At 31.6% G+C, this 72,089-nt stretch overlaps 7 protein-coding genes and 1 non-coding gene across 8 annotated transcripts; 5 read left to right on the top strand and 3 right to left on the bottom strand.

Annotated features, from left to right (window-relative positions):
- Positions 1–1,253: 1,253 nt before the first annotated feature.
- Positions 1,254–9,254, top strand: LOC125825948 (cellulose synthase-like protein G2). Its single transcript, XM_049505236.1, has 8 exons — positions 1,254–1,896; positions 3,320–3,424; positions 3,823–3,951; positions 4,933–5,145; positions 5,663–5,762; positions 6,379–6,563; positions 7,344–7,694; positions 8,653–9,254. The coding sequence occupies exons 1-8, from the start codon at positions 1,306–1,308 to the stop codon at positions 9,199–9,201; spliced, it is 2,223 nt and encodes a 740-aa protein (XP_049361193.1). The 5' UTR covers positions 1,254–1,305; the 3' UTR covers positions 9,202–9,254.
- Positions 9,255–12,395: 3,141 nt separating this feature from the next.
- LOC125825933 (DNA repair protein RAD5B-like) lies at positions 12,396–27,174 on the bottom strand. Its single transcript, XM_049505220.1, has 26 exons — positions 26,254–27,174; positions 25,290–25,423; positions 25,070–25,160; positions 21,888–21,973; positions 21,699–21,762; positions 21,442–21,575; positions 20,997–21,003; positions 18,041–18,126; positions 17,852–17,915; positions 17,595–17,728; positions 17,434–17,465; positions 17,322–17,377; positions 16,619–16,768; positions 16,364–16,515; positions 16,153–16,231; positions 15,773–15,997; positions 15,474–15,617; positions 15,237–15,389; positions 15,009–15,076; positions 14,727–14,849; positions 14,523–14,622; positions 14,279–14,391; positions 13,492–14,056; positions 13,203–13,274; positions 13,027–13,125; positions 12,396–12,595 (listed from the first exon to the last, which is right to left on the bottom strand). Exons 1-26 carry the CDS (start codon positions 27,172–27,174, stop codon positions 12,473–12,475), a joined length of 3,975 nt encoding a protein of 1,324 aa, XP_049361177.1. The 3' UTR covers positions 12,396–12,472.
- A 6,357-nt stretch (positions 27,175–33,531) lies between these two features.
- Positions 33,532–33,655, bottom strand: LOC125826068 (U11 spliceosomal RNA). Its single transcript, XR_007442924.1, has one exon. It is a non-coding gene; the product is annotated as a U11 spliceosomal RNA (small nuclear RNA).
- A 6,657-nt stretch (positions 33,656–40,312) lies between these two features.
- On the top strand, positions 40,313–44,281 carry LOC125826022 (uncharacterized). Its single transcript, XM_049505319.1, has 5 exons — positions 40,313–40,455; positions 43,157–43,271; positions 43,356–43,445; positions 43,668–43,766; positions 43,893–44,281. Exons 1-5 carry the CDS (start codon positions 40,388–40,390, stop codon positions 43,998–44,000), a joined length of 480 nt encoding a protein of 159 aa, XP_049361276.1. The 5' UTR covers positions 40,313–40,387; the 3' UTR covers positions 44,001–44,281.
- Positions 44,282–50,830: 6,549 nt separating this feature from the next.
- On the top strand, positions 50,831–53,463 carry LOC125825932 (auxin-induced protein 5NG4-like). Its single transcript, XM_049505219.1, has 6 exons — positions 50,831–50,871; positions 50,969–51,085; positions 51,469–51,703; positions 52,398–52,556; positions 52,760–52,911; positions 53,267–53,463. The coding sequence occupies exons 1-6, from the start codon at positions 50,831–50,833 to the stop codon at positions 53,454–53,456; spliced, it is 894 nt and encodes a 297-aa protein (XP_049361176.1). The 3' UTR covers positions 53,457–53,463.
- A 2,726-nt stretch (positions 53,464–56,189) lies between these two features.
- Positions 56,190–60,782, top strand: LOC125826021 (WAT1-related protein At2g39510-like). Its single transcript, XM_049505318.1, has 7 exons — positions 56,190–56,595; positions 57,744–57,806; positions 57,916–58,032; positions 58,669–58,903; positions 59,546–59,704; positions 59,922–60,073; positions 60,573–60,782. The coding sequence occupies exons 1-7, from the start codon at positions 56,417–56,419 to the stop codon at positions 60,760–60,762; spliced, it is 1,095 nt and encodes a 364-aa protein (XP_049361275.1). The 5' UTR covers positions 56,190–56,416; the 3' UTR covers positions 60,763–60,782.
- A 593-nt stretch (positions 60,783–61,375) lies between these two features.
- LOC125825931 (RING-H2 finger protein ATL16-like) lies at positions 61,376–62,244 on the bottom strand. The gene has a single exon (XM_049505217.1). It carries the CDS (start codon positions 62,242–62,244, stop codon positions 61,456–61,458), a length of 789 nt encoding a protein of 262 aa, XP_049361174.1. The 3' UTR covers positions 61,376–61,455.
- Positions 62,245–68,453: 6,209 nt separating this feature from the next.
- Positions 68,454–68,840, top strand: LOC125826023 (ethylene-responsive transcription factor ERF096-like). Its single transcript, XM_049505320.1, has one exon. The coding sequence runs from the start codon at positions 68,454–68,456 to the stop codon at positions 68,838–68,840; it is 387 nt and encodes a 128-aa protein (XP_049361277.1).
- The last annotated feature ends 3,249 nt before the right edge of the window (positions 68,841–72,089 follow it).

The following is a 72,089-nucleotide window of genomic DNA, read 5'->3' as shown; positions in this document are numbered from 1 at the left end:
TTTAAATGTCTAGATAGTAACCAAGGGTTTGTTTGATCATGAAAATTGTGGAATTCAAAAATTACATATTTTATTTTCAAAGTAAAAAGGAAAAATGCATAAGTACCCTCAACCTATACCCAAAATCCCTGAGACACATTTAACCTTTACTAAGGTCCTATTATCCTCTCGAACTTATTTTATATATAATTTTCTACCCCTTTTCGGCCTACGTGGCACTATCTTGTGGGTCCAACGTGTGTTGACAATTTTTTTAAGGATAGTGCCACGTAGGCCGAAAAGGGGTAGAAAATTAATTAAAAAATAAGTTCAAGGGGATAATAGGACCTTAGTAAAGGTTAAGTGTGTTTCAGGGATTTTGGGCATAGACTGGGGGGTACTTGTGCATTTTCTCAAGTAAAAATAATACTTATTTGAAAATTAGAGTTATATTTGATTATACATACAAACTAGAGTTATATTTGGTCATACATACAAATTAGAGTTGTTTTTAAATTTTGTTAGTGATTTTGAGTGAAGAATAAAAATAATATTTTGATACTTTTCAAATATAAGATTTTATGATCCTACAAGATTTCTTAGATCAACTTCGAAAAAAATAAAAGATATGCATGATCGAACGACCATTCAAACAAATAAATTAAAACATTGAGGAATATTATCATAATAAAGAAATAGAATATAACATTACCAAATTAATTTTCAATTTTTTTTCCAGCTTAATGCATAATAGACACTCAAACTTATCATTCATCATCAACTAACAAGGAAGCATTTCAACTTTGAATATGTATATCTAGACATTTCAACTTATTTTTAACGTATCATTTGAACATTTCAACTTATATAATTGATTATCTAAACACCTTCAAAATCTATACATGACATTACTATTATGCATCCCTGAAATACAGTGAAAACAAGTTGAAATATTCAATTGTCATTCATCACACTTTCCAAATTAGAGTGCATGATTAAACCTAAATTTAAGTATTTGTATATATATTATAATATATTATAAAATAAAATGGAGTACTAATTTTAAATGACAAAAGATGCTTAGAGAGAGTGAAAGGAATCAAGAATAGTACATATATGAGTAATATTTCTTTCACTTGTAAGTCAAAAATACTTTAACTCATATTCTTGGACAAAAAAAATAAAATCATGTGGACATCATATTTTATAATATTATTATGCCATTTTTCAACAAATAATAAAACAAACTTTCTAACCAGTTTATATAAAAAGAAATTCACACAGACCCTGTTTAACTCCTTTTCTTCTTCATTTTGAAGAAAAAAAATGGAAACTCTTCCTCCACTGCAAAAGTGCACAGTGGACAAATTTTCAGCCATAGTAACCAGAACTCACACTTTTATTCACTCAATAGCAATACTCTTCATGCTCTACTACAGACTAATAATCAATCTCAAGGAAATTCCAATCTCATTTTTACCTTATTGGTTCCTAATCTTCGTTTCCGAGCTAATTCTCTCCTTCCTCAGGACACTCGACTCAGCTCATATATTCTCTCCAGTTTCCCGCTCCGTCTACCCGGAAAACTTGCCGCCGGACGATGAACTACCGGCAATCGACGTTTTTGTATGTACGGCCGATCCGATAAAGGAACCGGCGTTGGGAGTTATGAACACTGTTTTATCAGCGATGGCGATTGATTATCCGCCGGAGAAGGTAACAGTGTACCTTTCCGACGATGGCGGTTCGGTTACGACGCTGTGTGCGGTTCGTGAAGCGTGGAGATTTGGACAAGTGTGGATTCCGTTTTGCAGGGAATTTGGAGTGAAGAGGATTTGCCCTGAAACTTTTTTTCAAGCAGCTGATGATGAGATTAATGGCGGCAAAGATTATTTGCTAGAAAGAGACAACATTCAGGTAGTCGATTTTGGTTTGGTCGGGGATAAAATTATTTTGAAATTATAATTTTCATAATATATAATTTAAAAGTATTCTTATACTTTTTCATTGGCTTTCACTAATATTTCGATTTAAACTTTGCATCCTCTCAACAAACAAGGACTTAGTATGAATGTTTTACTATAATTTTTATTTATTATATTAAAAATAAATATTTATTTTTATTTAAAAATAAAAACTAATAATTTATTATTTAATTCTTAATTTATTTTTATTATTAATCATAGTAATTTTTTAAGACATTAAATTTGTTAAATCTTTTCTACATGAGCCTCGACATACAAACCCAATTAATAATCTTTTCAAACTTGTCATCACACTAGAGGCCACTTTTTTAATTTATATTATCTTTTCAACTCATAAATTATTCCTCACTGCATCTTGTCTGCAGAAAATGTATAGTTTAACTTTTCTCAATCTGAGTCAAACTAATCTAATAAAGTAGTGCTTTAACTTTTATTTTTTAAAACTCTATTTACAGTTAGTTTGTCTCATCCTAAGTTGTTCGGACTCTTCAAAAATCATATAGTATCCGTATCGAATCTTTAAAAATATATACTATTTTGGAGAATTCGACATGCACCCATTGACATTTTTGAAAAAGTCCGAGCAGCATAATTCTTATCAGTTCTAAATAATAATTAAAACAGGCGTGAAGGTGTGTTTGGTATAGAGGAAAACATTTTTTACTTTTTCTATGTGTTATTGGTTAAAATATTTAATAAATATTTTTGCAAGGGAAATTAAGAAAAATGACTTTCCTAATAAAAGTATGATAAACAAGTTGCATAAGTGAAATTCCAAGTTTATTGTCTCCTCTCCAATCCAATTCTCCCACCCCCCACCCGTTGACCATCCCACCCCGCCACCGCCCCCCAACACCCACTCTTCATCCCATTCTGCCTCCACAATGTTTTGCTATATAACATAAAAATGTTTTGGGGTACTATTTTCTTGCTTACTTACCAAACACTAGAAAATAAGTAGAAAATCCACTTATTTTTCAAAAAGACATTTTCTAGAAAATCATTTTCCGTGGAAACAAGCGAAGTGTGTTTGGTATGACGAAAAAATGTTTTCCGCGGAAACCCTTGAGAAACGCACAGCGGTGAACCACTCCTGTGCAATCACACAAAAGATGAAACATACTAGGTAAGCTCAATGTGACTAGCTCGATCGAGAAGTTGTTGGCAAGGGGATTCGATCCCTGGCATCTCTTATGGGATACTACTGTAACAGTAGCACCAACTCCGCCACCCTTCCGGGTCTTGTGATCATTTTATACATAGTTTGTTGAGCTATTATCTTTTACTTGTATAATTTATGGATTTTAGTTTCCCACATTTTATTTGTGTTTGATAATTAACATCTTCATACGTAGAAAGAGTACGAGGAGTTCAAGGAGCGGTTGAAGAAAGCTCAAGAAAATGGAGGGACAAAGGATACTGGAGTCCAATTTGGCCCAAATCGTGATACTGTAATTGAGGTACAGTTTTAGTGAGAAATTGATATAAATAGTTGTGTATCATAGACAAACATTTAATGTAGACATAATATATAATAGGCATAATACATAAATATATCTTTTAACTTAACCTCATTTCATATTCATGACCTTCAATTTTGGGTGTGCGCAAGTAGACACTTGAACTTGTATAAAGTTGAATAAATAGACCCATGAGTCCTACGTGGCATAATACATAGAGGACCCAAATTGCCATGTATAACTATCCCTTTTTTTCATATCACCTACTGCAACAATTTAATTTTTCTTTTTTTCTACTCGATATTCGATACCTATATTAAGATATCTGACTAATCCGATTTTCACTCAATGTCTAATATCTATATTAGGATTCCGACTAATTCAAAATTTTCTTGCAGATAATAGGCCAGAGAGGTTGTGGAGCCAAAAATAATGGCAAAGCTAAACTATCATCTCTTGTTTATGTTTCAAGGGAGAAAAATACTTCTCATCCCCATCATTTCAAAGCTGGAGCACTCAATGTTCTTGTATAATTTCTTTCACCCTTTTTATAAACAGCTATTTATGTGTATTTTTAGTCTGTGAAAAAACAATATCACCTTTCTATAATTAGTACCCTCCCGTTTTAATTTATGTGAACTTATTTGATTGGACACGAAATTTAACAAAAGAGCATTTTTTTTTTTATAAATTTGTGATTTTGAACATGTTTTAACGTTTGTGTAGCTGTAAGAAGTTCTCAATAAGCATAAAATGGGAAGTTTAAGTTGGTATTTCCAAATTTAAAAAGACATAATTATTTTTTGGAACTAACTAAAATGAAAATAGTGTCACATAAAGTGGAATAGAGGAAATAAAAGTTTTTAATTCCAAATTTCTTTTGTTCCCCCTTATGACACTCTCAGAATGGCATGACATGTTTAGGATAATAAGATTCAAAAATCTTAGTTATGTTCTTAAACTTATTGTTACGGAAATTTTAATTTTTTTTGAGAAGCTTTAATAGCCACACAAATATTGTGGAATGTTGAATACCACAAGTTTGAAAAATCATCAGATCTTTCTTAAGCTTTGTGTCTATTCAAACTTTAGAACTCACTGAGCATGTTTTAATTAAATAATTCTCTTTACCCTTTATGACACTCCCTGAGTGTTATGACAGGTTTAAGATGATAAGTTTCACAAATATTCATTATATTCATTAATCTTGTGTCCAATTAGGTGAAGATTCATAAAATAAAACAGGGTGAGTATATTTTCTTAAAAAAAATATTGAATGTGAATAATAGGGGCGTAGCCAAGGCCAAGGGGGTTTAAAATTGAACTCCTTCGGCGGAAAATTACACGGTTTATACATGATTAAAATATTATTTATATCTATAGTATATGTTGAATCTTCTTTGACTTTTCTGTGTGTTTACTTCTTCATATTTTGGACTCCCTTAATGAAAATCTTGATTCCGTCACTGATGACCAAGAGTAATCATATGATTTATTTATTTTTGCAGCTTAGAGTATCTGGAATCATAAGCAACTCACCATACATATTAATGTTGGATTGTGATATGCACTCCAATGATCCATCTTCAGCTAGACAAGCAATGTGCTTTCACCTTGATCCCAAAATCTCTCCCTCACTTGCATTTGTTCAGTTCCCTCAAAGATTTCGCAACATTAGCAAGAATGATATTTATGATTCTGCCATGAGAAATTGTTTTGTGGTAAGTTTTTCATATCATATATGGTTTTAAATTTTATACATTGACGTTGTAAAATAATGTGTATACATTAAGATCATCAATATATAACTGCTTTGAGATGCTTTACTTTAGCCGAGGGCCTATTGGAAACCCCCTCTATCTCTACGAGGTAGGAATTAAGTTTGTGTATATTGTATACTCTACCCTCCCCAGACTCCACATTGTGGGATTACACTATATATGTTATTGTTGACTCTAAGTTATATATACCATCAAAAAAATTTACACCATCAAGTCAACTTCGTTGTAGCATGAAACTGTCTTATTTTCAAAATTACACATCTCACATTTCAAGGAGATTTACCTCTAGATATCATTTAGATGACCTAATAGTGTAAAAGAATCTTTCACTAACGATGTATATAAATTAAACTCTTTATGTTATGTTGGTAATTAGAGAGAAATCTCTTGATAACTATTCTCTGCAAATTTCTTGTAAATATCTATCAAAGAATTTGGTCTGTTACTATATATTTAGGTCAGGTGGCCAGGGATGGATGGGCTTATAGGACCTATGCTATCTGGTACATGCTTCTATATGAAGAGGAAAGCTCTATATGGGACTGCTATACACAAAGGTACTGCTCAATTAATTAAAGATTTGTAAGTTTCACATATTGACAGTATATGATTTATTTTTTTGATAACCATGGTATCTGAGTCAGCTTGTGTACATCGCAACTTACTCCACATGATACCTGCCACCTCCCACGAGTAACAAGTATCAGCTAACTCTGTTCACTAAGATTAGAACAGATGGGATGAAATCACGTAGTGTTTTGTCTCTACCTCATGGTGCTCAACTCATTTCATTGACTACTAGATTATACCCTTGGGCAAAGTATATGGATTTTTTATGCGATCAAATAAGTTGACTTACAATAACATGTAAATCTTCATAGCAAACAAACCTGATATAGTAATGTGAAAAATAGAATAATAACATGTTATCTGTGTTGTTCGAACTCTTCAAAAATGCCAATGGATGCATGTCGGATTCTTAGGCAACATTTTTAGAGAATCTGAGCAACACATCCTGCTGTAGTTGGTTAAAATGAATTGATGGTGCATATAACTTGATATAAATCCATTATAAAAATGCTCTCCAATAATTCTAGATAAATTTGTCTCTTCAATAAAAAAAATTCCGTATATACTCTGTAGTAATCGCAATTCTTTTAACTTTTTAACCAGACATGGATCTTAGTGAGCTGAAGAAGTATTTTGGTTCCTCAAATGAATTCCTAAATACTGTTATTGCATGCATTAATGATAAGCAAAATGACACTGGCATCAAGGAATTTGCTGACAATAAGATCCAAGAAACAAGATTTTTGGCCTCTTGCACCTATGAGGAGGGGTCACAATGGGGAGAAGAGGTAAGTCCACAGTCACATTAATGCTGAAAATCAATTATATATATTTTAAAGGTGGCAAGTATGCAGATTGAGTTAAATTGAAGCGAGGAAAAATAGGTCAAACTGATTCAAAGTTTCTTTGGTCAAAATGACTAAATAATGAATCATAGCCCAACCCCAATATGACCTATGTTTCCTATATACTTTTTTATTTTGCTTTTTGAAAATAGAATGTGAATGCTAATGTAATTTTGTCAAATTATTAGCTTATGTCCTCTCAAATTTATGCAATTCGAATTCTCCAAATTCTATTTTCTATACATTGGTTTGAGTTGCACCATTTTGACACAATAATTTGATGGGTCATTTCGAGTTCAATCCATTGGGTCAAATCAACAAACATGATAGTTATGATAATCAATGTAACTCCTTTTAACTTGGGTAGTTGGGCCATAGGCGGAGCTAGAGGCCAGGTTTATCTATATCCCTTCAGCGTAAAATTACATTATTAATATAAGGTCGAAAATAGTTTTTGATGTATATATAGTATAAGGTGAGGATCTCCTAAAATTACATTGTGTATATAAGGTCAAAATTATTTGATTTCTCTTGCCTTCTTCATATGCTTACTTCTTTATATTTTGAATTCCCTCAGTGAGCATCCTGGCTCCATCACTAAAGCGAACGAGTTACACCTAAAGAAATGGATTGATTTTAATTTGCCACCTCTAGCATAACTCTATCAATTCTTCATTCTATCATATTTGCGCTAACTTTGATCGACTTCATTTATATATACAGATAGGATTCCTGTACCATTCAGTGGTCGAAGACTACTTCACAGGTTTCATTATGCATTGCAAAGGCTGGAAATCTGTGCTTTATAACCCTTCAAGGCCAGCATTTTTAGGCAGTAGTACAACAAATTTGAATGACACATTAGTTCAAGGAACAAGATGGAATTCTGGACTAGCTGAAGTTCTTTTCTCAAGATTTTGTCCCCTCATCTATGGCTTGAAATCAAGAATGCCTCTTCTTGAACGCATGTGTTATGCTTACCTTGCTTCTCAGCCTCTCTTTTGCTTCCCAGCTTGGTTTTTAGCTATCATTCCTCAGCTTTGTCTCCTAAATGGCATTCCCATTTACCCTAAGGTATGAGGATTGAACTTATATACACTGATAATGCAAAAATATTTTGAACGGTCGGTGAATTTTAACAAGCTGCAACAAGTAAAAGTATATGTGTCATGTATCTATTGGTTTTTAGCTATCATTCCTCAGTTGTCTCCTAAATGGCATTACCACCCTAAGGTATCAAGATTTAACTTATATACACTGATAGTGTAAAAATATTTTAAACGGTCGGTGAATTTTACGTGCTGCAGCAAGTAAAAGTATATATGTGATGTTATTAAATGACATTCCCATTTACCCTACGGTAAGAGAAAATATCAATTTTAAGGTTTAACTTACATCTTTGATAAAACTTACCTCCACCCGATTTTCATCAAAGTTCAAACCAACAGATATATGAGAAATTGATATGGTTTGGCCTGAAAATAGAGTAAGTAATTACCATTGGATTTAAGTGATATACACTAACGATTTTAAGATTTTCTTTTATGCTATCAGCGAATTCTAACCTGTGATAGCAGGTTAGGTACCATTTTTAGTGCCCGTTTGGATTGACTTATTTTAGGTGCTTTTAAGCTAAAATAGCTTTTAAGCCGTTTTGAAGTGTTTGGGTAAAATTAAAAAGTGCTTATAAGCACTTATTTTAAAGCCAAAATAACAAAAATAAGCCAAAAGCCATAAGTTAGAAATACTAACTTATGGCTTTTGGCTTTTAAGTCATAAGCCAAAATCCAATCCAAACAGGCCCTTATTACATTTTCAATAAGAGCTTATAATCAAGAGATTTACCTATAATTATCTATTAAGTGACCAGAATGTGTGAAGCTTTAATTAACTCATCAGTCTATAGAACTTAAATTCATTATTGTTATCTTTTATATGACTAGCATAAAATTCTTATTCCACTATCAATATATAGGACTTGAATCAAAACTTCCAGATAAACTTTGATGGTAACTATATTATATTTTCACAGGTCTCAAGTCCATGGTTCTTTGTATATTCTTTTCTTTTCTTGTCAACACTTTCGAAATACTTATGGGATGTTGTAAACACTGGAGGGACAATGAGAACATGGTGGAATGAATGGAGGGTATGGATGATAAAATCTATAACAGCTTATTTCTATGGAACTTTGGATGCAATCATGAAGTTATATGGCTTTAGAAAAGCAAGTTTTTTGCCCACAAATAAAGTTGTTGATGATGAACAATTGAAGAGGTACCAAATGGGAATTTATGATTTTCAAGCATCTAAAATGCTAATTGTCCCTTTGGTTACATTAGTCATATTGAATATGATTTCCTTCACTTGGGGAGTTATTGGAAAAATAATTCTAGAAGGGAGATTGAGTGATTTGTTTGGTCAAGTGTTCCTCTCATTTTTCATCTTGGTGGTGAATTATCCTATAATTGAAGGGATGATATTGAGGAAAGACAAAGGAAGCATTCCACTCTTTGTGACTCTATTGTCTATTTTGCTTTCTTTTTGTCTTTTGTTTGTTGGTTCTATTTTTGTAAGGTAAGATGATTACTTAGCTTAAGATAGAAAATAAGAATTATTGATCTCTATTTTCCACTTCTGATGTTGTCTAGTTTCGCACTTATGGGATTTCATTGGTTATGTTGTTTTTGTGGTATTGTCTAATCTCCCATATCAATTTTATAACTATTACTATCTCACTCTTCGATATTATTATTATTGATCGCCATTTTCCACTTATGGTGTTGTCTACTTTCCCACTTCTGCAATTATATAGGGTATGTTGTTGTTGGTTTATCTCTTTGAAGTAGTAATGCTTATTTTCACTAGATGTATATACTATAAGAGCATATACGAGGAGAGAAAAAAAGGATCATGTAGCTCATGCTAGATTAACCGTATTCTGAGTTGAAACAATCAACCTATTTGAAGTGACCCATTTGTATCGGAGAAGCCCATGTAAGAACAATGTCATGTTCAAGGTTTCTTTTCACCTCGATACAATATATATTTGTGCATCATTTCTAACTCTTTTACTAATAGACATTTATTACTACATCAGCAAAAGGGTTCTGCCTCTGGCTCCACCAATAAATTAATAGGATTCTAGTAGAATTTTGAAGAACTCATAATGTTCAAATTTCGGACTCGCCAATAACATTTTATAGTAGGAAGACACCACACATCATAGCTGCAAGAGCATATTATTTGTGGTAACAAAATAAACTACACCAAAACAATGTACCTATTTGTAGTGGATTAATCACATCAGGAGCATATATGAGGCGAGAAAAAAAGGCTCATGTAGCTCATGTTGGATTAATCGTATTCTAAGCCAAAACAATGAACCTATTTGAAGTGGCCATGTATGATAATGCTGCATTCATGATTTCTTTTCACCTTGATACATTATGAAATTGTGCAATATCTTCAGTTTCTAGTTCAATACACCTTATATTCGTTGAATTGATAACAATATTTTCTACTTATGTGAGGTGAATACGAATCGTGTTGGAACGATTTTTGCTAACAAATGATGTGTAAGGCCAGTGTAGAGATAGAGGGACAGGACGGGTTCAGGCTTATCCTGCAAAGACTTTTTAACCCGCATTACTCCGTCCGCATATCAATGTTTTCTGTTTTCAACTATTCTCGCATAAACCCGCCTCGTTAGCTAGCAACAACTTCTGTATTTTGTAGCTCTGATTAATTTGCTAAGCCAATAGCAAATCTTCTCATCTATTAATTGTTTGTTGAACTGATATGTTTATAATTTAACTCGGCTGATTATATTGGAAGAATTCTTACTAAAATTACACAGTATCTTTTTCCTTACGATAAAGATATACTAAGCATGATTAAGATTATTGTTTAGTTAAATAAATCTAGATCATTAATATGTAAATGGACTAGTATTCAACAACAGCATCCTGATAGACCTTATTCATACCTTGGAGAGGTAGAGTCGTAGAGAGGTTGTTTTCTCTCTGGATGTTGCCACTTCTTAAACACCAAAACTGCCGGCGATTTCTCCTTCTTCACCTCCTCCTTACTACCAGAAACTGAATTCATCGGCTGCTGTTAAATTGCTAGATATAGGCGATGAAATCAACGGCGATAGAAGAGGAATACCTACGTTCCAATCGGTTGCACAATTTATTTGTATTGACGCTGGAGCTCGCCGTTGCAACCTGCTCGGTCGCTGCTGGTCGCCTGAAAATGTGTACTGGCTTGCTTGATATCCGCCATAAAACGAAGTAAAACGTTCAAAATAAATCACTATTAGATTGTTTTCATCACCGGTCTATATTTCCTGAACATTATACAAACGGCACTTACAGAGTCATTGCCTCGTAGAATGACGGCGTCACAGGATGTTGCCACTTCGGAAACATCAAAACTGCCGGCAATTTTCTCATTCACCTACTCCTTACTGCCGGAAATTGAACTTATCGCTGCCGTTAAATTGCTAGATACAGCTATGAAATAAACAGTTATAGAAGAGGTATAGCCTCATACCAATCTATGCATAATTTATTTGTATCGACGCTGGAGCTCGCCCTTGCAACCGGCTTGGTCGCCGACGGTCACCAAAAAATGTACATATCCGCCATAAAATGAAGTAAAAAGTTCAAAATAAATCACTATTAGATTGTTTTCATCACCGATCTATATTTCCCGAACATTATACAAACGGCACTTACGGAGTCGTTGCCTCTTAGCAATGACGGCGTCACAGGATGTTGCCCCTTCGGAAACACCAAAACTTCAGGCGATTTCTCCTTCTTCACCTCCTCCTTACTACCGAAAATTGAATTTATCGCTGCCGTTAAATTGCTAGATTCAGGCGATGAAAATCAACGGCGATAAAAGAGGTATAGCTACATTTCAATCGGTTAAACAATTACTCAATTAGTATCAACACTGGATCTCGTCTTGTAACCGGCTTGGCTACTGGAGGAGATCGTCGATTGCTTTGGATTCGCCATGAGAGAAATGAAATTGAATATGGCGGAAGAAATTTGGGGGGAAGGTTATTTATAGGGGAAAATGTTTGATGGTGAAGATTTTCTATCAATGTTGAATTTTCTTTTCTTAAAAATAATCATAAATTTTTATTTTTCAACTCTTATAAATTTGACAAGGCATCTATATATGTATTAGAAAATCCATATTAAGGGAAAAAATTGTAACTGATTTTTTTAGAAAATTTGAGAATTTTTCTATCTATAAAGAATTTTCTCAAATAAACATACATATTTTGGATGAGCAATATTCAAAAAATTTACTCACGACTCACGAGTTTTACATATAAAATAAATTAGACAATATAAATTAATCAAATCACACTAACATATTTTTATAAAATATTTATTGGCTTTCATATATCACTTATTATTTAATTCTATAAGTCATCTCTCCAAAAAGCTACCTCAACTTATTTGCAAGCAATAATAGTTGTTATATCTAACTATTATATTCCATATTCAAAATTAATTGATTCAACCAATATGAATTATATTGTATGAATGCAAAAACAATTTTATCTACCCATGAAGCATTAGTTCTTTTTTTTTCCCTTCATTTTTTCACCAATATTACATCTAATTCAAATATGCAATAAGCATAGACAACAAGATCATATCTTGGTTTGTTACTTCAAAAATACTTTACAAAATTCAGGTGGAACAGTTGTAACTATACAAAAACAATTTTATCCACCCCATGGACATAAATTTCTTGTTTTTTTTCACTAATTTTACATCCAATTAAATATAAATATAATTGGACTTTTCCAAATATATTAAAATCAATTATCTGAAAAGCATCTTGAGCTCTTCAATTCTAGCAGACCTCACTTCTTCATCAGTCAAAGCTCCAGCTATCATCCTTTGCTTTCTTGCTTGGACTTGTTGCATTCTTTCTTCCACTGTGTCCTAAATATAACACCATTTTACCAAAAAGACAAATCAACAATATGTATAAACTAAACAAATAAAATTGTTAACAAGGGTACCTATTTGTCAGTGACGGAGCTAGAAATTCATATAAGAGGATTTACAAAAATATTACACCTAGAATTTAAACACAATGTCACAACCTAAAGCAATTTTTGAACCCTTTTATCACTGAACTAGAAGTCTTCCTACCATTCACCAATACATGTAAGTCTTCCATAGTAAGGCTTAGGGAGATAAGATTATCTTAGTCACTGACAGAATCAAGATTTTCACTAAAAAGTTCAAAATATGAAGTAAACACTTGAACATCGACGGGTTTGGATCCACCCCTTACTTTTCTTAAATCTATTAAGTGTTTGATCAAGAATATTAGTACAAGTGACAGCTTTGATAAGAGCAATCTTTACCTCAACAATGAACCTTCTAACACGAACTGTTTTCTTTTGACCAATACGATGAATTCTCATAATTGCTTGTTCTTCGACAGCAGGATTCCACCATGGATCCTGTAATGATTAGAAGTAAGAACATTAACACTGTAGAGAAAAACATTTGGGGGTGGGAGGAATGTATATAGAATTACCATGAGAAAGACATTAGAAGCTGCTGTTAAGTTCAAGCCAACACCTCCAGCTCTTAGTGACATTAACAAAATCTGAAACATAGTGATATTTTAAAAAAGTTAAAGCTTTGAAAGAGCTAAGCAAAACTTTCAAGAAGTTGAATAGTGTATTGGTATCCTATGTTGCTCAAACTATTGAGAAAATGACATTGGATGCCCGTCGAATCCTCCAAGAATGCACTACTTTTTGAGGATTCAACATGCATTTTTGGAGAGTCCGAGTGAGACATAGATGATAAGTACTACTTACTGTTTTTTCATTAGTCTCACTGAATTCTTTCAACACCCTTTCTCTTTGTTTCTGTGACAATTTCCCATCAAACCTCAAGTAGCCAATTTGCTTTCTTTTGAGTGGGATTTCCAAAAGATCAAGAAATGAAGTCCATTGGCTAAAAACAATGCTTTTTTCACCAGATTTTCTTATAGGTTCTAAGCAATCCATCAGCATTGAAACCTTAGAAGATACTTGCCAGTTCTTCTCAACATCAACTCGAAACCGATTTGCAGAAGGACATGTGAATAGCTCATGTTTCTTTATCATTTGCCTACAAATTGGGCAAAGTCCACTTGCTGGAGTTCTCCAGCTTGAAAGAAGGCATTCTCTGCACATTCTGTGGGCACATGGTGTTAGCACAGGGTCGTCTGCTGACTCGAGGCATATGGGACACTCCGTATTTTCGCCATTTCGAATTCCCTCAACAACTTCTTCTACATATGCTGGTGTAGGTGCTTTCTGTGTTGATGAATCAGGATTTGTTTCCAAGAACCTTCTTGCTAGTTTGTCTAAATCTGCAAATTCTTGATTATCACTTCGGCTGCACATTACAAGCAATATATATAGTGTTATATTTTAGAAGAAACTAACAAGCTATGTTGTAAGATTCTAGGTTGCTCAAACTCTTCAAAAATATTGTCACGTGTGTTGGATCATACTAAAGCTAGCACTTCTGAAAGATCCGACAAAAGTGCAGCAATATTTTTGGAGGGGAACATAGGTTAAATTATAGCAAGTTTACTGGATTGAGAATGATTTTAACCTCATCACAAGGAAAGGATGGTTGCAACACTGCCTCAGTCGAAGTAGTAATTCAAGAATATTAGCATAGTTGTGAAGAACTTTTCCTTGTGCCACAAACTGATCAAATTGAACCTGGTTTATTCACCAAAAACAAAAGTATAAGCATACATTCCATCAGCAACAATGATGATTATTTCGAGTAAAAAACACATTTTTTAACAAATTCAGTTTTTACATGGGAAGAACAAGATTTTCGTTCGTACTTTAGATCTCTTGAAGAGGGCATCATAGAAGTCACGTTCAGCTTCTGATTGTGTACACTGAATGACTTGAATGTCGGTTGGAGGGAGAACAAGAATTGCCCTGATTTCAGAAGAATACATGTCAGTGTTGAGAGAAAATCATGTTTGCAACAATTTATAAAAGAATAGGATAAAGAAGATTTTTTAAAAAAATAGAGCAAGCACCTTCCATCTTTGTCCTTGGTATCCTTTGTTCTCCTCAACATCAGCGGCCTCAAAATGGCCTTGATCAATTTTAGAGCTCTCTGATCACCATTTTCATAAGGTCTCTGTATTAACTTGTTCCACCTAAATTAGGAGCAAACAGGAAAACAGAACTACCTCAGTCGTGTTATGCAAACCTTTTAACAAATAGAAAAGCAGGCAGAGTAGTTGACATTTGAAAACTTTCTAATTCCATCAACATATATATAACAAAATGAATAGAATCATTTAACCTAAACTTACCATGCCCAGTTGCACCATGGCTCGACATGCAAGAAACATAAAAGGCTGTAAAGATCTTCCAAATTATTCTGCAGCAATTAGTAATTATAATATCAATACAAATCATAGGACACCGGGCATTTATTTCATTCATAAGCTGTATGAGATAATAATTAGCAGTGCGCTTGATTACAATACTTCTGTGAAGCAAAAGAACTGAAGTATAATCATGCAATTTTTGTAACATACCTGCAGAGGAGTACCAGTAAGACACCACCTACAATGTGCTGACAAAGTAAAAGCAGCCTGTGCACCAAGAGTCTTCCAGGATTTTATGGTGTGTGCCTCATCCAGAACCACCCGGTACCAATCAACATTATGAAATATGCTTTTCATAGTATTCTGAGTAACAACAAAGCTGTTATCAAAACAACAGTAATAGCAACACAGATGATGTTAAACTAAATGGCATGCATTACTACTTACAGCCTTATAAGTTGCACTCAAGACACCATAAGTTGTCAGGACTACATCTTGTTCTGCTATCACTCTAGGATCATTACTTCTGTCCCCACCATAATGAACAAAAACTGAAACACTACCAGGCTTTGAATGTGCTTCAAGTTCATCCTAGCATTCAAAAATAAACAGGGATTTAGAGTAATTGGAGCTGTAGCAGTAAATACAAGATCTGATAACAAAGTACCTATGTGTTAACAGAGATCTAATATAAAAGCATGGGAAAAACAAATTCTGGACATTTCATTGCACGTTTTATGACTTACCTTCCACTGGCCTAGTAATGCCATAGGACAGACAATGAGAGTGCCACCTTTTGCTTTTTTTGAGACTTCGGTATCAGTATAAGTGATTCTTTTTGTTACACATTCAGTTTCATCTGTGTCTTCCAAGACAATTTCCTGATCATCAGGGCTACCCCTCCCCAGATTCGCAAGTATTAGAGAAATTGTCATCACCGTCTTTCCAAGCCCCATTGCATCTGCCAATATCTGCAAAGATCAAACTGATTCAGATAAACAAAGAATACTGAAAAAAATAACTTGCAGTAAGAGAAACACATGAAGCAACAAATTAACTAACAGAAGAACCAGATCATGTCAATAAAAGACAATTAAGAGAAGGGTTAGTGAGAAGGAAATCCCACCCCTCCGCGTGCTGCGTTTGATGCAGTTGGGAATTCAGTAGTTGCTTCCCCAGAGAAAATGTTGACATATATTTTCCTCCTGTTGGAGAAGTTTGGTTAGTCATTTATGTTTAAAAACTAACAATAACAAAAATATCTTCTTTAAGCATAGATCATCCGTGACTCTTTTTTCCTTATTTGCAATGTCTAATTCAGTGAGGGAAGTGCCTACTCTTCACATATCCGATATGCTGCCCAACATGGATGAAGAGTTTTTGATGCTTCCTCTACACCAGCTCCTTTCTCTGATTCTGACATCCAGTAAAGAGCCTCCTTCTGGTAAGGCCTTAGGCTGCACATAAGTGTGTCGGGAGCCTCCATCTCCTATACAATGTATAGGATATAGACCAGTGAGTAGCAAGATTAATACACAATCAGCATCGTCTCATTTCAGTTTACTAAAATGAAGCATGTTTGTGCATTATACCTTCAAGTCATACATGTCTACAGAACCAACAAGTTTGTTAATAGATGCTTCAGAGATTTCTTGCTCATCCTTGTTTGGCTCTGAATACTGTTGGCAGCCCTTTCTTCGTTTTGCAATTGATAACACTGAAGCAGCCTCATTTGAATCAGACTGTAAGCAATAAGCAGAACATCAGTGACAATCTACTGTCTTTTCTCTTTTACTGCTGTTTTATCAAGTATAAAAAGGTTTTGAGCAAAGGGTAAATGGGCATACCAATCAAGGTGCAAAATTAATGGGAGCAATAATGAAAGTAAGGTTTGTTTGTGCAGTTTTTGCAAAACTATTGAAGTCATATAGGTGGTTGCTTCATTGTAAGAAAAGTTGAAAACGAAATTAAAGTTGAGAAGTGTTGAGGTGCTGTTTTTCATCCAAATTCTTCCATGCACAAAACACTCACAAATCTTCAAGATTAAACTATAAACATCTGAAAGACATCTTTAGGTTCCAAAAACATTTTTTAAGAAAAATGAGAGTGTTTTCAAAATATTATCCAACCAGCTTAACTGTGACTACCTTTTGGAACAATATAATTGACATGCAGTTTATACTGATCAAAATAATAATAACCATACAGGTTATTATTCATGCTTTTAAATATTGAGAACTTGGCAACTTGAATTAAGAAACAAGTGCTAGACAATACAAATTAGAATCAACATACATCTAAATTGAGCTGGCGTTTACGAGAATCGAGCTCATCCGGGTGAACTCTCACAGCTATGTTGTAGTATCAATTTGTGAGGGAGAATCCAGCCTCCATGATGACTTCTCACAGCTTGTAAACACCGAGTGGTGAATGTAGAAACTGTAAAAAAAAATATAAAAAAAATTAGCACAATGGGAACAAAAGGCATTAGCTTTGGATAGGATTGAATTTCAAGTTGATTCCATTAATGTCAAAAGTACAAAACAGCAAAGAACAGTATGTGTTTACCTTACATACAACATAAGCTCCTGCATTAGGGACAGATTTACAGGTGCAGCAACACATCGACCAAAAACCTTTACCTTTGAAGAATTTACAAGTGGAATGAGGCATTTTGCCCATTCCATTGGAAGACGCCCAATCTGTGCAGTCAGAAAAAATAGATAAGAGTATGATTTGTATTTGTATGATCTCAGCATAAAAGGATCACAATTTTCACAGGAATCAATACATGACAAAATGAGGATGAACCAATTCCCTACTACCTGTGGCAGATAGAGTATTTGTGGAACAAATTCTACCATGCACAATATTTTGCACACAGAATATCTATACATAATACATATGCAAAAAAACATAAGAAAATTCAACAAATGTTAAATCAACAACAACATACCCAATGAAATCCCAAAGTGGCATATGGGAGGGTGTAGTGCACACAAACTTAAGCTTACCTTGTGAAGGTAAAGAGGCTGCTTACAATAGACTCTCCACTCAAATAAAGAATATCAGCAAGCAAGTTTGTAAAGCAAATACAATACTGAAAAAAAACATGTTGAAAACAATGGAAACGAAACCAGTAGCAACGACTAATTATACAATAATTGAAGCTAGGATCCTAATGATTGAATGCAAGTTTACCTCCCCCAATGGTTTGGTCAAGAACCCAATAACGGATTACATCAATACAATCTCAACAAACTACAACAAGAATGACCAGACTTACTACTAAAACAAGGGTTGTTATGATCAAATTCATGTTCACCTCCCCCAATCATTTGGTCAAGAGCCTAACAACTGATTACATCAATAGCATCTCAACACCAAAAAGCAAGACTTTCACACAAATAAATTCACAATAAAGTATACTTGGGAGATTTAACCACAAAAAGAGGGAACTTTAGCAAACTACAACAAGAATAACAAGAGTTAATACTAAAACAAGGGTCACAATGATTGAATTCAACAAGAATAACAAGAGTTAATGCTATTTTGAAAGGCACTAAGCTTATCAATTTCCTGAAAGCATGTATGAGTTCCATAGTGAAGGGGTAGCATAACTGAGCCTGATTCTCCTCATCAACTATAGATATCTCTACAACATTTGTGTTATTATTTTCTCCTCTTAAACAATTATTCTGCAGAAAGGATGTGAATGCTACTTGCTGGCAACTATAACAGATTGTAGCATTGCACCGTTATATTCCGTACCTTAAAACTTATTCCCCTCAAACTAACAACTTCTAAATGGACAATTTTCAGGAATAAAAGAACATAGAGAAGTCAATAAACAAAAAGACTTCCATATCTGATCCATTTCAATTAAACAAATAAGCTTGCGTTGAGTTTTTATAAGATATCCGATGTAATTGTGTATGTTTAGCATGGAAAGACTTCACAGCAGTTCAGCTCAAGAACGGCATTATCCCATAAGACCAGAAATAGGCAAGGTTCAACTGCTAACTTCGAGAGTGTTATGTGTTTTTTTCTTTATTTTATGGCAAGGAGTAATATCACGACATAGAAAATAAAGTATGTTATAGTCACTTAGAATGAAAAAACAATTTAGTGGTAGCAATTTCAAACTAAAGTGATAACACAATCAGTAAGTGCACCAAAATTGGAATAGATAGCAGGTATATAAACATTCAGATCAGTATTACTATAAGCAATATAGCAGCAAACCTAGCGCTTCGAGTAGATCAATGCACAGAGAGAGACAAACAAACACACTCATTCAACCAAACAGTACTTAACTTTACTACCAAAGAAAAGAACAAGTACAAGCTAAAAGAATTAAACAACTAGCTGATCAAAATCAATATAATAAAATTCTTAAACTTCAGGCCAATTCCAGTCCACTAGTAATTCATCTAAATCCCACTTGGTCCAACTCCTAAGTTACTAGTTCAAACAAAGGAAAAACCCCTAACAGTCTCTAATCACACAATAACTACACAGTAAACCACGCATAGTGATAATGATCTCAATGCAACTCAAATAATACTACACAGAGTTGTATGAACATTGAAACTGCAAAAGAAAAAACAGAATCAGAGTGTTTGCAACTCGAATTAAATAATTAGCTAATCAAAAGCCGTGCAATGAAATTCTAAAACACTTTAAGTTCTGAATCTGATCCACTAGTTCATCCAAGTCTCACTAAATCCAATCAACCTCTTCAGATACTGATCTGAACCAATGAGAAAACCATAGCTTCCTTTAAGAACACAATAAAACGAAACATAACAATGAAGAACTCATGCAACTTTAAAATACTATACAAAGTTGTATAAACACTGAAACTTCATAAGGAAGCCACAGAAACAAAGTGTGAGCTACTAGAATTACATAACTAGCTGACCAAAAGCCACATGATAAAATTCTAAAACATAAGTTCCAAAACCAGTCTACTAGTTCATCGGTCCAAATCCCACCAGATCCAATCTAACTCCTCGGATACTGATTCAAATCAAGAAGAAGCCTTAGCTTCCTCTGAAGCACACAAAAAACTTACAACAAACCAAATCAGAGCAATAAAGAACTCAATGCAACTTTCCGAAAACAGTCTCTCTGCCTCCACGAGGTGGGTAAGGTCTGCTACACTCTACTTCCCCAAACCCCACTTGTGGGATTTCACCAGGTATGTTGTTGTTGATGAAAAAAAACTCAATGCAACTCAAATAATACTACTAAAAATGCACATTCAATTACATGGTACTTAACTTTACTATCAACATAAAGTAAAAGTATTAGCTAACAGAATTGAACTGGTCAAATGCCATATAATCAGTTTTTTGAACTTCAGCTCCAATTCTAGTCTACTAGTTCATCCAAATACCTCTAGATCCATTCCAACTCCGCAGATACTGATTTGAACAAAGCAGAAAACACAAGTTTCCATCAAAGCACACAATAAACCACACAGCAAACCATAACATCACTATAATGAACTCAATGCAACTTAACATTCTATACAGACAGAAACAGAGTAGAATTGAACAAATTAGCTTATCCAAAAGCAACATGATCAAATTCTAAAACTTCAGATCCAAATCCAGTCTACTAGTTCATCCAAATCCAACTAGATCCATATCTGGCTTTGTTTACAGAGCACAACAAACCATACAGCAAACCAAATCATGGCAATAGACAGCTCAATGCAACTCAAATAACAGTACATAAACTTGTACAAACAGTAAAAATCCATAAAAACACAGAAACAACGTTAAAACATACTAGAATTAAACAATTAGCTTATCAAAAGCCACGATGATCAAATTGTAACACTTCAGCTCCAAATCCAACTAGATCCAAACCTAACTTTGTTTAAATCACACAATAAACCATACAGAAAACCAAAGCATAGCTATGAAGAACTCAATGCAGCTCAAATAGTACTACACATACATTCAAACTGCATAAAAAACATACAAAATAGAGTAGATCTGAACAAGCTACTGATAAGTTTCTTACTCTTGATAAGCAGATAGAACGAAGACTGATACAAAGAGAAGCCTCCCAAAGAATGATAACAAACCCATTACTGTAAACTCAAAGCTTTCTCTCTCTAGAAAACAGCAAGATATTCAAAATAGAGACTGATGTCTTTGTTCTCTTTTACTAATGTTATGCAGGCTGAGTTGTAGTATCAATTTGTGAGGGAGAATCCAGCCTCCATGATGACTTCTCACAGCTTGTAAACACCGAGTGGTGAATGTAGAAACTGTAAAAAAAAATATAAAAAAAATTAGCACAATGGGAACAAAAGGCATTAGCTTTGGATAGGATTGAATTTCAAGTTGATTCCATTAATGTCAAAAGTACAAAACAGCAAAGAACAGTATGTGTTTACCTTACATACAACATAAGCTCCTGCATTAGGGACAGATTTACAGGTGCAGCAACACATCGACCAAAAACCTTTACCTTTGAAGAATTTACAAGTGGAATGAGGCATTTTGCCCATTCCATTGGAAGACGCCCAATCTGTGCAGTCAGAAAAAATAGATAAGAGTATGATTTGTATTTGTATGATCTCAGCATAAAAGGATCACAATTTTCACAGGAATCAATACATGACAAAATGAGGATGAACCAATTCCCTACTACCTGTGGCAGATAGAGTATTTGTGGAACAAATTCTACCATGCACAATATTTTGCACACAGAATATCTATACATAATACATATGCAAAAAAACATAAGAAAATTCAACAAATGTTAAATCAACAACAACATACCCAATGAAATCCCAAAGTGGCATATGGGAGGGTGTAGTGCACACAAACTTAAGCTTACCTTGTGAAGGTAAAGAGGCTGCTTACAATAGACTCTCCACTCAAATAAAGAATATCAGCAAGCAAGTTTGTAAAGCAAATACAATACTGAAAAAAAACATGTTGAAAACAATGGAAACGAAACCAGTAGCAACGACTAATTATACAATAATTGAAGCTAGGATCCTAATGATTGAATGCAAGTTTACCTCCCCCAATGGTTTGGTCAAGAACCCAATAACGGATTACATCAATACAATCTCAACAAACTACAACAAGAATGACCAGACTTACTACTAAAACAAGGGTTGTTATGATCAAATTCATGTTCACCTCCCCCAATCATTTGGTCAAGAGCCTAACAACTGATTACATCAATAGCATCTCAACACCAAAAAGCAAGACTTTCACACAAATAAATTCACAATAAAGTATACTTGGGAGATTTAACCACAAAAAGAGGGAACTTTAGCAAACTACAACAAGAATAACAAGAGTTAATACTAAAACAAGGGTCACAATGATTGAATTCAACAAGAATAACAAGAGTTAATGCTATTTTGAAAGGCACTAAGCTTATCAATTTCCTGAAAGCATGTATGAGTTCCATAGTGAAGGGGTAGCATAACTGAGCCTGATTCTCCTCATCAACTATAGATATCTCTACAACATTTGTGTTATTATTTTCTCCTCTTAAACAATTATTCTGCAGAAAGGATGTGAATGCTACTTGCTGGCAACTATAACAGATTGTAGCATTGCACCGTTATATTCCGTACCTTAAAACTTATTCCCCTCAAACTAACAACTTCTAAATGGACAATTTTCAGGAATAAAAGAACATAGAGAAGTCAATAAACAAAAAGACTTCCATATCTGATCCATTTCAATTAAACAAATAAGCTTGCGTTGAGTTTTTATAAGATATCCGATGTAATTGTGTATGTTTAGCATGGAAAGACTTCACAGCAGTTCAGCTCAAGAACGGCATTATCCCATAAGACCAGAAATAGGCAAGGTTCAACTGCTAACTTCGAGAGTGTTATGTGTTTTTTTCTTTATTTTATGGCAAGGAGTAATATCACGACATAGAAAATAAAGTATGTTATAGTCACTTAGAATGAAAAAACAATTTAGTGGTAGCAATTTCAAACTAAAGTGATAACACAATCAGTAAGTGCACCAAAATTGGAATAGATAGCAGGTATATAAACATTCAGATCAGTATTACTATAAGCAATATAGCAGCAAACCTAGCGCTTCGAGTAGATCAATGCACAGAGAGAGACAAACAAACACACTCATTCAACCAAACAGTACTTAACTTTACTACCAAAGAAAAGAACAAGTACAAGCTAAAAGAATTAAACAACTAGCTGATCAAAATCAATATAATAAAATTCTTAAACTTCAGGCCAATTCCAGTCCACTAGTAATTCATCTAAATCCCACTTGGTCCAACTCCTAAGTTACTAGTTCAAACAAAGGAAAAACCCCTAACAGTCTCTAATCACACAATAACTACACAGTAAACCACGCATAGTGATAATGATCTCAATGCAACTCAAATAATACTACACAGAGTTGTATGAACATTGAAACTGCAAAAGAAAAAACAGAATCAGAGTGTTTGCAACTCGAATTAAATAATTAGCTAATCAAAAGCCGTGCAATGAAATTCTAAAACACTTTAAGTTCTGAATCTGATCCACTAGTTCATCCAAGTCTCACTAAATCCAATCAACCTCTTCAGATACTGATCTGAACCAATGAGAAAACCATAGCTTCCTTTAAGAACACAATAAAACGAAACATAACAATGAAGAACTCATGCAACTTTAAAATACTATACAAAGTTGTATAAACACTGAAACTTCATAAGGAAGCCACAGAAACAAAGTGTGAGCTACTAGAATTACATAACTAGCTGACCAAAAGCCACATGATAAAATTCTAAAACATAAGTTCCAAAACCAGTCTACTAGTTCATCGGTCCAAATCCCACCAGATCCAATCTAACTCCTCGGATACTGATTCAAATCAAGAAGAAGCCTTAGCTTCCTCTGAAGCACACAAAAAACTTACAACAAACCAAATCAGAGCAATAAAGAACTCAATGCAACTTTCCGAAAACAGTCTCTCTGCCTCCACGAGGTGGGGTAAGGTCTGCTACACTCTACTTCCCCAAACCCCACTTGTGGGATTTCACCAGGTATGTTGTTGTTGATGAAAAAAAACTCAATGCAACTCAAATAATACTACTAAAAATGCACATTCAATTACATGGTACTTAACTTTACTATCAACATAAAGTAAAAGTATTAGCTAACAGAATTGAACTGGTCAAATGCCATATAATCAGTTTTTTGAACTTCAGCTCCAATTCTAGTCTACTAGTTCATCCAAATACCTCTAGATCCATTCCAACTCCGCAGATACTGATTTGAACAAAGCAGAAAACACAAGTTTCCATCAAAGCACACAATAAACCACACAGCAAACCATAACATCACTATAATGAACTCAATGCAACTTAACATTCTATACAGACAGAAACAGAGTAGAATTGAACAAATTAGCTTATCCAAAAGCAACATGATCAAATTCTAAAACTTCAGATCCAAATCCAGTCTACTAGTTCATCCAAATCCAACTAGATCCATATCTGGCTTTGTTTACAGAGCACAACAAACCATACAGCAAACCAAATCATGGCAATAGACAGCTCAATGCAACTCAAATAACAGTACATAAACTTGTACAAACAGTAAAAATCCATAAAAACACAGAAACAACGTTAAAACATACTAGAATTAAACAATTAGCTTATCAAAAGCCACGATGATCAAATTGTAACACTTCAGCTCCAAATCCAACTAGATCCAAACCTAACTTTGTTTAAATCACACAATAAACCATACAGAAAACCAAAGCATAGCTATGAAGAACTCAATGCAGCTCAAATAGTACTACACATACATTCAAACTGCATAAAAAACATACAAAATAGAGTAGATCTGAACAAGCTACTGATAAGTTTCTTACTCTTGATAAGCAGATAGAACGAAGACTGATACAAAGAGAAGCCTCCCAAAGAATGATAACAAACCCATTACTGTAAACTCAAAGCTTTCTCTCTCTAGAAAACAGCAAGATATTCAAAATAGAGACTGATGTCTTTGTTCTCTTTTACTAATGTTATGCAGGCTGAGTTGTAGTATCAATTTGTGAGGGAGAATCCAGCCTCCATGATGACTTCTCACAGCTTGTAAACACCGAGTGGTGAATGTAGAAACTGTAAAAAAAAATATAAAAAAAATTAGCACAATGGGAACAAAAGGCATTAGCTTTGGATAGGATTGAATTTCAAGTTGATTCCATTAATGTCAAAAGTACAAAACAGCAAAGAACAGTATGTGTTTACCTTACATACAACATAAGCTCCTGCATTAGGGACAGATTTACAGGTGCAGCAACACATCGACCAAAAACCTTTACCTTTGAAGAATTTACAAGTGGAATGAGGCATTTTGCCCATTCCATTGGAAGACGCCCAATCTGTGCAGTCAGAAAAAATAGATAAGAGTATGATTTGTATTTGTATGATCTCAGCATAAAAGGATCACAATTTTCACAGGAATCAATACATGACAAAATGAGGATGAACCAATTCCCTACTACCTGTGGCAGATAGAGTATTTGTGGAACAAATTCTACCATGCACAATATTTTGCACACAGAATATCTATACATAATACATATGCAAAAAAACATAAGAAAATTCAACAAATGTTAAATCAACAACAACATACCCAATGAAATCCCAAAGTGGCATATGGGAGGGTGTAGTGCACACAAACTTAAGCTTACCTTGTGAAGGTAAAGAGGCTGCTTACAATAGACTCTCCACTCAAATAAAGAATATCAGCAAGCAAGTTTGTAAAGCAAATACAATACTGAAAAAAAACATGTTGAAAACAATGGAAACGAAACCAGTAGCAACGACTAATTATACAATAATTGAAGCTAGGATCCTAATGATTGAATGCAAGTTTACCTCCCCCAATGGTTTGGTCAAGAACCCAATAACGGATTACATCAATACAATCTCAACAAACTACAACAAGAATGACCAGACTTACTACTAAAACAAGGGTTGTTATGATCAAATTCATGTTCACCTCCCCCAATCATTTGGTCAAGAGCCTAACAACTGATTACATCAATAGCATCTCAACACCAAAAAGCAAGACTTTCACACAAATAAATTCACAATAAAGTATACTTGGGAGATTTAACCACAAAAAGAGGGAACTTTAGCAAACTACAACAAGAATAACAAGAGTTAATACTAAAACAAGGGTCACAATGATTGAATTCAACTTTACCTCCCCCGATCGTTTAGTCGAGAACCTAACAATGGATGATGCAGCAGCAATAGCAGCTCTTGACCCACCCCAGTGTGAACTCTGATTGCTACTCCCAAGCTGAGGAAATGAAAAATGAACAATCTCATTATTCTCCAGTTTTCTTCCCTTTGTAGTTGAAAGTCCAGTAACAACAGTTCTCCCAACTAACAACCAATCAGAATCTTCAGGGAAATCCCCATCCTCAATCACAACAGTACTAAGACTATTTTTCTCAATTCCAATCTTTTCTTTAATTCCCCCAATAGCCCTATTACTAGTACTACTATTCAGTCTGTTGTATTCGTGTTTTGACAAAGGCCTTGATGACAATGGTTCAACACCAAGTACAGGTTCTTCTTTGAACTTAACCATTTCAAGTTTCTTTTCTTCTTTCGGTTTCTGAATATCGATTTGCGGGTTGTTTTCAGGCAACTTAAGCCATTCATTGAATTCTTTTCTAAAATCCCGCACATTGAAAACCTTCTTTTCTTCCTCTTTTTGCCCTTTTTCCTCAACACCCACGTCGTATTCTTCTTTAACTTTTAGCCCCTTACCAACCGACCCTTTTGCTCCACACCCATCAAAAACCTTTCTTTCCCCTTTTTCATTGACACCCAAATCGGTCTCTTCCTTAACTTTTAACCCACTTACAGTATTACAACCCAATGATTCTTCTCCATTCTCTTGTTTTATCGGAGCAGAAATCCTTACCCCTGTGCCCGTAACAGTCTTGTGAACTATCAACGGCGTCGAAGAATCTAGCAAATGGTTAATAGCTGCTTCTGGATTGTTGTTTTTCTGTGAAAGGGCTTCGAGAATTTCATTTTCTGGAATTTCAGAACCTATTATTGAACGGATCATCTTGATATTCTTCTCATTCTCTTCAACATTTGCTTCCATTTCCATTAATTTGCAGGAAAAAAGATTGAGAGAATGAATCGGCCGAATATTGAAGATGAATTTTTTTCTAAAGGGTTTTTTTTTCCTTTTTGTAGGAAATGAAATTTTTGGCGCTAATTGTTTTTACCTTCAGTTAAATATTCGAGGGTCTTCTTGTGAAGAACTTTTGGCGCGCGAAAGAAGAAGGTAAAAAAGTTACTAAGCTTTTTGATTGTGCAACGATGTCGTTTTTGTTGGCAACTGTTGAGAAAGTGCGAAACAAAGTGTTCTATGTAGTGGCGGAGATTTTTACTAAAGGGTTTAAAATATGGAGAAAAATTATACGCACGAAAAGACTCAAAAATGTCCTTAACCTATTAGAAATAGTTTAAAAATGTCTTTCTTTCATCTATTGATTTAAAAATGTCCTTGACGTTTTTTCTAGGTTCAAAAATGTCCATTAATTAATAGAAATATGACATGAAATTTAACTTAACATGTGGTCATTATTGGTCCACATAAAAAAAAATTACCCAATTAAAAGATCCGACCCAACCCAATACCCAGACCCATTTCATTGATGATTGAAGCCTTTTCTCTGTTCTTTCTTCCTCTGTTTTTTTCTTTATAAATGGTAAATGTTTAATAGCTTTCAATAAAAAAATAACAGCCAAACTGCAGCATTTTAACTCGGCAAAATCGATAAAATGCAAATCTTAAGGCTCAAAATAATGCAACAAATTGTTGGGTATAGCAAGGTGTGAATGGGAAATAAAAAGAGAAAATGGAAAGTGGAAGAACCAATGAAAGAGAGAACCAATTTTGGATGGAAAATGAAAAGTCATTGCAAAAGTGCAAATGAAAGGTCATTTTTACCATATTGGTAGAAGAAAGGAAATTGTTGTCCTTATATTAGGAAACACTTCCTTTAGTTCTTAAAGGGTTAAGAAGAAGGTGCCCCCTCGCGCCATCGTCGTCGCTCGGCCTCGGATTTGGATGTGATTGAGTGATAATATTTTTGGACAAAATTTATTTAATTCAGAATGTTATAAATTAATTTCCTTTCTCTTATAAATTAATTCAGAATGTTAATTAAATAACATAATTAATTTGGCGCAACTGAATTTATTTGAAATTCACGTGTAACGGTAATCCTTCCAAAAAGTCGTTACTTTTCCCAAACGGTAATCCTTCCGAAAAGTCGTTACTTTTCTCAAAGGACACAATGTTCTGGAAAAAACGGGTCTAAACAGATTTTTTTGAACAGACGTGTTCCTTGCTGCAAATGGCTATAAATAAGTGGTCTTTTTCGTTTTTTTCAGACACTGAAAATTTTCCTCTCTGCATACATTTTCTTACATAAATAAAATTGTTGATCGACTGAGTCTGTATGTGCTCTTGTTGTTGTTCTTGAGTTCGCTGAAGTTATTGAAGTTTGAGGTACCGCTACTTCTTTAACAGGTTAATCCGTTTTATCTTGGGAGGAATTAATCTGCAACCTCGGGTATAGTGAGGGGATTAAATTTCTTAAGGAAACACAGTGATTTCTGTGGATTCGGATTAAAAATCATTCTGTCAATTTCATCTTTTTTCTGTTTCTATATTATTTTTTTACTAACTTGAATACAGGAGATAACACAAACAAACAAGTAAAATGAATGCTTGCAATTCAAAAAACAACAGCTAATTAAAATGCAGAATTTAAATCCAAAAAATCACTGCATTTCAAAACCAAACTAACTTTAGAACTGTACTAAAAAAAAATATACATTTGGTAGAAGAACAAGCAGAACTAGCTGCCCTTTGTACTTCATACACGATTCGACGACTTAAATTCAACAATGAATTGTGGTCAGAGGTGGAACTAGGATTTGGAGGTCGTGAGTGGCACATCGTTCAAGTAAGATAAAAGAATTGATTGCTTTAATTTTGGGTTACGATTCGGGTTATTAATTTTATTTTATTTTATAAACAAATCGATCAAATATATATTTTAGTAATATTTCTTTTTAGATAATTCGAGATTAGAGATAACTAAACAAATCAATTTTTATTTACTTTTTGGAATTAGATGACTAATCCGCTTAAACTTTGAGAAAAAAAAAGATGTTTCACATTAAAATTTGAGCTTGTATAAACTATCTAATAGTATGAACTCAATATATTCACATTCCATTGATTTTATGTGTTGTTGGAGATATATAGTAGGGAAAAAATAAAAATTATAGTTTCAACCTAGTCATCTTGCTTAGCAAGAACGTCAGTGAAGATTGAAAGAACATTTAAATTTAAAAATAAATCTAATAATAATATTCATCATTTTTAAAACTTATATTTTTTAAAAACTACCATTTAAACATATTCTTAATAATATTTATTTGACGTTTATAATTCAATAGTCAATAATTGATAAAGAATAAACACCTAACACTCATATCAATAGATTAATAATTGATGAAAGAGAAAGTAAAAAAAAAATTAACAATTAATTGTGAAAATGAGTCAATTTGAATTAATAAAGAATAGTAAATAAATAAGAATGAATGGAGAAAAAAAATTAAAGCCCTTTACACATTAATGAAAAAGACAAAAAAGAAAAGAAAAGAAGGAGCAAACAAAAAAACCTTTACACATTAATGAAACAAAAAAAGAAAAGAAAAGAAGGAGCAAACAAAAGAAATAGGTGTTTTCAGCAAGGACCGAACCCACGTTGGCTGGGTGACAGGCGGCCTCTTTAACCAATTGAATTGTTCAGCATTTTAGTTACTGGGTGGCAAAGTTAATATATATTTAACTATTATATATATACATATATATACAACATTTTTTCCGAGATCACTGAGTGTCGTGGCACCCCCACATGTCCACGTAGATCCGCCCCTGATTGTGGTCCAACCTTAACTCGAAAATGACGAATCCCCACTCATCGACCCGTGGGAGAGTACGAGTGAGGATGTGCTTACAAGAGACAAACTCATATCTTTATGTATAGTACCTGAACTAAATTTTGAAGTTCTTCGATTGAAAGGCATTCATATTTCCTGTAAAAAGAGATTTTTGAAGACTCACAAGATTCATTTAGAAGATCAATGTTGGGTTTGGGTATTTGATTCGATTCTTTTAATTGGGTAAATAATGTTGTGGACCAATATAAAGTTGTCATTTGTTTAGTTAAATTCCATGTCATATTTCTATTAATTAATGGACATTTTTGAACTTTTTTTTTTAATCTAACTTGGACCAAGGTCCATTTATTAATTGATAAAAAAGAAAGATCCAACTTGTGCTACAGACAAGCCCAAGAGAATGAACAAAAACGGAAAGAGTAAAGAAACAGACATAGACAACTAAAAAGAAAAATTCTAAACACATGAAAATAGTTGGAGAAAGCTCACGCCTCCCTTCATCCTACAAATCAATTATGTGAATCTCCGGCTAACTTTACCCCGATTATCGGCGTCGAAGCATGGATTCAAGAGCTTGGGCGAGAATCACTTTTGCAGTAACAAGTCTCACTACTGCCATGAATTTGACTCCATTGAAGACTTCTTCTGCTCCAGTTTGACTTCAATCCCAACAATTCCAGGTATGCCCCTTCCTTTATGACCAAAGAGATTCCATTTGAGTGTTATGTTAACCTTTTCCCTGACTCGTGCAGGCTGAGCTCCGTAGAACTGATACCACTGCCTCAAATTATGGATTAGATCAATACAATACTCTAGGATTTAAGATCGAAGTACCCCTAAAAAACATGTCTTGTTATATTTGTGCAGTGAATCCATACGTTGCGCATTCGATCTGGCAGTCCTTAATAAATTATTTTGTCCACTTGTATTCATCTCGATTGTTTAAAATATTTGTTTTGCCCCTTCTTGAATCTGATATTTGGTGTTCCTTTCTTGTCCAAATGTAGTATAGATTTTGCCTGTGCTGGTAGATCCTCGATGTAATTAAACTGGATAGACTCTGCACCTACAAAATTAACAACTAAATTAGCTAAGAAATCTGCCAGCAAGTTCCATTCTCTGAAAGTATGAACCACAGCTACTTCTTTATTGACCATAATTTTTTTGATCTCTTTAATGTCTACTGATATGATCCATGGAACTTCCCAATTCCCATCCAAGATCTTCTTAATAATTAAGGAATCTGTCTCCATTATCAAAGGTAAAAGATTATGGCTTAAGCAATACAATAAGCCATCTTTAAAACCTTTAACTTCAGCCTCTAACGATGAACAAAACTACAACTTGCTAGCTCTAGCATATATCAAATATCTTTGACCATCTCTTATACAAAATGCCTTGGAACACAGGCCATAATTGACTTTACAGGAACCATTAGAGTGCATTTGTATCTTCCTCCCTCAGGACACTTCCACCTTATCACTATGGTGCTTATTAGAGGTGTATAACTTTCCATAAATTCTACAATATATGGCCAGGTGTTAGGTATTTCTGCCAACCAAGGGTACATTGCTCTTGCCATGAAATATACATTTATATTGATCTCCAACACCATAGCATTCCTGGTCATATTTCCCCCATGAGCTATCATGTTTCTCCTTTTCCACAATTACCAAATGATAAAAGATGGCATGACTCTACACAAAGGTTTTAATTTAGCTGCACAGTCCTCTGTCCACCATTTGTAGATAGTTTGTCTCATCTGATTGAATGGTCATTGCATGCCCATAGTTGCTTCAAACAAATTCCATAAATACTTAGCATCCGGACATGATATAAATAGGTGATTAAATAATTCATGTTCATGATTGTTACAAATCTGCTATCCTGCACCTAACTAGGACTTCCCCTATTGGAATCCTCTTAAACCAAATTCTCCGCATCAGAAAAGATATCTTGAAAGGTAAGCCCTTATCCCGTATAAACAATATATCTTTTTGAGGATCTTTCCTACTTCTGATAATATCCCATGCACTCTTAACAGAAAAATTTCCTCTACTATTTGGCATCCACCATTGCTTGTCCCTCTCTTCTACATGCTGAGTATGACCCAAGATAGAGTTATCATGATCACAAGTGTCTTTTCCCAATAGTTTTGTCATCAGGTTAATATTCAAACTTTCATCCAATCTGAGCCGATTGACCTCTTCCAGATTTTCATCAGCAACTTGATTAATAGGCATAATATAGTGTAGAGCTCCAAGTAGTTGTGTCCAATTGTCATACCATAAGCTAGCATGACCACATCTAGGTTCCCACCATATTTCTTGATCAAAGTTATATCTGGCCAGTGACATTAGCTTCCAAACTTAAGATCCACCCCTCCATTCCACCACTTGAGGTCTATTCCTTTTGCAGTACTTATTCCACATAAACTGGGACCATAGTGAATTTGTTATTCTTAACTTCCATCATAGTTTTGCAAACACAACTTTGGACACATCAAACAGAGATCTGAAACCAAAACCCCCTTCCTCTTTAGGCAGACAAATGTCATCCCAGGCTATCCAATGCTTTGCCCTACTATTTTCTTTGAAGTTCCAAAGGAATTTTGCAAACATTTTATGGAGGTCCTTTATTACACATTTTGGTGGCACCAACACAGATAACAAGTATATATGAATACTTTGCAACACATGATTGATAAGTACAACCTTACCACCAAAGGACAAGAGCTTACCTTTCCAGACTTGCAGCTTATTTTGAACTTTTTTAATCAGTTCATTAAAACGAGACTTCTTCATCTTTGCATGACTAATAGGGCATCCTAAATAAATTATAGGGAAATCACCTCTCACAAATCCAGTAGCCTCCTCAACTTCATTTATAAGAGCGTTACCAGCCTTTTTAAACATGTAGAAGTAGCTCTTATATCTATTGATCTTTTGCCCTAATTGGTTTTCATACTCCTTCAAGGTATTGATAATGAGATCAATGAATTTCTTCTCAGCAGCAGCAAATATGATTGTATCATCTGCATAAGCAAGATGATTTAACTTCTCACTCCACTTTGGCATCCCATATCCTTTGAAGTCAGTGTTATAATAAATAAAGCAGGTGATAAAGGATCCCCTGCTTCACCCCTCTAAAGTGGGAGAACTCATTTTTCTTCGATCATAGGTTGGTCCAAAGAACGAGAGTCGGCTTTCAACATTAAGTTTGTTGTTCCTCTGATGGAATGAGGGCATTTTTGAACCATTTTCAATAGAGTATGGGCATTTTTGAACCTTTTCCCTTCTTAATTTAAAATATTTTTTTATAAAAGAGTGTATAAATAGAATATAATTAACTCTTTATTCTAATGTCATTAAATATTTTTAATGACCAACCTATCTATAAATCTTTAACCGCAAGATTGGAAGTCTGAGTCCATTGGGCTTCTCCTTAATCAAAAATAAAATTAATATAGAATCGGAGGGTCGGCCGGGGAGCCAACCCTGTAAGGTTCCACAAATTACGCCGGCCATATGTCTTGATAGCCATACAGCACTCACCACGCAGGCAAGAGTGGCATATTTAGCCAACCGACCCTTTTTAAATCTTCTTATTAGCTCCATCCTTCCATTTTATTTCCATCTATTTCCTCTTCATACATGCCTAGCTGCCGATGTGGGAGCATTAAATTTATACGTATATTAACATTCGGCTTAAGAGATAAAGTGTTTTTTATTGAAGATAGTTTCCTACCTAGCATTCGAACATGAGACTTATGATTTGGAATGAAGGAGTAATATTATATGGAAGCAATTGATTTTATAGACATCTAAAATAGGAGTATTTAAATTTGAATGGTATTTATCTCAATGGGATGATGGGATTAACATAAGATAGATTGTATTAACTAATTCCTCTAATCCTATGCATGTTTCAACTGTTATTGATGTGAAGATCATCATGAGATTAAACGTGATTTTTGAATATCAAAAGCTTTATCATTATCAAATACATGAACTCATTCAAATGATAGCTTGATTAGCCAAGATCGAATTACGAGTGGCTTCGATTACTCCAAGACAAAAATCTCATTTATCCATATTTTAATTTCCAATACACAAAATCCCTCTAACTATTGAAAGGAAGATAAATTTTTCGTGTAATTATTTGAAAAAAAAAACTTTAGCAAACCTTTTGATAACATATAGAAAATGCCTTTTTTATACAATTCAAAACTAATATAGATTGTAGAATAGTTGAAAACCAAATATATAGTATTGACTAAATAATTTGATCGATTTTTAATCTATATTATAATCCCTATATTATTTATTTAATATTCATATTATAATCTCACGTTATATTTTTTTTCCATTTTCCAAAACAACCTAAGTGGAGAGGACATGCATGTCTGCTTCACTATGAAGAAAGATAATTAACAACTATTATTCGAACGTGCCATAATTAATTGACTTCAATTTTAAAATATATCCTACTAGATCGTGTCAGAGGTGGAGGGCTCGAAGGAGAGAGGAGATCTCTACTCTTATCGTTAATTAGGTATGCCTCTAGATCTGGATGTATACCCTAAGTCAAGGGGTGCTAGTGAAAACATCCGCTTTTTTGTCTTAATTCCGTGTTTTACAAACGCATTCAATAGATTCTATCATGAACCACTTTTTTTATTTATCAAGTAATAGAGGTAATAATTATTTACATTAGCAATTTGATAGCACATTATAGATTTTTTATTTTTTTTTAAAGTACTAGAAATTATTTAAAAAATTATTTTTATTTATCTGATATTTCAAAATTAGATTTTCACTTTTAATTGTCAATGTTAACATATCAAGAAAAATTAATAATTATTTTTCATTCTTTACCTTAAACATTAATAACTTTATTTTCAAAAAAAATCTCAAAACATATTACTATATCAATTAATGCATATACATATTCATATTAATCATTATTTAATAAACAACGTACAAAATCCAAAATGAATGACTAAAAATGAACACACAGAAAGTATAAAGAAAAAGGCTTTTAATTGGATCCAATTTAAAGTAGAATATTAATTGTTACACTAAAATCCATCAATTTGCCAAAGCTATTATTTGAGTATTTTTTTTAAAAATGCATCCATCCAACTGGCATGTAAATACACAGAGAGTCATTAGTATCTGAAATGCTATTAATAATACGTATTCTTTGAATGCGATTTATGAATAAATTTTACCTAACACGATTTAGAGTCTATTTTGGGTGGACTTATAAGTTGCTTTCTTCATTTCAAATTAATTGAATTGTTGAGATATTTTTCATTTTTTAAATTAGCTTAATTGTTCAATTTTCAAGATCGCTTTTAGAATGTTCTTCCAATTTTACCCTTTATTAGTTAGTATTGAAATTAGTTATTAATTAATGTTTAGTTATTTTAATCATAAATTTGACAAGAATTAATAAGGGTAAAAATGTCTAAATTTATGTCTTAATCTTCTTTTCTTAAAGGATGTGAAACACCTCAAAAATTCAATTAATTTGAAATGGAGGGAGTATAATTTTTTATTTATTTTTATTATTTAACTTAAAAATAAGTATTTAACTAGTTAATTACTTAACATAGCTATAGTTTATCTTAATTATAATTCGCGACCTATTTTTGGTTATAATTATGCGGCTCAACTTTTTAGTTTTGTATAATTCACACATTTGTATAATTCAGAATTTGTATAATATACTTTGTATAACTTTTGTATAATATAATTTGCATAACTGTTTACACTTCAAATGTTTGTAACTGTACAAATTTGTTATTTCAAGTTTATACAAAATTAACTGAATTATACAAATGTATCCGCGAATTATACAAACCTGCGAATTATACAAACGAGACAGCTTAAATTGTAGCTACAACCCATAAATATGCAAACTATAACTATAGAGCATAATTAAGTTTATTATAGTGACTATTTGCGAAAGTTCCCCAACTCTTATTTTATCCAAAACTATAAAACTACTTTAAATAATACCTAAATAAAATCAATTTAAATAGGCTTTTACAAGTTATGTTTCTGAAATATAATTTACAACTTTCAATAAAATTTACAGATAAAAATGGATAAATCACTGAGATGACGTTTGTAGAAGATGAGTATTAGAAACAGTGCATGTATTAAATTTTGTATTACTACTTTCTTGTTTAATACACTTCTTCAACCTATTATTAACTAGTGCAAGTATTAATTGTACATTCTATTTGACATTATCTTTTTTAAAATTGAAATATGCCAAATCATGATATTATTCGAACATGCCAAGATTAATGAACTTCAATTTTAAAAATATATCCCAACAGATTGTGTCGTAGATGTCTTTAGAGATGTTTTTAATTTGATATAGTAAATTGAAGGTGCAATATATCGATAATTCTTTAAATTTATTGATATATTATATTTAATATTTGAATTAACTTATATTTTAATTAAATACCTAAACACATGTTAAGTCTTCCTATCAAACACACGTAGTTTAATTAGTTAATTTATATATATAATAAATACTTTATGATTTTTTTAGAAAAACTCTAATAAATATATCAAAAAGGTCAAGCTAGGTGGCTGTTCCAAGTTTTTAGTCTCTGTTTGAATAAATTGTTTGGTGAAAAGAATTTTAGTTCAAAAAGTCATTTCTAGAAATGAATACAAATTTTCTAAAGTTTGAAAAGTACCTAGCAGTTAGCACCTACTTAAAGACTTTTCTTGAAAAAATAAAGTTAAATTGATATTAAAAAAAGTGTATATTTTGATACCAATTTATTTTTATTTATCAAGTAATAGAGGTAACAATTATTTACATTAGCAAATTGATAGCACATTATAGGAAAATATAATTTTTTATTAAAGTAATAGAAATTACTCAAACAATAAATAAAATAATATAACTGTTAAATTTACCAACCCTACATGCACATACACACACATTCATTAGTATCTCAAAAACAATTGATAAAACGGATTTGATGGATGCGATTTATGAACAAGTTTAGCGAACACGATTTAGAGCTTGTTCGGGTAGACTTAACTTCTTCTTTTTTTCTTTTCAATTTTTTTAATTTTTCAATTATTTAACTTAAAAACAAGTATTTAAATTATTTTATTAAAAAACTATAAAACTACTTAAAATAACTAAAATAAATCAATTTAAACAGGTTCTTACATGTTATGTTTTTGAAATATAATTCACAAGTTGCAATGAGATTTACAAGTGAAAACGGAATAATCAAGAGTACGTTTGGTAGAAGATATTAGAAAATAATGCATGTATTAAATTTGTATTACTATTTTCCTCTTGAATACATTTTTTCAATCTATGTATAACTAATGTAAGTATTAACTGTACACTTTATTTGATATTAATCTATGTATAATTAATATATGAAAATCATGATATTAACAATTAGAAGGTTACAACATGGGTTGTGGACTTGTGGTGCAATTGTTGGACTATTTCACCCTTGACAAGAGGTCTCAGATAGGATCCTAGGTACGGAAAAAATCTTATAGGGAGCGTCAATCTCGAAAGGGACCTGTAGTGAGCTATCTAAATTTAGTCGAAGCTCCATGTATTCGTGAAAGTATACAAAGCTAAAGAATGTGAATGACATTTTTGTAAAAGAAAAATATAACAAAAAAGATTATGCAATATATGTTATTTTTAATACATTAAATCAATGGTTGAATAAGAGATAATGCAAACATAACATATATAGTCTAATTAGTTAATTTATCTACCTAATAAATGCTTTTATGATTCTTTTTAGAAAAACTTTAATAAATATATCAAAGAGGTCAAGCTAGGTGGCTGTTCCAAGTTTTTAGCCTCTCTTTGAATAAATTGTTTAGTGAAAACAGTTTATTTCAAAAAGTAATTTCTAGAAATGAATACAAATTTTCTAGCACCCACTTAAAAACTTTTCTTCAAAAAATAACAAGTTCAATTGATATTAAAAAGTCTGTATATTGAATGCCAATTTCTATTTTTTTATTATCAAATAATAGAGGTAATAATTATTTACATTAGTAAATTGATAGCACATTATAGGGAAATATAATTTTTTTATTAAAGTAATAGAAATTACTGAAACAATAAATAAATTAATACATCTGTTAATTTACCAACCCTGCATGCACATACACTCACATTCATTAGTATCTGAAATGCTATTGATAAAACGCACCAGATGAATGCGATTTATGAACAAGTTTAGCGAACGTGATTTAGAGTATGTTTGGGTAGACTTAACTCTTTTTTTTTCAATATTTTAATTGTTTAACTTAAAAATACGTATTTAAATTGTTTTATTCAAAAACTATAAAACTACTTAAAATACATAAAATAAATCAATTCAAACAGGCTATTGCATGTCATGTTTCTGAAATATAATTTACAAGCTGCAATGATATTTACAAGTGAAAACAGAATAATCAAGAGTACATTTGGTAGAAGATATTAGAAAATAATGCATGTATTAAATTTGTAATACTATTTCCTCTTTAATACATTTTTTAATCTATGTATAACTAATGTAAGTATTAGTTGTACACTCTATTTGATTATTCTATATTTCTATGTATAATTAATATACAGAAAATCATGATATTAACAATTAGAAGGTTACAACATGGGTTGTGGACTTGTGGTGCAATTGTTAGACTATTTCACCTTTACCAAATGTCTCGGGTTAGAGCCCTATGTACTAAAAAAATTCTTATAGGAAGCACCAATCTCGAAAGGGACATGCAGTGAGCGATCTAAATTTAGTTGAAGTTCCATGTATTCCTGAAAATATACAAAGCTAAAGAATATGGATGATATTTTTGTAAAAAAAGAATAATTTTTAAAAAGTCATGCAATAATGTTATTTTTAATATATCAAATCAATTATTAAATAAGAAATAATGCAAACCTAACATAATTAATCCCTTTCATATGTTGCTACCATATTCAACATTATTCAATTATACAACCTATTAAATGATCATTAATATAAATTACTATATGTCCAACTTGAAAAAGTAATTTAGTATTTCTAAAATGTAAACATAGTTTGGACTACAATTCTCAGTGAGTTTTCAAATCATCTCCATCACGTAATTGAATTCTCACGTTTCTAATTGTTTGACCATGGAAAAACCAATGGAAAAAACAAACACATCAATTCTATTGGCATGTAGTAGCAAAAAATACTTCTTTCTTTCTTTCTATTTTATTTTATTTTATTATTTTTAATTAACTATTAGAACTTTGGTACTAGAGATTTTTCAAACTAATCTAGATTGAGATCACGTAGAATTCATTTATGGAAATAATATTTTAAGATTTTTATAATTCAAACTCAAAATCTCTAACTAAAGGTAATTTTTTTTCCATATTTGTAGGTCGTGTAGAATTCATTTAGTTGGAAATAACGCTCGATTGATAGTTAATATTTTTTTTATAATATGATTATCTATATTGTTATCGTTTTTAATTATGAAAGTTTATTGGATAGAGCGGGAGCCTACTCAAGATCATTAATAATGCATATCGTTCCTTCTTCCATCACCAATCTGATTTATTGATACTAAGTAGACATTTGATCATGAATTTTTAATTTTTTTATTTAAAATTTATGAAATTGAAGTTGCATTTCATAGTACTTCTTGCAAAGAATACTTGAAATAATGTTCATGTTCGAATATACTTAAATATAACTTAAATAAGTTGGAAAATAAATAATAAATTATTTTTAAAATTAAAATTTGAATGATTTTCAAATTATTAAAAAATCATTATGAAAAAAAGTACAAATAAATGGGCCTTCTCATTTTAAACAAAATCATTTTTTTTTTTTTTTTTTGCTCTTTTCCTTTTCTCCAATAAGAGCAAAATACTTTTTTCTCAGAGAAAAGTTAAAAAAGTACTCACCAATCGCTGCACTTTTAGTTGTTGCATACTCGCTCATTCCATTCGCCACGTCACTTGACCAAATTTTATTGGTCCTTGAAACGTGTTCCCTTCATCAGAACACTCATAAAGCGAGTATATACTTCTATTCTACTCGCGAGAGTTTGCTAAAATAAAACGTCAAAATATAAGCGCGGCATTGGAGGGAAAATACCAAAAAATTAAATTTCTCTTTATTTTTTTAAATAAAAAATGAACTGTACTGTTCTATCACCCTATATATAAATAATTCGAACTGTTAATGCAATAGAAGTCTTCCTCTGTTTCTCTCTCTATTTTGAATATCTTGCTGTTTTCTAGAGAGAGAAAGCTTTGAGTTTACAGTAATGGGTTTGTTATCATTCTTTGGGAGGCTTCTCTTTGTATCAGTCTTCGTTCTATCTGCTTATCAAGAGTAAGAAACTTATCAGTAGCTTGTTCAGATCTACTCTATTTTGTATGTTTTTTATGCAGTTTGAATGTATGTGTAGTACTATTTGAGCTGCATTGAGTTCTTCATAGCTATGCTTTGGTTTTCTGTATGGTTTATTGTGTGATTTAAACAAAGTTAGGTTTGGATCTAGTTGGATTTGGAGCTGAAGTGTTACAATTTGATCATCGTGGCTTTTGATAAGCTAATTGTTTAATTCTAGTATGTTTTAACGTTGTTTCTGTGTTTTTATGGATTTTTACTGTTTGTACAAGTTTATGTACTGTTATTTGAGTTGCATTGAGCTGTCTATTGCCATGATTTGGTTTGCTGTATGGTTTGTTGTGCTCTGTAAACAAAGCCAGATATGGATCTAGTTGGATTTGGATGAACTAGTAGACTGGATTTGGATCTGAAGTTTTAGAATTTGATCATGTTGCTTTTGGATAAGCTAATTTGTTCAATTCTACTCTGTTTCTGTCTGTATAGAATGTTAAGTTGCATTGAGTTCATTATAGTGATGTTATGGTTTGCTGTGTGGTTTATTGTGTGCTTTGATGGAAACTTGTGTTTTCTGCTTTGTTCAAATCAGTATCTGCGGAGTTGGAATGGATCTAGAGGTATTTGGATGAACTAGTAGACTAGAATTGGAGCTGAAGTTCAAAAAACTGATTATATGGCATTTGACCAGTTCAATTCTGTTAGCTAATACTTTTACTTTATGTTGATAGTAAAGTTAAGTACCATGTAATTGAATGTGCATTTTTAGTAGTATTATTTGAGTTGCATTGAGTTTTTTTTCATCAACAACAACATACCTGGTGAAATCCCACAAGTGGGGTTTGGGGAAGTAGAGTGTAGCAGACCTTACCCCACCTCGTGGAGGCAGAGAGACTGTTTTCGGAAAGTTGCATTGAGTTCTTTATTGCTCTGATTTGGTTTGTTGTAAGTTTTTTGTGTGCTTCAGAGGAAGCTAAGGCTTCTTCTTGATTTGAATCAGTATCCGAGGAGTTAGATTGGATCTGGTGGGATTTGGACCGATGAACTAGTAGACTGGTTTTGGAACTTATGTTTTAGAATTTTATCATGTGGCTTTTGGTCAGCTAGTTATGTAATTCTAGTAGCTCACACTTTGTTTCTGTGGCTTCCTTATGAAGTTTCAGTGTTTATACAACTTTGTATAGTATTTTAAAGTTGCATGAGTTCTTCATTGTTATGTTTCGTTTTATTGTGTTCTTAAAGGAAGCTATGGTTTTCTCATTGGTTCAGATCAGTATCTGAAGAGGTTGATTGGATTTAGTGAGACTTGGATGAACTAGTGGATCAGATTCAGAACTTAAAGTGTTTTAGAATTTCATTGCACGGCTTTTGATTAGCTAATTATTTAATTCGAGTTGCAAACACTCTGATTCTGTTTTTTCTTTTGCAGTTTCAATGTTCATACAACTCTGTGTAGTATTATTTGAGTTGCATTGAGATCATTATCACTATGCGTGGTTTACTGTGTAGTTATTGTGTGATTAGAGACTGTTAGGGGTTTTTCCTTTGTTTGAACTAGTAACTTAGGAGTTGGACCAAGTGGGATTTAGATGAATTACTAGTGGACTGGAATTGGCCTGAAGTTTAAGAATTTTATTATATTGATTTTGATCAGCTAGTTGTTTAATTCTTTTAGCTTGTACTTGTTCTTTTCTTTGGTAGTAAAGTTAAGTACTGTTTGGTTGAATGAGTGTGTTTGTTTGTCTCTCTCTGTGCATTGATCTACTCGAAGCGCTAGGTTTGCTGCTATATTGCTTATAGTAATACTGATCTGAATGTTTATATACCTGCTATCTATTCCAATTTTGGTGCACTTACTGATTGTGTTATCACTTTAGTTTGAAATTGCTACCACTAAATTGTTTTTTCATTCTAAGTGACTATAACATACTTTATTTTCTATGTCGTGATATTACTCCTTGCCATAAAATAAAGAAAAAAACACATAACACTCTCGAAGTTAGCAGTTGAACCTTGCCTATTTCTGGTCTTATGGGATAATGCCGTTCTTGAGCTGAACTGCTGTGAAGTCTTTCCATGCTAAACATACACAATTACATCGGATATCTTATAAAAACTCAACGCAAGCTTATTTGTTTAATTGAAATGGATCAGATATGGAAGTCTTTTTGTTTATTGACTTCTCTATGTTCTTTTATTCCTGAAAATTGTCCATTTAGAAGTTGTTAGTTTGAGGGGAATAAGTTTTAAGGTACGGAATATAACGGTGCAATGCTACAATCTGTTATAGTTGCCAGCAAGTAGCATTCACATCCTTTCTGCAGAATAATTGTTTAAGAGGAGAAAATAATAACACAAATGTTGTAGAGATATCTATAGTTGATGAGGAGAATCAGGCTCAGTTATGCTACCCCTTCACTATGGAACTCATACATGCTTTCAGGAAATTGATAAGCTTAGTGCCTTTCAAAATAGCAAAGCTGTAGGCTTATTTATAGAGAGATACTGGAAATGTAGTCTATCGATTAGCATATGTACTTCAAACTTGTGTATATTTACTTGTTTCTTTTCATTTCGTACTTGTGTTTCAAGACATTTGAGGATATCAAAAACAGATGTTAAGAGATCATAAAAGAACAACACCTTGAGTTCTTTAAATCTTAATTTATTTTGTTGTTGTTTATAGGTTCAATGACTTTGGGGTTGATGGTGGTTCAGCAGCAAAAGCACTAAAACCTAAGTTTGGTGTTTTGTCTAAGCATGTCGCAACACACACTGGATTTGAAGTACCACATGTAGAGGTAATAACTATTTTGCTTTTGGTTATTTGAATTTGGTTTTAGCAATTGTCCAATTGGTCTAATGACTCAAGATATCACTCACAGATGAAACATCTAATTTTGGGGGCCTTGATCATGAAGAGTCTTGGAAGCCTTCTCTTTGTCTTTGGTAGCTCTCTTGGAGCTATAATCCTGGTGTGTATCTACTATTTGCTCAAACAAATTTATGAAATTGCTTTAAAATATGTGTTGCTTGCACTCTTCAAAAGTGTTACCACACTACTTTTGGAGGATTTGAAGTGCACTCAGTGACACTTTTAAAGAGTCTGAGCAACATAGTTTAAAACAAGTGAATTGTTTGAATTTGTTTGCTTCACCCTGCTGACCACATCTTCATTCTGCTTTTCCTGAATGAAGGTTCTGCATCAAGCCATTGCTACTCCCGTCTTATATGACTTCTACAACTACGATGTTGACAAGAAAGAGTTTGCTCAACTTTTTGTCAAGTTTACTCAGGTAACTCAACATATATCTCTTTAAATTATCATTTCTTGCATCCATTATTTCCAAATTGCTATATCTAGAACGAAACTTTGCAAGTTTTTATTTAGTTGTGTATTTTACGCTATTCTTTTCTGACAGAGCTTGGCACTCCTTGGCGCACTGTTCTTTTTTATTGGTATGAAGAGCTCTACGCCCAATAGATCCTCCCACCCAAAGAAGAAGGCTCCCAAGACGAAGACAGGTTAAGGGATATGAGACGTTGAGAGATGTTTCAATTTTGCTGTGATCGATTTGCAGCATGCCATACTCCTTTGAAGAGTTTCTTGTAAGCTTTGTATTTTGCAATTTTACTTCGGTTAAATTCCCCAACTTTGTAGCTTCGTTTTTGTTTGATTGTTTTTTCTGTTGCTGATAAATTATCACTTGGAAAAAAAATTTGATTTATATATTAGTCCCCAAAAAAAGAATCTGAAGTTGACAATTCCTAGTAATTTAATTTGTTAGCTTTTATTGGTTCTCATGTTCAATCTTTCTAATGGTGCTCTTATAAATTTGCTGCATTTGCTTTATTTTGGAAGACAGATAAATTTGACAGGAAAAGAATATAATTCACAAATAGCCACTTTTCAACTCCGTATAATCGAAAAAATAGTTACTGTGCAAGGGAAACCGTAATATTGTTATGGAGTGGAACTTCAAGACATTACACAGTATCTTTGTTGTTATAGTCTACTCCGTTGTTTGTTGTTACCGTTTCCCGCTCAAGCTGAGCCATCAACATTGTGATGCGTTAGACATCTTCCATATAAGATATTGAGATGGATGTAATAGGATGTTTAGAGTTCAATTTTAACGACATCAACGTACCACTTATACTTTTAAGTGGAGTTTGGGGAGGGTGATGTGTATGCAACCTTACCCCTCTACCTTGTAAGTATAGAGAGATTGTTTTCGCTGGTTCAAGAAAGTTCCAATTTAAACATAGATATAATGGTAGGTATGAATTTTTTGTTCATCTATCTAAATTTTGGTAGGTTGAAAGTATTTAATATTTGTCTTAGTAAGAGCTAAGAGTCAACAAGATTTTTGTGACAATATAATAGGTGAAGTGTGTGTAATTAGTTACTCTCTTTGTTTGATTGAGTTTGATCTGGTACGATTGAAGAAAAAGAGAACTTTTCTATCTTGTAATCTTAAATTAAAGTTATGTCAAATATATCAAAATGTTTATTAATCTTGTGATCTTAAATGTACCTTGTGGAAAGTTGAAATTAAAGTATTATAAAAAAAATGATTCATTCTTTTTGAACGGACTAAAAAGAAAAGTAGTCATTCTTTTTGATACGGAAGAAGTTATATTTTATGTATCAAAGTATGTTTCAGTCAAGTAAAGTATCTATCTAATCACTTGTTAAGTTAAAGTGTTAGATATGAAGAAAAGAGAAACAAAAATTGGCTGGCTACGGTTTCCCTACTAAATTAGGAAAAAATGTAACACACAAAATTGCTGTTATTATAGCAAAATTTAGAAAATGCTCTCCTTTGCATCTTTCTAATTCTAACACGGCCATCATTCTTTTTCCACCGCAGATGCAAATTTCTAAATTCTTAGATTTTTAGCATCAATTCTTTATTTTTTTTTAAAAGGTATAAACATCTGGTATTTGGTATTCACCAATTTCATTTTAATTCAAATTCGTGTCACGCGAGACTCATTAAAGCAGAACCATTTCCTATTACAAATCTTTTCAAATTTAAACTTTTAATTAAACGTGGAGAAATTGTATCTATTTCACCACATCCGCTAGTGGAAGCATCAATTCTTCGAAGTGGACATGATATAGCCATTGTTACTATCTCATCTTCACCTTATATCATAAAAAATTCTGTGTTTCACAGTATATTTAGCTATGTGGACATTATTTAAAAATAAATAAATTTAAAGAATCAGCATTTATGATATTTTTTAATTTCTGGCAACAGCAAGTCAGCAACATATGCTTTTTTTTATTAGTGCTCACATTAAGAGTCAACTAAACAAAATTTCAGCTTTAATTAATCATGTTGCAGTTACCGTCATTAATGCATTCTAAAAAATGTTTGGAGAATATGTGCTTTCATAATGTCCATGGATCAAGTTTAGCATATACTCCTTCAGTTCTTTTTTATTTGTCAAATTTTGACTTGATACCATAACCTCGAGTGATAATTACCCATGTAAAGTTCAAGTTTATGCTCATATTGGAAACATGATTGGTTTGTATGTACGTACATGAATGAATCTTTATAAGGTTAAGTAAGCTAAAATAGTTCAAAAATACTTTTAATATCATGTGATATCATCTGCTTGTTGTTGAGTTGAAACAATGACACTTTAATATGGTGTAATATTATTCCTTTTCTATATACACTTGTATAAACACTAACTATTAATTATTGATTCCATGATTTGTTTACTTTAATACTTTTATTATAAACTATATCCAAATGTGGTTCCATCATCATATCTACTTTAATTTATTTTAGTGGAGCCTGAAAGTGTACTAATCCACTTGCTGTTGTTTCTCTTGTTTAAAGTTCTTAATGTTCTGGTGATATTGGATTACACATATATATTTAGTGTAATCTCAATGGGTTTTGAGAAGAGTAAAATGTATATCAACCTTATTTTTATCATATATATATAAAGTAACTGTTCCCGGTAAATCCTCGATTTAAAAAAATAATTTTAAATAGTTTGGAAAGGAAATATAGATATGAGAGTAGTAACAACAATAAAATAATGCGAAATGAAAAGCATTATATAAGAAATAAAAGAAAGATTAGTAATGACAAAGAAATAATACCATAATCAAAGTACAAAAAATATATATAATTACCAAAAAGAAACTATAAAGATAATGCTAATACTACTGATAAGAAAGAAGGTCAAATTGTGTGTCTCTATGCTAATACTACTGATAAGAAAGAAGGTCAAATTGTGTGTCTCTAGTACAATCATACACTTCCATTTTATTCCATTTGTCATTAAATATTCAAGAATAATTGTGTCCATTCTTTAAATCTTCACTCAAAGTTTATATTTTATTCTTTATAAACAAAGAAGAAACATATTCCATCTTCATGTGGGAAAAGTATAAAATTATTTTAACCACAAGAGTATGTTTGATCAAGAACAAGATCCTATCTCTTAAACCCTTCGGGGTGGCTAAATGGTTTGGACTTGGGACTATCATGTTGGAGGTTTCAAGTTCGAAATCCCTTGTCAGCGAACCGAAAGTAAAAGGAGTTTACCTTCTGGGTCAAGCTCGTGGCACCGGGCTTGCCTAGTGCGGATTATCTCTATGTAATTTGTAAGCTATTGCATAGGCGAGCGAAGTTTTACCCTGTGCGCACCCAATGATAGCTCATAAAAAAATATCCTATCTCTTAAAAATCCAAAATCCAATATATGAGCACTATTGCTGCATTAACCTTTGTATTGGCTGTAATCCTCAGGTAAATGATTTAATTAAAGGATTAGTAGCACTTTTAATTAATTAGTTACTACTAATAAATTCTGATTTTAATCCTCGTGATGTATAACACATCTAATTAACCATCAATTATTAAAGTCTGTACTTAATTTTAGTTCACATGATATATGTAACGTCTTTTTAGTAATGGATACAAAAGATATCTCCTACTTCCTTAGTGATTCCAAGAAGATGCTTCAACCCCGTAAAGTTTTAGCTGGCCATCACGGTTCAATAAAGATTTTCAATTTCGATTTGGAATTGTTGAGCAGTAGGTTAAAGATAACCTCCTTTGAAGTACCCTGTGTGGATTCGGGGGCTGCTTCTGTGCTGGCTTTGCTAGATCACACTTGTCACTGACAACATGAATTAGTTATATTGGAGTAGCACAATCAACTTTCTAAACAATCATAGTACAACACAAAAGAGCTGCTTGAATTATTGGTTTCAACATTGATAATGTATGGGGTAAGAAGGTTCTCCAATTAATTTCTCTAATTATGTTGTTCGGATTCATAAAAAATGTCGCTCAATAAATGTCGAATTTCTAAAATGATAGTACATTTTTTGGAACATTCAATACAAACACGATAATATTTTTTGAATAAAGTATAAGTAACATAGCTTTCTAGTGAATTTTAGTGGAGCCTGAAAATGTACTAATCCACTTAGGGGTTATTTCTCTTCTTTAAAAAGTTCTTAATGTTCTGGTGATATTGGATTACACACACATACTTAGTGTAATCTATAGATTTTATAAATTTTGAGAAGGGCAAAGTGTACACAAATTTTACTTTTATTTTATAGAGATAGAACGATTGTTTCCGATAAATCCTCGATTGAAAAAGGAAATATAGATATAAAAACAATAATAACAACAAAATAATGCAAAATGAAGAGGATTATGCAACAAATAAAAGAAAAATTAGTAACAAGTATGACAACGAAATATACAATAATCGAAGTATAAAAACCAGAGATAATAACCATAATTGAAGAAGAAAGAAACTATAAAGATAATGCTAATACTACCAATAAGAAAGAAGGTCAAAATGTGTGTATATAATACAATCTTACACTCCCATTTTATTCCATTTGTCATAAATATTCAAGAATAATTGTGTCCATTCTTTAAATCTTCACTCAAAGTTTATTTTTTTCTTCTTAACAAACAAGAAACATATTCTATCTTCGTGTGGGAAAAGTATAAAATTATTTTCACCACAAGAATATGTTTGATCAACAGCAAGATCCTATCCTATCTCTTAAAAATTAATTCCATATTAATTGTCTATATTAGCTAGTAGTAAATTGTGGTCATTTTATAAAAGAAAAAGGGTGATTTTTGCAAAGAAATATGGCTGTGGAGAAGTTCAAACTTCATCTTCTTATGATTTTAGTACAAATTTGCTACGCTTTTCTTTATTTCATTATTGAAGCTTCATTCAACCATGGGATGAATCCTCATGTCTACGTAACTTATCGAAACATTGTGGGAGGTCTAGTTATGTTACCGTTCGCGTATTTTCTTGAAAGGTACGTATCTTATAATTAACGGTCGATATAAATTTAGGATTTTAATTTTATATATGCTGTTAGTGAGAAGACCTTTTTAGATCATTAGAGAATTGTTATTTGAGTTGCTCACCATTTTTAGCCTATAAATTAAATATGTTGGCTATATATGTTGATAGGGTAAAGGACTTTTTACATTACCGATGAACTTTGTTATGTCAAAAAACATATTTACCTTACCAACACTATTTAACAAATATTCTTTGTATTCTTAAACTTCATTGTGTTGTCAAACTAAAACATATCGAATGGAAGGGATAATTGCACCTTTTTATTCTTCTATTATTGATAAATTCTGTATTTTGTCCTTGAAATAGATGGCTAAGTATATTTAACCTTCAATTACTTGAAATATATATATCTGATCATGTAATATACTTCCTTCGTCCACTTTTATTTGTCATGTTGCGCTTTTTGAAAGTCAACTTGACTAATTTCCAAAATTTAATTAGATTACATTAATTCTATATTTTAAATAAAAAATTTAGACTCAAAAACTATACGAAAGAACTATAAATTGCAATTTTTTGTATATCAATATGATAAAAAAATAATCGTAAAATGTTAGTCAAAGTTTTTATAGTTTGACTCTAAAAAGGGAAACTATGACAATTAAAAGTGGACGGAGGTAGTAGCAAATACCCCCTCTGTCCCTAATTACTTTTCTACTTTTGAATTGACACACCTATTAAGAAAACAATGATTGACATAGTGAATTTACCATTTTATCCCTATTAATTATGAAGTAGATGAGTTAAAAATTTAAGATTTTCAAGAAGTTCTAACTTTTTTCAAAACGGAAAAGGGTCATATTTGCCCTTGTACTCTTAGAAAAGGATCATATTTGCCCTTCGTCATACTTTTTTGATATATTTACCCTTGTCATCCAACTTTAAGGCCATATTTACCCTCCATCCGTTAAATCTCCATATTACCCTTGTGCGAGTGACTGACGGGGGGAAGCGATGGCTATTAAAATCATTTTAACCCACACACATCCACTAATGAACCCAAGAACAAGTCTTTAACTATCGTGGGTTTGGGTTTTATATTTGTATGGGACAGATGGGTTAATGTAATTGTAATCATATCGAGAATACAAAGCACTTGTGAAATTCTACTTATTTTTTAATAAAATGCAGATTAATCAATTTTATGTGTCAAGATTAGCGATGAAACTTGACTTTAATTTACTTAACAAAAATATCGAATTGAATGCTAAGATTATTCAATTTTATGCGTCAAGATTAGCGATGAAACTTGGCTTTAATTTACTTAACAAAAATATCTAATTGAATGCTAAAATCTGTATTAGTTCTAAAGTTGAGTGTTGTCTAATGTGAAAGAGGAGATACTATACAGTTTTCTACATTTGTTCCAATAATGCCCATAAAGAAATTTACGCAGAAGAATCAAGTTGGGTTTTATTTTGATTAGTGGATTGGGTTTAATGTATGGAGCAAGTTAAATAATTTTAATAATATTTAGATTTAATTATATAAAAATAAAATCCACATAGGCACAACATGAATAATATTATGTGAAAATATGGAGATTTAACGGATGGAGGGTAAATATGGCCTTAAAGTTGGATGACAAGGGCAAATATATCAAAAAAGTATGACGAAGGGCAAATATGATCCTTTTCTAAGAGTACATGGGTAAATATGACCTTTTTTCGTTTTCAAAATTAATTAATTGGGGGTATAATAGGTAAAGTTTTTTTGTCCTTTTTTGATTTGTCAAAATGAACAAGGAAAAAGGGACAAATAAAAAAATTAAATTGGACAAGTAGTCAAGAATAGAGGAAGTATGTCATATTTGAACTAAATTATCCTTAAATATGGAATAGTAGTACAAATTTAATATAACACATCGACAGTTGAATGATTTATTCTTTTAATTTTTTTTTTCCTTAATAATTTTTTAAATTCTCTTTTAAATGTTTTTGTTTCTTTACGCAGAAAAAAGAGACCAAAGTTAACTATGGCTTTGCTATTGGAGTTCTTTGTACTTTCTCTAATGGGGTAATTAAGCTCAATTAAACATCATTAATTATCCTTTTGAAATATAATTATTTGAGTCAAAATAATACTAACATTTTTTGTCCTTAATTTATTTCAGAGTGACTTTAACTTTGAACATGTACTCTGTGAGCTTGACTATCACTTCTCCAACACTTATAGCTTCTATGCTCAACACTATTGCTGCACTTACCTTTGTATTGGCAGTAATCCTCAGGTAATTAATTTATTAATCAAATGATTTAATAGCATTTTTATCCCTTAGTTACTAGTATTAAAATAATTTTAATCCATGTGATATATAACTAATTAAACATTTGATCCTTTGATTGTGGACACTTACAAATTTATTATAATTATTAACTAATCAATCACAAAATTACTCGTGTATTATGTTAAGCTTTTTATTTTGTTTTTATATTTGACAGTAATATAGTTCAAACAAAACATATTTCCTACACATAGACTAAGAGCACACATTTTTAATTATGGGATAATTGTTTATAAACATTAAACAAATTAAGTCATATATCACAAGATTCTTGTGAAGTTGCGAGAGCTTAATTAAACTCTAATTTTAAAAGTTTTCTAATATTGTAGGTTGGAAATTGTTAATGTTGGAGACCCTAGAGGAATAGCAAAAATCATAGGAACACTTGTTTCTTTGGCTGGAGTTATGATTATGACATTGTACAAAGGAGCAATTTTGAAGAATTTATGGCATCCTATTATATATATTCATCAAGGAAACAATGTTGTCAAGGAAGATTGGGTCAAGGGCTCAATTTTGACTTTTGCTAGTTGCATTACAAGGGCCATATGGTACATCATGCAGGTCATTTTTACAAAAATCTTGTCTATATTTAGACTAGTTTTGCACTATATAAATTGTTCTATGTGTTAAATTTTATGTTTCTTGATTTTTGTTAGGGGTCAAGGGTTAGGTTGAGGCCATTAGGTGTCTATTATGATAGTTTAGTTGTGACAGATTCATTACTAGAGACGAATTTACAATTTGAAGTTTATGTTTTTTTTATAGAATGACCTTAAGTTAATATATAATAATAATGTGATTTCAGTCAAATTTTTATAAAGTAAGCAAGCTTTTTTGTCACTATCAGAAAATCGCTAACTCCAAAGTGGAGTTCTTGTCTATGTTTCTTGATTGTGTTGAGGTTATAAAGGGTTGGCTCGACAAGAGTTAGGCTATGTTGTCGTGTCCAGTTTTGGGTCGTGACAGACTCACATTCTTGGAGCTAGAAGACAACTTACGGGTTCAGCTGAACCAAGTAGGTTTGTTCTATATCGTATGTTTGTGTTATGTAATTTACTAAATATATACTAGTTTTATACTCTATTGGTACTAGCTAACGTCTTGCCTAATTGTCTTTAACTGAATTATTTGTATCCGGGAAGTCCCCTCGGCCAATCGTTGAAGTATATACTAGCATTTGAAATGGTTATCATAATATTCAGAATCTATAAAGTTCAAATTCTGAGTCTGCCTATGCATCCTTCAAATTTTACAGGCTTACACACAGAAAAGATATCCAGCACAATTGTCACTGACAACATGGGTGAGTTTTGTTGGAGCAGCACAATCAGCTTTCTACACAGTCATAGTACAACATAAAAGAGCTGCTTGGACTATTGGTTTCAACATTGATTTTTGGTCTACAATATATGGGGTAAGAAGGGTCCGATCATCTCTCGTAGCTATGTTGCTCGGACTTATCAAAAATGCTTCTGGATGTATAATGAATCACTAAAAATAACTCACGTTTTGGAGGATTTGATACAAATATGATAATATTTTTAAAGAATTCGAGTAATATAACTCTCTCTAGTGAAATTTTATTTGATTGTGACAATGTTTTGGGATTTAAAACAGGGTATAGTTATTTCTGGTTTGGTGTGCTATATTCAATTGTGGTGCACAGAGCAAAAGGGACCTGTTTTTGTGACTATGTTCAATCCACTATCAACTATACTAGTGGCACTTCTAGCATACTTTGTGTTTGGGGAAAAGCTATATATGGGCAGGTAAAAAACTCATTTTATATGCTCAAATATAGACAACTACTACTTTCTATTTTGTATAATTAGTCGGAAATGAGCTTAAATGATGCGACATGATCAATGAAGATTACTATTGCCGATCTCAACTAGGTTGGGATTGACGTATAGTTGATAGATTTCAAAAGTCTTTTATTTCTTTCTTAAGCTCTGTGACAAATCAAACTATAACACCAAAATAAATCCTTGCAAGTTTATTTAAGCTTAACTCATGTCATTATCATGACGACTCAAACTATGTCAAATAAATTTATATGAAGGAAGTAGAAAACAATGAATTCTTTATGTTCTAAATAATTAACCATTTTTTTTCTATTTTCAGCATCATAGGAGCAATAATTGTCATTGTTGGCCTTTACTTGCTCTTGTGGGGAAAAGAAGATCCAAAATCAGAGAGAAAAGATGAAGAAAAATGCTGCACAACAAAAAAAGAATTACATCATGAAGACAATATGATGCAGAAATTCACATCAGATGCTAATCCCAATGATACTAAAAAACCAAAACAATAAAAATAAAGACAAAATTCATAGAACGGAACATGTGGTTCTAATCTGAATTAGTCGGACCAGTAATTTTCAAATATCAGATAGAAACAATCGTGATTACAAATAGTTTGGGCTTGGGACTATCATGTTGAAGGTCTCAAGTTCGAAATCCCTTGCCAGCGAAAGTAAGGGATTTGCCTTCTGGGTCAAGCTCGTAGCACCGGACTTGCCTAATGCGGATTATCACTCCTATGTAATTTGCAAGCTATTGCATAGGCGAGCGGAGTTTTACCCTTGTGCGCACCCAAGGATAGCTCATAAAAAAAAAATCCTATCTCTTAAAAATCCAAAATCCAATATATGAACCCAAGGATAGCTCATAAAAAAAAATCCTATCTCTTAAAAATCCAAAATCCAATATATGAGCACTATTGCTGCACGAACCTTTGTATTGGCAGTAATCCTCGGGTAAATAATTTAATTAAAGGATTAGTAGCACTTTTAATTAATTAGTTACTACTAATAAAGTCTGAATTTTAATCCTCGTGATGTATAACACATCTAATTAACCATCAATTATTAAAGTCTACTTAATTTTAGTCCACATATATGTAACGTCTTTTTAGTAATGGATACAAAAGATATCCAGCACACTTGTCACTGACAACATGAATTAGTTATATTGGAGTAGCACAATCAACTTTCTAAACAATCACAGTACAACACAAAAGAGCTGCTTGAATTATTGGTTTCAACGTTGATTTTTGGTCAATACTGTATGGGGTAAGAAGGTTCTCCAATTAATTTCTCTAATTATGTTGTTCGGATTCATAAAAAATGTCGCTCAATAAATGTCAAATTTTTAAAATGATAGTACATTTTTTGGAACATTCAATACAAATACGATAATATTTATTGAATAAAGTCTGAGTAACATAGTTTTCTAGTGAATTTTATTTGTTTGTACAAATAAAATTGTGGTGCACTAATGTTAGAGGAAGTAAGATTGTGAGTGTAAGGTGAAGAGAGACAGATTTAAAATTTAAATGAAACATGATAAATTTACATTTCTTCGTAGTATATATTTATTATAGATAGTAGTATGTATTTTAAAAAATTTAGAATGGTGAAAACTTCACCTTTATATACCGGCAAGAAATATAGAGAATTTTTAGTACTTTTTATTTTTATTTTGTACAATAATATTAGTCCCCGTTCAGCCATAGATTTTAGTTCAAAAATTTCAAAATAATATTTGGAGATTATTTCAAATAGTTGTTTCTTTATCAAATTGACTTCTTATTTCAACTTCAACCTTGAAATAAAAATTTTGAAATTGGAAAAACAGTATAAGAAGCTTTTAGAGTTTCACTAAAAAAACTTTAAATTTGTTTGATATAATACATAAATATGCCCTTTAACTTGACCTCAACTCACATTTATACCCCCAATTTTGAGTATGCACAAATAGACACTTAAATTTGTATAAAATTAAGCGAATAGACACATATGTCCTACATGGTAATTTTTTCATATGTGATGTCCTATATTTATTATGCCACGTAGGACTCATGTATCCACTTGTTCATCTTTATGCAAGTTTAAGTGCGTATTTGTGCACACCCAAAATTGAAAGATATAAATATGAAATAAGACCAAGTTAAATGACATATTTATATATTATGCCAATTTGTTTTGTATAATCTAGACCTAAATTGTAAAAAGAGATATGAAAGAATAGGAATAACCGATTGATAAAAAAGTCTAAATTCTGACAAATTAAGAGATTAGAGGGAAAAAACCGAAATGCTTCATTTGAGATTTAAACTATACTCCCTCCATTTTCATATTAGATGGACATTTTTAATTTTATACGATAATTAAGAAATTATTAATAGATTAATCAACTTTACTCTTTTGCCCTACGTTCATATTAATCAGCTTGAAAAAAGAAATTTTAAATCTTCAAAATTTATTTAAACTTTCAAGGGCTATATTAATTGTAGGAGTAAAATGAAAAAATTAATTAGTTTTATCATGATTTAATAAATGATCATATAATACGAAATAAATATTTGTTCTAAGATACCCACAAAACATAGACATTGGAGTACTTACTTCAAGGGAATTCAAAAGTTTATACAATTATAAAAGCTTTTGTTTACCCCTTCTTTTTCTAACTATTAATCATTGATTCCATAATTATTTTAATGCTTTTCTATACTATATAATATATGCAAAAGAGTTTTTATGTGGTTCCATCATCATATCTATTTTAATTTATTTTAGTGGAGCCTGAAAATGTACTAATCCACTTAGTGCTATTTCTCTTCTTTAAAAAATTCTTAATGTTATGGTGATATTGGATTACACGCATCTCTATGGATTTTGAGAAAGGTAAAGTGTACACAGATCTTACTTTTATTTAATAAAAATAGAACGACTGTTTTCAATAAATCCTTAATCGAAAAAGGAAATATAAATATAAAAGCAATAATAACAACAAAATAATGCGAAATGAAGAGAATTACGCAACAAACAAAAGAAAGATCAGTAACGAGTATGACAACGAAATAATACAATAATCGAAATATAAAATAAAAACACAGATAATAATCAAAATTGAAGAAGAAGAAACTATAAGGATAATGCTAATATTACCAATAAGAAAGAAGGTCAAAATGTGTGTATATTCCATTTGTCATAAATTAATATTCAAGAATAGTTGTGTCCATTATTTAAATCTTCACTCTTAAGTTTATTTTTTTCTTCTTTATAACAAACAAGAAACATATTCTATCTTTGTGTGGGAAAAGTATAAAATTATTTTCACCACAAGAATATGTTTGATCAAGAACAAGATCCTATCTCTTAAAAATTTGAAGGAATCGAACCCCATTCTTAATTCCACATTAATTGTCTATATTAGCTAGTAGTAAATTGTGGTCATTTTATAAAAGAAAGGGCCATTTTTGCAAAGATTTATGGCTTTGGAGAAGTTCAAACCTCATCTTCTTATGATTTTAGTACAAATTTGCTACACTTTTCTTTATTTCATTACTGAAGCTTCATTCAGCCATGGGATGAACCCTCATGTCTACGTAACTTGTCGAAACATTGTGGGAGGTCTAGTTATGTTACCGTTCGCGTATTTTCTCGAGAGGTACATATCATATAATTAACAGTCGATATAAGTTTAGGATTTTAATTTTATATATGCTGATAATGAGAAGACATTTTTAGATCATTAGAGAATTGTTATTTGAGTTACTCACCATTTTTACCTAACTATCAATTAGATTTTAAGTTACGCTACGTATTATTTGCCTATAAATTAAAGATGTTAGCTATTTATGTTACTCCCTCCATTTCAAATTAATTGAATTTTTGAAACATATTTCATTTTTCAAATTAACTTAATTGTTCAATTTTCAAGTCTACTTTTAGAATGTTCTTCCAATTTTACCCTTCATTAGTTATTGGAATTAGTGTAATTAATGTTTAGTTATTTTAATCATAAATTTGATAATAATTAATAAGGGTAAAAATGAAAAGGTATGCCTAATTTATGTCTTAATATTCTTTTAGGGCTTTTTACATTACTGATGAGCTTTGTTATGTCAAAAAAACATATTTACCTTATGATCAAATACGATTTAAAAAATATTCTTTACATTCTTAAACTTCATTGTTGTCAAACTAAAATATATGGGATGAAAGGGATAATTGCAATTTTGATCCTTCAGTTATTGATAAGTTCTTTTTCTTTGTCCTTGAAATAGTTGGCTAAGTACATTTAACCTTCAATTACTTGGAATATATATTTCTGATCCTGTAATATAGCAAATATTCGCTCTATTTCAATTACTTGTTCACTTTTAAATTGACATACCTATTAAGAAAATAATGATTGACATAGTGAGTTTACTATTTTACCCCTATTAATTATGAAGTGGATGAATTAAAAATTTAAGATTTTCAATAAGTTCTACCTTTTTCAAGGTATAATATGTTAAAAAAAAATTGTTCTTTCTTGATTTGTCAAAATAGATAAGTAAAAAATTAAAGGACAAATAAAAAAAACAAACTAGACAAGTAATTAGGGACAGAGAGAGTATGTGATATTTAAACTATTTTTGAACTAGATTATCCTTAAATCGACCGTTAAATGATTTAGCACTTGAAAAATTCATTAACTTTGTGGAAATGACAACTCAGAGGAATTAAAAGTGCACACATCAATTATTTAAAAGTTTTTTTCCTTAATAATTTTTTAAATTCTCTTTTAAATGTTTTTGTTTCTTAATGCAGAAAAAAGAGACCAAAGTTAACTATGGCTTTGCTATTGGAGTTCTTTGTGCTTTCTCTTATGGGGTAATTAAACTCAGTTAGACATCACTAATTATCCTTTTGAAATATATAACTATTTCATTATTTGAGGCAAAATAATACTAACTTTTTTTTTGTCCTTAATTTATTACAGAGTGAGTTTAACATTAAACATGTACTTTGTGAGCTTCACTTTCACATCTCCAACATTTATAGCTTCTATGCTCAACACTATTGCTGCACTCACCTTTGTATTGGCAGTAATCCTCAGGTAATTAATTTATTAATCAAATGATTTAATAGCATTTTTATCCCTTAGTTACTAGTATTAAATAATTTTAATTTTAATCCATGTGATATATAGCTAATTAAACATTTGATCCTTTGATTATGGACATTTACGAATTTATTATAATTATTAACTAATCAATCACAAAATTACTCATATGTTATGTTAAGTTTATATATATATATATATATATATTTTGTTTATATTTGACAGTAATATAGTTCAAACAAAACATATTTCCTACACATAGACTAAGAGCATACATTACATCAAAAATGATCTTTAGCGACATTTAATTAACAACAATAGCTTAATTGTCACTAAATATGTACTTTCTAAGTGACAATTAACACTCTTTGTATATGTTCCTAAAGCCTTTAGCGATATTGGATCCATTGGCAATTAACTGATACCGGTAAAGGCTTTAACACTCTTTGTTAATGTGTATATTTATTGCCACTAAAAGGTGTTTTTATTATAGTGACATTTTAATTATGGGATACTAGCTTATTTATAAACATTAAACAAATTAAGTCATATATCACAAGAACCAAAATAAGATTCTTGTGAAGTAGTGAGAGCTTAAACTCTAATTTTAAAAGTTTTCTAATATTGTAGGTTGGAAATTGTTAATGTTGGAGACCCTAGAGGAATAGCAAAAATCATAGGAACACTTGTTTCTTTGGCTGGAGTTATGATTATGACATTGTACAAAGGAGCAATTTTGAAGAATTTATGGCATCCTATTATATATATTCATCAAGGAAACAATGTTGTCAAGGAAGATTGGGTCAAGGGCTCAATTTTAACTGTTGCTAGTTGCATTACATGGGCCATATGGTACATCATGCAGGTCATTTTTACAAAAATCTTGTCTATATTTAGACTAGTTTTGCACTATATAAATTGTTCTATGTGTTAAATTTTATGTTTCTTGATTTTTGTTAGGGGTCAAGGATTAGGCTGAGGCCATTAGGTGTCTATTATGATAGTCTAGTTGTGACAGATTCATTACTAGAGACGAATTTACAATTTGAAGTTTATGTTTTCTTATAGAATGACCTTAAGTTAATATATAATAATAATGTGATTTCAGTCAAATTTTTATAAAGTAAGTAAGCTTTTTTGTCACTATCAGAAAATTGCTCAACTCCAAAGTGGAGTTCTTGTCTATGTTTCTTGATTGTGTTGAGGTTATAAAGGGTTGGCTCGACAAGAGTTAGGCTATGTCCAGTTTTGGGTCGTGACAGACTCACATTCTTGGAGCTAGAAGACAACTTACGGGTTCAGCTGAACCAAGTAGGTTTGTTCTATATCGTATGTTTGTGTTATGTAATTTACTAAATATAGTTTGTGTTAACTGGATTATTTGTACATAGAAGTCCCCTCGGCCAATCGTCGAAGTATTTACTAGCATTTGAAATGGTTATCATAGTATTCAAAATCCATAAAGTTCAAATTCTGAATCTGTCTACGCATCCTTCAAATTTTACAGGCTTACACATTAAAAAGATATCCAGCACAATTGTCATTGACAACATGGGTGAGTTTTGTTGGAGCAGCACAATCAGCTTTCTACACAGTCATAGTACAACATAAAAGAGCTGCTTGGACTATTGGTTTCAACATTGATTTTTGGTCTACAATATATGGGGTAAGAAGGGTCCAATTATCACTCGTAGTTATGTTGCTCGGACTTATCAAAAATGCTTATGGATGTGTAACGAATCTCTAAAAATAACACACGTTTCGGAGGATTTGATACAAATATGACAACATTTTTAAAGAATTCGAGTAATATAACTCTCTAGTGAAATTTTATTTGATTGTGACAACCTTTAACAACTTTTTTTTTTTGGGATTTATAACAGGGTATAGTTATTTCTGGTTTGGTGGGCTATATTCAATTGTGGTGCACAGAGCAAAAGGGACCTGTTTTTGTGACTATGTTCAATCCACTATCAACTATATTAGTGGCACTTCTAGCATACTTTGTGTTTGGGGAAAAGCTATATATGGGCAGGTAAAAAAACGCATTTTTACATGCTACTTTCTATTTTGTATAATTAGTCAGAACTGAAAAATGAGCTTAAATGAAGCGACATGATCAATTAAGATTACTATTGCCGATCTCAACTTGGCTGGATTGATCTTATAGTTAATTTTTTTTAATTGTGGAAGCTTCATGCACTAAAGACATACTCCTCTGTTTCACTTTGTTTGACACTGTTTATTTATATTCACACAATGACACAAATGTTATGACATATTTAAGAGACAAATTTCAAATGTCTTTTATTTCTTTCTTAAGCTCTATGACAAGTTAAACTATAACACCAAACTACGCTTTAGTTCCAAATGAGTTGTGGTCAGTTATATAAATCCTCGCAAGTTTATTTAAGCTTAACTCATATCATTATCATGACACTCAAACTATGTCAAATAAATTTATATGGAGGAAGTAGAAAACAATGAATTCTTTATGTTCTAAATAATTAACCATTTTTTTTTTCTATTTTCAGCATCATAGGAGCAATAATTGTCATTGTTGGTCTTTACTTGCTCTTGTGGGGAAAAGAAGATCCAAAATCAGAGAGAAAGGATGAAGAAAAATGCTGCACAACAAAAAAAGAATTACATCATGAAGACGATATGATGCTGAAATTCACATCAGATGCTAATCCCAAGGATACTAAAAAAACAAAACAATAAAAATAAAGACAAAAATTCATAGAACAGAACATGCGGTTCTAATCTGAATTAGTCGGACCAATAATTTTCAAGTATCAGATAGGAAATTTGGTTTTGCAGTCTGTTACAAATAACATGTTATTTAATTGTATAATCGTTTTTATAAGAGAATATTAAAGAAAATCCTTAAAAGATCATTCTCTTCTATACATCAAAAAATGTACCATCCGTACTTAATAACAGAAGGATTGGGCTGAAATATTTAAAATTGTCCTTTTGATGGGAGCCTTTGAGCAACAATGCAATTGTCTCTATATGACCTAAATGTCATGTGTTTGAGCCGTTAAAGCAGTCACTAATGCTTGCATTAGGATAGACTGTCTACATCACATCCCTTGAGGTGTGACCCTTCTCTGTACACTGCTAACACCAGATGGTTTGTGCACCGGACCATTTTTTTTTTACATGTAAAGTTGTCCCTTTAGCTCAGTCTTTCTCTATATCCACAACTATCTTCCCACAATTTCTAAAACAAATCCCAAGAATACTTTTTACATTTGTACCAACAAACACAACTAAACTCCAAAAATAAAATTTCCATACTATGGCTCTAAGTCAACTGGTAAAACAACATTTTTTGATCCTCTTCCATGTCCAAATGAAAAACATGATCTTTTAACATGACTCACTTGCCTCTGTTGCTGCATAATCTCCTCAATTGGTACGATAAATTCGTCGATCCGACGATGAATCCATAGAAAACGATCTCCTAATTGGTTGAATTATAAATTGTTCATCCTTGTTTCTTATGTCAATGCATTCATGACTCAATTTTTTGACTTTCTTTCTTGTGACTTTTGGTTCAATTTTGTTAGCACAATGGCTAGTTGATAAATGCCCTGTTGATAATTCCCTTGAATTTAATCTTTCTTGAATTCCAATTATTTCTATCACAACATAATCTTCTTCTATGAAATTATTACTTATTTGAGGATCTTGATCTTGAGGAATGATGATTTGATCTAAAGGGAACTTTCTTGTAATGTGTGATAAGAGGCTATTTCTGCAAAGTGGACAATTTGTGTTATTTTGTAGCCAAATGTCAATACAATCAATGTGAAAAAAATGGTGACAATTTGGAATGACTTTGAGATTTTCATCTTCTTGAAATTCACTCAAACAAACAACACATTCACATGTAGTACTTGCATTGTTAATCCATTCACTTTTCTTGTACCTAAAAAGGGGGATTGAACGAATAATTGATTCGTTCAGTCCTTGATTTTCAGGTGAGTGAATAGTTAAAGGGTTTTCAGTATGTCGTCTTATCGAGGATGAAAATTGCCTTGAAAGTTCAATCCTTTGCCAATTCAAGCAGCATTTCATGACAAAAATGTAGTAAGTGACTAACAAGAAACCAATGGCTAATATGCCTATAATGGCTATGGCCATGATTGGAAAACCATAATGGGATGATGAATGCACATTACGTGGCGGATCCATATTGGTTGATGAACTCGGGAAGATACGTTAGTCTATTAGAATATGCTAACGCGATTGGTAGTTTAATGTATGGTATGCATTGCACTAGGCTGGATATTATGTTTTTGGATCTCAAAGGACCAAAATCCTATGAGAAAAAAGGGATAAAAATGAAGAAAATTTTGGTGGATATTTGATAAAACAAATTAGAAGTAGTATATATAAGAGGAAATAAATCGAATGAATTAATGAGCTTATATTATATATATATATATATATATATATATATAAGTTTTTGGAATTTTATTAAGGTGTGAAGCAGAGGGAAGTGTGAACATATAGCTACTTAGTTGTTGACTTCTGTCTTGTCCTCCAATGAGGAATATTTTAGTTGGCAAGGTTATATTTTAAAAATATTTATATCTGTTTTTTTTTTTTCCAATTCGATCTCGAAATCGAGACTTGATTAAGGAAAGAATAATGAGACTTCTAATTAAGGAAAGAGTAATCTCATTATTGCACCACATTCTAAAAAAATATATCTCATTCAAAATCGTAACTCGTAACATTATAGTTTTGTGGTCCATAAGTCTTGGTTTGTTATTATAGTAATTGAATTTTACTCATTATAATAGTGAAATTACTAATATTTTTTTGTTGTTGTTATAGTAAATAATTAAAGTTCAACGATTGTATATAATAGTTAAACAACTCGACTTTGTAATTATCTTATTCCATTATTTTTTCTTAAAAAATTAAATTAAACAATCCGAGTTTATAGTTGTGTTATTCCATCATTATTTTTTTTTGGTTTACCTAAATTTAATTCATTGATTGTAATGTCAAATTAATTTGGTGACCAAAAGAATTATAACTGCACGTTAAAGTTATCATCAAAAGTCCTCACTTGTTTTATTCTATGATGACCAACAAATTAGGTACAAATATATGTATTTTCCACCAACTAAGCTATTAATTAATTCTATCCAACAATACATAACAAATGATAAAAACTCACTAATTATTTTTATTTTCTACAATTCTAATCATCTATGATTTCACACACTTTATTACTCCCTCCGTTCCATTTATGTGAGGTAATTTGACTCCGCACAGAGTTCAAAATAGAAAGGAAGACTTTTAAGACTTGTAATCTAAAATGAATGATAAAAATTTGTATGGCTATAAATAATTTCATTAAGAATAAAATGAACATTTTAAAGTTGAATTGTTACTTAATATAGAAAAGGTGTTCTTCTTTTTTGGGACTGACTAAAAAGAAAAGTAAGTCATATAAATTTAGACAGCGAGAGTAATAGTTATACAGTCAAATCTATAATAGGAAGGAAGAACCCTTTGAATTTATTTTTTTTGGTTTCCCACCCGGTGTCCGGAGCCCACATTGGAGCTCCGACTAAATCCGGATTGTGCTCTGCAGGGCCCATTCGGGGGTGGCGCTCCCAAGAAGAATTTCTCTATACTCAGGGCGCAAACCCGAGATCTCTGATTAAGGGTAAAACACTCCTACCAGTGCACCAGAACCCATATTGGTAGAACCCTTTGAATTGCTATGGAACTTATAAACTTTTCAATATTTTATTAACACTAGATCTATAATCCACATGATTAGAACAGTATAAAGCCAAAAGCAACGACTTTTTCTTTAAATAATAATAGTTGATTTTGTTGGCATTTCTATTTTTTTTAAAAGGGGAAAAATAATAATAATAATAGGTACTTGTTCGAATTGTGTAATCAAATGTGAACAGTAATTTTCTTTTAGTCCTATATTCACATTTGGTGATGAATGTAATGAAACTAGATGGTATAAGCCCGTGCAAGCAAGGCCCAACGGTGTGAAAATATTAAAATATTTTTGTACTCCATATTGTATTTAATTTTTCCATAATTAAAATTAGAATAATGATAAGTCATTATTATATTGTCGTTGTAGTACAAAATCAAGGTTGTTTTGAGAACTTCTTTGTCAATTTAGTACCACAATAAACCCAAGTTGGCCAGCAAAGCAAAAAATCATTCAACCTTATGCAAAGTGTAATCGTTCACTATATACATAATTCCAATGATCAGTTGATAATAACAGAAAATAAGAAAACTTGTTACCATACCATTACTTATAAGCTATTACTTAGCTTCATAACAATAAGTTTATATTCATAATTATTTGTACTACAGCTGTCCTTAATCAGTACAAATCCTTAGATCTGGACTAGTTATTGGCTTATTAAAAGCAGCTTCAAGAACTAAACTGTGTAGGTAGTTGTGTATCCATGAGAAGATTAAAATAGTTTTGTATACTAAGTTGGAACTTGGAAGGAATCTTCAAGTGACATTATAGCTACAAGTTAATTTTCAAGTGAAAAGAGTTCGAAAAATTGGATATAGTAGAATTATAATTTAATTTTCGTTTTTGGAAAAACTCAAAACAAATTTTGTAGGAAATGGTAAATGTAAATCTCATATTGAAACATCATCAAAGGATGTAGTGTAGCAAATGTTGTTACTAACTAGATGTCCCAATTTCAAACTCTACATATGAAAAAAATCTTGATAGAAAGTGCTTCCTCCAAATGGATCTTAAATTAATCGAGCTCCGATATAAGAAACGAACCCCAAAATGGAAAATGGAAAAAAGTCTCACATTCCGAATTTTATGTTGGGCTTATAAAACGAGCCACAGAATGTTGAATGGATCAATGTATAAGCAGAAAAGCCCACACAAAAGCCCATTGGAGATGCTGAAACTTTGATTCTGGACCAACTAATCCTTTGGGTTTACTTCTTTAGCAAGGTTGTCAAGTGGGTCGGTTAAGCTTCTAATCGATCTCGGATCGATTAGGAAATTAAGGAAATACTCCATAAAAATAAAATAATTACAAACATATATCCTTTTCATTCATATCTCACTAAATAATTACAATATATACCTCCAAACTAATTTTGCTTAACTGATACTAAGTCAATATCATATATTGTATTGGTATCATTAAGACTAATAAATTTGCTTAATTGATACTAAATTAGATATATATATACACACTCTTATAGTATTATTGATAATGAGTAGTTTCTGAACAAAAAACCTTAATGATATCACAACAATATACATATATTCTTATAGTATCATTGACTTATGAGTAATTTCTGAACAAGAAACTTTAATGATATCACAACAATATACATATGCTCTTATAGTATCATTGACTAATGAGTAATTTTTTAACAAGAAATCTTAATGATACCAATACAGTATATGAATATTGATTTAGTATCAGTTGACGGAAATTATCAGCCTTAATGGGGGTATGAACTGTACTTTCTTTTTTTTTGAGAGAATAGATATTTCTTGAATTACTTTGAATTTTTATATAAACATGCAATTATTTTGAGTTTTATGGTCCATTTATGTCGTTTTTCCAATATTAAACTGACTTAAGCTCGCTAAAAGATTAGAGGGCCGGATTTAAGGGGTTGTCCTAAGGGTTTGGCCCGCTGGGCTAGCTAGCCCACTAAGGGATCGATTTAAGGCCTCTCAAGGATCGGTCGGAGACCCAAATCGGCCCACTATGGAATTTTTCTTTTTTTAAAAAAACTAAAAGTAGTAATAAAAACATTTAAATATTTCATTTATTCAATTTTCTCAATTTAAACCGCACAAGAAAACATATAAAAAAGTGTTTTTTTTTTCTTCTTGAGTTTGATTTTGTTTGATATAGTCATCATAAATAGATTTTGTAATAAGTCTAATTTAATAATTAAAATTATAAAAGAACAACAAAAGATTGGGTGTGTTAACTCGTTCATTTAGGCTCAAGCAATTATTGGGTGGGTTATACGGAACTTATTTATTTTGTTTCAATCCATTTTAATCTGCCCATTTGACCACTTGCATTCATCCACTTGGTGAAATTATTTCAAACATCAAAAGATATGTCTATATCTTTACTTCAAATTATTTGAAAGTAGATTGGAGTGTTATAAACTTCTTTCACCTTCTATCATTCCGTATCATCGGCGTCCTTCGACCCTTCTTTAAGGGTAAAATAAGAAAGTTACATATACGTTTGGTCAAATTTATAATTTTAGTTCAAATTTATATTTGTATAAAGACAAGCACTAAATATATACAAACTAACACATTACTTTACTATTTTAGAATTTAAAACACAAAAAAATTAAATTTTGGCTTTACCTATGCTTTGTTCCTATATTTTGGAGTTTTATATATTAGTAGGATAAAAAAAAAAGGGAAAAAAGTCAAATTGTTCTAAAATGCTTGATATGACGAAACAAATCATGTCATTAGCTCTAAGCAATAATTGTAAAGGTGCACTTATTCCTCAATCTTCTCAATGAGAATATGTCGAATTCGTAACTCGACTTCTAGCTCCGTTCTTAATAGATTATTAATGTGTATAATTTAAATTCTAGATGAAAATTGTGAGAATGATAAATTTTTTGTGCGTATCATCTATACAATGTATTTAGATAATTTAGACGTTTTTAATTTTTTACAACCATCTCAAATTAATAAATAATAATAATAATTTGATTCATAGTTATATATTTATAGATATTCAACAAATTAATTTCTTATTATATTTATCAGGTCCGAACAAAAATTATTAAATTCACGTAAATCATAACTTATAATCTTGCTCCGCACCGTCCATCAATATGCTACTAGCTAGTTAAGCAAATTAATAAATTATGCTAATACACTGGAACAAGCTTAACTAAATTGTTCAATGTAAAGAGAAAGAATAAAACATATTGGATTCCTTGTATAGTGAAAAGGCCTTTTATTAATTAATATTAAAATGCATTATAGTTTTATAAATTAATTATTTCACCCTACTCCACTTATATAGAAACGAATCTAATCTTAATTAATATTTGATCATTAATTAATGTACAATTTATATTAATTAATCTATCCTATTCCATGCACGTTCCTTTAAAAAATCCCACTAAAAAAATTAAATGCTTCTAATTAATGAACCTTTCCATATTTGAGTTCATTATTTTACTGTATATACCTAAAAATGAATATATACCTAATAACACTTAAAATTATTTTTACTTTTTGTAGGGGGAAAAAGGCTAATGTTTTTTTTTTTTTTAATTTAAAAAAAAGAAGTAAATTTACACTATACGTAAGAGGTGAGTGCATAAGCATATGACCTCACCATAATACAATGTACAATTAACCTTAATTTTGCATCAAATATTAGTTAATTAAACAATGTCAAACCAATTCGTTTGAGCTTTAATTACCCCATTCACTTCATTTAATGTGAACTTTGTTTGATTGAATATAGTAATATTTTTTTTTTGTAACTTGTTGTGTTGTGAAAGAATGAAATGAGAAGTTTAAGATTAATTAGTAAGCTTTAAATATAGAAAGATGGTCATTTTATTCGAAATACTTAAAAAAAAAATGTGTCACACATAGTAGAACAAAATTAAGAGAGAGTTAGTTAAATAATTTGACGGTGTAAATATTTTCTACAACATCATTTTGACAAATACACCAAGTCCCAGGTGGTGTCACAAGACAACACTTCATTGTTTTTTCTTTACTAAATATGTATAAATAGATATTAAATAAATATATATAATATGTTGGGTATAATAAATATAAGAAATAATCACCTTTTCAAATGTTAAAACAATTTTTAAAAACAATTACTTCATACATTATTGACCTATCAACTATGAGACAATTTATACCTGAGTAAAATTATTGTCAATATTGAACTTTCTTCAAATTTTTCATATTTAAACTCTTTTAATGAATAATTTTGACTCCACCGTTATTATTAGATAACCTTAAAATTTCTATTAATAAAAATAATTTGATAATATAAAAAACATTATTATCAAATCACTTTAAGTTTTCTATCGATAAAAATGTAAAAATTCGTTTTACCGTTGTCACATGCAGATTAATAAAAAAACAGGTGGAGGAAAAGTATGAGTCTTATAGCCATCATTTGACCAATTGGATACACTGCATTATAATTAACTTTTTGGTCCTCATAGAAGGTTCTTTTTTTGGCTAAACTAATAAATTTGGCCCCTCAAGATATTCCATTCAAATCATTCTCAACCATTCTTTATTATGCCAAACAATAAATCCCTTCCTTTATAAATTAGCCACCTTGTAGTACCATATTTTGCATGTAAAACAAAATAACAACAACAACATGGATGAAGTGAAATATAGAGGTGTTCGAAAGAGGCAATGGGGGAAATATGCAGCCGAAATTCGCGATATTAATAGACAAGGAGGGGTTCGTCTTTGGCTAGGGACATTTGGGTCTGCTGAAGAAGCTGCTCGAGCTTATGACAAGGCGGCTTATGACATGAGAGGGCATTTGGCGATTCTTAATTTTCCTGAGGAGTATAACTTACCTAGGACCTCTTCTCACTTTTACAACAATTCTCAATCAATGGCATCGTCCTCTTCAAGTAATGTTCATGCAAGAAATGATCAACAAGGAACAGGACAAGTTCTTGAACTTGAATATCTTGATGATAATGTGCTTGAAGAACTTCTTAATTGCGATCAACATGCAAATAAGAGAAAATGAAGATCGTTAACATCCTTTATATCATTATAAAGCTAAGTATATCTCCTAATATATACTAATAAACCTTAGAATGGGGTTTTTATTTCAATAAATACCGCCTTTTTGCATGAAGTGGGGGACATAAAATCTTACCTCTTCATAGCCTATATATAGTAGAGTTGGATGGGACCACTCTTCACAATGGTGGTGCATTTTATGAATATATATGCAATTAATTAATGTGTGCTAATTACCTATTAAATTTTGGCCAATATTAATGCTAATGATTAGCTATTGAGTGTATGTTCATACCAATTGTATGAGATTTGTAACTTCATTTGCTATGGGAAAACAATGTTTATGTAGCTTTCTAATTAATAAAGTTGATTTTATACATGTTTCTTGGCACCATTAATTCTTTGCTATATGCTTCCACTTTGTGTTACTGTCCTTATCATTTGGTATCTAAGTATTATTCAAGATATAATTAAGTAAATAAAAATGTTATTTCATACTTCAGGTTTAACTCCCAGGTGTAGCATTTTATTTTTATACCCCGTGATTAAACCTTTGGCTACACATCGATCTTTTGAGTTAGAGTCTCTCCACCATGACTCATTACCAAAAATGACTTACACGCGTGCTTGGCAATAAAAGAAGAAATAGGCTCAAACGTGAAGACACACATCTCACGGGAATCTTTTAATTTAAAATACGTACGAGACTATGTATTGACTGGATGCGTACTCGCGTAATCAATCGATGGACAGGGGAATTGCGTGAATGAGCTTTCTTTAAATTTGCCAGAACTGTCATCACTAATTTATACCCAATGGACCACATAGGTTTAATTTTTAAGATTACGTTAAGTGTAGCTAAAAGTTCAAGACCACTCATTATGATGTAAAGTGGTCATTCTTGCAAATCACCCTTTCTCTTTATTTTGGGTGATTGGCCAATTATAATCATCTGGCTGGCCCATTGGGCTTCTAATAATAGCGGTTGATTCATCCTGCTCATTGGCCCAGTGTGTAACTAATCAATTTTAGGATTCAAACTTTGGTGTTTTACATTTTGGCCCCTAATGTTTTGATTGTTTGAAAATTCAAACTTTGGTATATCCATTAAATCATACTAATTTATCATGATTAAGTCATAAATTAAGTTGAGAAGGTATATTAACTATAGTTTAATGATATATTAGTGTATGCAAAGGGTAAAATAACTTTACCGTCACTAAATGTTTACACTAATCCAATATATACATGATATATATTTGTACATATGTTTTTTTTAACATTTAATCATGATTAATTGCTCATCTTATTAATACACATGAACTTTAATTCAAAAATTTTACTGCACATTTATCAAAATTGGTAAATTCCTCTAAACATAAATTAGAATAATATATATCTATAATATATATTATGCACCTGATCTTAAAAGAAGACACAATCATTTATATTCTTTTGTTTTTAGTCCAAAAAATCATTTATATGCGAATAATTTTTTTAGCAAATTGCTGCATTATTGTTAAAAAAATAAAAAGGTAATGTCCTAATCACTTTAATTTGGAAGCTTTTTCTTCATATTTTTGTCAAATTACCATTGAATTGAAACATCTTTTTTTAAAGGCGGAATGACCTGAAAGACCTTGTACTTGGCTCCGTTTGTCAGTTGAACCTTCATACTCATCATTTTGCCAATTAGACCCTTAAACTCATTAGAATACAACATTTTAAGCCCTTTTCTCCTCCGGTCAGTGTGCGTGTAATGGTCGCGATTACACATAAAATTTCACATCATTTTTTAGTGCCACATGCGAAATTAAGTGCTAAAAAAATATTAAAAAATCAAATAGATCAATTTTTTAATTTAATTTCTTAAACTTTTCAAATAGTCATCTTCTTCATATTTGGTCACAAATTGAGCACTGGATTCATACCCATTAGATCAAATTCTTCTTGATTTAACTTGTAAATTCAACTACAAGTTCACCAACACAAACTCAATGAACCCCAATCAAAAATTTTAATTAATTTTACAAATTCACAAGACCCATTTATTATTTTTTAAAGCTTTTTCAAGCTTATTAATGGAGTTTTAAAATTTTCAATAGTCACAATCATCCTTCACATTATCCACATCTCCTCGTTGAAACCATCTAATAAAAGAATGATACTAATATTTTTCAAACCTAAAAAACGAAAATTTTAGAAGAAGTTGAGGCTATTGATTTGTATATAAAAAAAAAAAGAATAAGAGGCGGAGAAGAATGAATGTGGGGATGGAGAAAGAAGAATGGGCTGGAGAAAGAAGAAAGTTGAGGGTTGTGGTGAGGGGTAGAGGAGAGAGGTCTGGTGGAAAAGAAGAAAGGGTGGGTGTGGGTGAAGGAGGGTTGAAGAAGATGAATCTTATTTTTTAATTTTGTTAAATTGATTTTTTTAAAAGTAAATTATTGTTTTAACTCACTTTCAAGCGCGTGTAATCACGCATATTTTCAACTCACCAATATTAATGTCACTTAAGCTCGGTCAATGATCAGAAGGGTTTAAAATATTGTGTTCTGGTGAGTTTAAGGGTTTGGTTGGCAAAATGATTAGTAGGATAGTCCAACTGACAAACAAAGCTAAGTACAGGAATCTCCCAGGTCATTCCGTCTTTTTGAAATTTACCTTAATTATATTAGTACTTTATTCTTGCCTAGTCCTCTAGAATATTTACCATTATTTTTTTATACATAACCTAAGCTTCTTTAATTTCACTAAAAATATAGATTTTTCTTGATGTAGGTGGTATTCAAATCCGACTTAATCTGAATTTGTGTAGAATTTTTTTTATATTGTGATAAACCTCTCTCCAATAAAGATAACTTTATGTCCTGAGTTTAAATTTAAGACCTTTTAATTAAAAATAAAGAAGTAGTTACTACTACACTATTGATTTAACTTGTAAATTCAACTACAAGTTCATACTCATTATTTTGCCAACTAGACCCTTAAACTCATCAGAATACAACATGTTAAGCCCTTTTCTCCTCCGGTCAGTGTGCGTGTAATGGACGCGATTACACATAAAATTTCACATCATTTTTTAGTGCCACATGCGAAATTAAGTGCTAAAAAAATATAAAAAAAATCAAATAGATCAATTTTTTAATTTAATTTCTTAAACTTTTCAAATAGTCATCTTCTTCATATTTGGTCACAAATTGAGCACTGGATTCATACCCATTAGATCAAATTCTTCTTGATTTAACTTGTAAAT

The sequence above is a fragment of the Solanum verrucosum genome, unplaced genomic scaffold (genome assembly GCF_900185275.1).
Source record: "Solanum verrucosum unplaced genomic scaffold, falcon-dt-bn FXZP01000161.1, whole genome shotgun sequence".
Taxonomy (NCBI): domain Eukaryota; kingdom Viridiplantae; phylum Streptophyta; class Magnoliopsida; order Solanales; family Solanaceae; genus Solanum; species Solanum verrucosum.
Note: the sequence above shows the minus strand (reverse complement) of the source record. Positions and strands in the feature narration are given on the sequence as shown.

What these genes read in the sequence shown, in the direction of transcription:
- LOC125826022 (XM_049505319.1), top strand. Translation starts at nt 40,388, where the DNA reads ATGGGTTTGTTATCATTCTTTGGGAGGCTTCTCTTTGTATCAGTCTTC. An exon ending in GTTCTATCTGCTTATCAAGA is followed by an intron (nt 40,456 to 43,156) that starts GTAAGAAACTTA and finishes TGTTGTTTATAG; the next exon opens with GTTCAATGACTTTGGGGTTG. An exon ending in CTCTTGGAGCTATAATCCTG is followed by an intron (nt 43,446 to 43,667) that starts GTGTGTATCTAC and finishes TCCTGAATGAAG; the next exon opens with GTTCTGCATCAAGCCATTGC.
- LOC125826021 (XM_049505318.1), top strand. Translation starts at nt 56,417, where the DNA reads ATGGCTTTGGAGAAGTTCAAACCTCATCTTCTTATGATTTTAGTACAA. An exon ending in CCATATGGTACATCATGCAG is followed by an intron (nt 58,904 to 59,545) that starts GTCATTTTTACA and finishes CAAATTTTACAG; the next exon opens with GCTTACACATTAAAAAGATA. An exon ending in TTTGGTCTACAATATATGGG is followed by an intron (nt 59,705 to 59,921) that starts GTAAGAAGGGTC and finishes GATTTATAACAG; the next exon opens with GGTATAGTTATTTCTGGTTT.
- LOC125825931 (XM_049505217.1), bottom strand. Translation starts at nt 62,244, where the DNA reads ATGGATCCGCCACGTAATGTGCATTCATCATCCCATTATGGTTTTCCA.
- LOC125825932 (XM_049505219.1), top strand. Translation starts at nt 50,831, where the DNA reads ATGGCTTTGCTATTGGAGTTCTTTGTACTTTCTCTAATGGG. An exon ending in TTTGTACTTTCTCTAATGGG is followed by an intron (nt 50,872 to 50,968) that starts GTAATTAAGCTC and finishes AATTTATTTCAG; the next exon opens with AGTGACTTTAACTTTGAACA. An exon ending in GTATTGGCAGTAATCCTCAG is followed by an intron (nt 51,086 to 51,468) that starts GTAATTAATTTA and finishes CTAATATTGTAG; the next exon opens with GTTGGAAATTGTTAATGTTG.
- LOC125826023 (XM_049505320.1), top strand. Translation starts at nt 68,454, where the DNA reads ATGGATGAAGTGAAATATAGAGGTGTTCGAAAGAGGCAATGGGGGAAA.
- LOC125825948 (XM_049505236.1), top strand. Translation starts at nt 1,306, where the DNA reads ATGGAAACTCTTCCTCCACTGCAAAAGTGCACAGTGGACAAATTTTCA. An exon ending in TAGAAAGAGACAACATTCAG is followed by an intron (nt 1,897 to 3,319) that starts GTAGTCGATTTT and finishes CTTCATACGTAG; the next exon opens with AAAGAGTACGAGGAGTTCAA. An exon ending in GGTCACAATGGGGAGAAGAG is followed by an intron (nt 6,564 to 7,343) that starts GTAAGTCCACAG and finishes TTATATATACAG; the next exon opens with ATAGGATTCCTGTACCATTC.
- LOC125825933 (XM_049505220.1), bottom strand. Translation starts at nt 27,174, where the DNA reads ATGGAAGCAAATGTTGAAGAGAATGAGAAGAATATCAAGATGATCCGT. An exon ending in AGCCTCTTTACCTTCACAAG is followed by an intron (nt 21,763 to 21,887) that starts GTAAGCTTAAGT and finishes TATTATGTATAG; the next exon opens with ATATTCTGTGTGCAAAATAT. An exon ending in CCACTCGGTGTTTACAAGCT is followed by an intron (nt 17,378 to 17,433) that starts GTGAGAAGTCAT and finishes ACTACAACATAG; the next exon opens with CTGTGAGAGTTCACCCGGAT.